Source organism: Callithrix jacchus, chromosome X, assembly GCF_049354715.1.
Source record: "Callithrix jacchus isolate 240 chromosome X, calJac240_pri, whole genome shotgun sequence".
NCBI lineage: Eukaryota > Metazoa > Chordata > Mammalia > Primates > Cebidae > Callithrix > Callithrix jacchus.
In genome coordinates, this window is record NC_133524.1 from 150,901,261 (window position 1) to 150,956,718 (window position 55,458).

The 55,458-nt window shown below is 39.9% G+C and overlaps 1 protein-coding gene across 1 annotated transcript; it reads left to right on the forward strand.

The window, feature by feature from the left end:
- The first annotated feature begins 10,016 nt into the window (after window positions 1-10,016).
- LOC108589826 (phosphatidylinositol-binding clathrin assembly protein-like) lies at window positions 10,017-52,799 on the forward strand. The gene is made up of 13 exons (XM_054251007.2): window positions 10,017-10,560; window positions 12,959-13,101; window positions 15,410-15,485; window positions 16,598-16,700; window positions 16,860-16,953; window positions 17,071-17,182; window positions 18,061-18,167; window positions 19,494-19,535; window positions 37,496-37,575; window positions 39,988-40,054; window positions 45,846-45,909; window positions 46,980-47,089; window positions 47,997-52,799. Exons 1-13 carry the CDS (start codon window positions 10,296-10,298, stop codon window positions 48,045-48,047), a joined length of 1,314 nt encoding a protein of 437 aa, XP_054106982.2. The 5' UTR covers window positions 10,017-10,295; the 3' UTR covers window positions 48,048-52,799.
- The last annotated feature ends 2,659 nt before the right edge of the window (window positions 52,800-55,458 follow it).

Below are 55,458 nucleotides of genomic sequence, written 5' to 3' on the forward strand. Positions count from 1 at the left end.
ATGACAGAATCTTGGAAGCAACAAGAGAAATGACTTACCACATACAAGTCAACATCAATAATATTGAAAGCCAAGCTGTTGTCAGAAATCATACAGGCTGGAAGGCAGTGGGATGACATATTCGAGGTGCTGAGAGAAAAAGTGTCGATGAAGAATTATATGTCCAACAAAATTATCCTACAAAAATGAAGTTAAATAGTGACATTCCCATACCAGTGGATCTGTTGGATCGAATTAAAAAAAAAAAATGACATTTCCAGAAAGAAAAATAAGAGACTTTGCCACTGCAGACCTATCTTAGAAGAAGGACTGAGTTCTTCAGGCTGAAATGAAAGGGCAGTAGACTGTAACTCAGATTCACATACATAAATATCATTGGTAAAGGTAACTACATAGATAAATATAAAAAATGGTATGTTGTATTTTTGTGAGACCTTTTTCTTCTACTTAATTTAGAAGACAGCTGCATAACACAATAATTCTAGGACGTGTTGATGGGCATATAATGTAAAAAATATAATATGTATGACAATAATAGCCCAAAAGAGGGGAGAAGGGAATACAGCCATGTTGAAGCAAACTTTTTAAATATGGTTGAAATTAAATTGGTATTCATTAAAACTAGATGATTTTAAGTCAATATGTTAATTGTAATCAGTAGGGCAACCACTAGGGAAATAATTCAAAAATATAGTAAAGAGACAAGAGAATTAAGATGGTATACTAGAAAATATATAACACAAAAGAAGGCAGTAATGGAGAAACCGAAGATCAAAAAACACAGGCATATAGAAAACAAAGAGAAAGATGGCAGACACAAATCATAGTTTATCAGTGATTACATTAGATATAATGAATCCACTCGAATGCGATTATTAGAATACATAAAACACAAGATCCTATTATATACTGTTCACAGGATACAAACTTTAAATTCAAAGATACAAATAAAATGATGGGAAAAGATATATCATGCAAACAGCAACCATAAGAGCTGGAACAGCTAAACTAATAGAGGACAAAATAGATTTTTTAAAATGTTAGCAATAAATAGGAGCATTTTATAAAGTTACAATGGTCAATCTACCCGGAAGATGATATTATAAACAACAGAGCCCAAGACATATGAAGCAAAACCTGACGGTATCAAAGCAGAAATAGAAAATTCAACAATGAGTGTTGGAGATGTCAATACCCAAGTTTCAATAGTGGATAGAACAACTAGGTGGATGATAAACAAGGACATAGAAGAATTGCATAACATTCTCAACAAAGAAGACCTAACAGACAACTTATAAGACACTTAGTCCAACAACAGCAGCAGAATATACATACTCCTCAACTAAACATGAAGCATTATCTAAGTTAGGTCATATGTTAGGCCATAAAACAAGTCTCAATAAATTTAAAGAGCTGAAATTATACAATTTATGTTCTCTCACCATAATGGAATAAAATTAGAAATCAATAGCAAAAGGAAATTTGGGATATTCACAAAGTCATGGAAATTAAACAATAAATTCCTAAATACCCATTGGGTCAAAGAAGGAAAATAGAAAATACTTTCAGAGACAAAGTCTGGTCGCTCACAGAGCAGATCCCTCAGTGGTGGAAACACACGGGTCGCCAGTGCGACTCTCGTGGTCGGCGCAGCGGTTCCGCCGGCACCTCGGCGCGGCAGCGCTCGGCGCAGAGTAAACAGGACTGGTTCCCCTTCTGACCGAGGTTTGCAGCCCCGGGAAGGCAGAGTCGCCTACTACGGACACAAGAAGGAAGCCAGACAGGAGAATCCTGGGCAGAAAAGCACCATCAGTTTTAACGCCGCTGCTCTGGCCCTGGGAACTAACAACCTGGACGTCCACTCAAGAGACCTAATCTGAAAGTTGGTAATTTCAAAGACGACAGGAGGATAAATTTACAATGACGGGAAGAAACCAGCGTAAAACAGCTGAGAAGACTCAAAGTCAGAACGCCTCTCCCTCTAAAGATGATCACAGTTCCACATCAACAATGGAACAAGGCTTGATGGAGAACGAGCGCCTCCTGATGACAGAATCACTCTTCAAGGAATGGATAATAACAAACTTCGGTGAGTTAAAAGAACATGTTGTAACCCAACGTAAAGAAACTAGGAACTTGGAAAAAAGGTTTGATGAAATCCTATTGAGAATAGACAACTTAGAGCGGAGTATGAGTGAATTAATGGAACTGAAGAATACAATACAAGAACTCCGAGAAGTATGCACAGGTTTAAACACTCGAATTGTTCAAGCAGAAGAAGGGATATCAGAGGTCAAAGTCCAACTTAATTAAATAAAACGTGAAGAAAAGATTAGAGAAAAAAGGATAAAAAGGAATGAGCAACGTCTCCAAGAAATGTGGGACTATGTGAAAAGACCAAATTTACGTTTGATAGGTGTACCTGAATGCGACGGAGAGAATGAATCCAAGCTGGAAAATACCCTTCAGGATATTATTCAGGAAAATTTTCCTAAACTAGCAAAGCAGGTCAACATTCAACCCCAGGTAATACAGAGAACACCACAAAGATATTCCTCAAGAAGAGCAACCCCAAGGCACATAATCGTTAGATTCACCAGGGTTGAAACGAAGGAGAAAATACTAAGGGCAGCCAGAGAGAAAGGTCATGTTACCCACAAAGGCAAGCCTATCAGACTTACAGCAGATCTCTCGGCAGAAACTCTACAAGCCAGAAGAGAGTGGGGGCCAATATTCAACATCCTCAAAGAACAGAACCTTCAGCCCAGAATTTCATATCCAGCCAAACTAAGCTTCACAACTGAAGGAAAAATAAAATCTTTTATGAACAAGCAAGAACTCAGAGATTTTATTACCACCAGGCCTGCTTTACAAGAGCTTCTGAAAGAAGCATTACACACAGAAAGAAACAACCAGTATTAGCCTTTCTAAAAATACACCAAAAAGTAAAGAGCACCAACATAAAGAAGAATTTACACCAATGAATGGATAAAACAGCCAGTCAACATCAAATGGCAGTAACCCTAAATTTAAATTGACTAAATTCCCAATCAAAAGAGACAGCCAAAACCCAACGGCATGTTACATCCAGACCTGTTTCACATGCAAGGATACACAAAGACTCAAAACAAAGGGATGGAGAAAGATTTACCAACCAAATGGAGAGCAAAAATAAATAATAAATAAATAAAAAGCAGGAGTTGCAATTCTTGTATCGGATAAAATAGATTTTAAAGCAACAAAGATATAGTGGTAAAAGGATCAATGCAACAACAAGAGATAACGATCCTAACACCCAGATAGGAGACTTAGATTCAATGAGACAGAAAATTAATAAGGATATCAAGGACTCGAACTCAGATCCGGAACAAGTAAACTTAATAAATATTTATAGAGATCTCCACTTCAAATACACAAAATATACATTCTTGTCAATACCACATCACACCTACCCATTAGTTTAAATGAAACATTGATTGGCCATTATTAATACCCAATTTTTTTCAAAATAAAGCAATATTTCCATTTACTCTCCCTCTTTCTCTTCTTCTTTCTTCCTCTCCTTTACTTATTATTTTTTTCTTTCCTTCTCTCAAAAAAAAAAAGAAATCAACTTGTAAACCTCTAGATCCAGGTCGGCAATGTCTCTTTCATTGCTTGATTTCCTTTCTTCCCTTCCCTCCCTCCCTCCCTCCCCGCTTCCTCCCTTCCTTCCTTCCTCCCTACCGTCCTTCTTCCCTTCCTTCCTGCCTTCCTCCCCCCCCAAAAAAAAAAGAAAATACTTTCAGATGAATGAAAATAAAAACCAAAACTTATGAGGTGCTCAGGAAAAAATTTATAGCTATAAATGCCTACAGTAAAAAAGAAAGGATTTCAATATAATAACCCAACTTCTCACCTTAAAGAACTGAAAAAAAAAAAAAAAAAACCAAAGCTAGCAGAGGGAAGGATATAATAAAGGTTAGGGTGGTGAATGACAGGGAACAGGAAAACAATAGAGAAAAATCAATGAAACCAAAACTTGGTTTGCTAAAAAGATCAACAAAACTGACAGTCTTACAGCTAGACTGACTATGAAAAGAAAAGATTCAAATTTCTAAAATTGGGAATGTAATAGGAGACAATATTACAAACCTTATAAAAAGAGAAAGGAAATTATATCCAGAGGGGCAAAGTAAGATGGCAGAATAGAAGACTACGTTTCATCCTCCCTCCCCACACAGAAACACCAAATTTTAACAATTTTATCTGTACACAGAAAAGCTCCATCACAAGAACCAAAGATCAGGTAAGCAATCACAGTACCTGGTTTTAACTTCATATTTCTGAGTCATTGAAGAGGGTAGGAGAGACAAACTTGACTCACTGACGCCATCCCTCCCCCATCCCTGCCTTTGCAGGGAATGAGCATTTGGACCAGACCTAACCAGAGGGGAATTGCCCTTCCCAGTGGTCAGACCTTAAGTTTTGGAAAGCCTCACCACCATGGGCCAAAGTGCTCTGGGTTCTTAGGTAAATTTGGAAGGAAATCTAGGACACAAGACTGCAATTCTTAGGTGAGTCCTAGTGCTGAACTGTGGACTCACAGAACTAGGGTGGCATGTGACCTACTGAGACACATACCTAAGGGAGTGCTTGTGGTACCCCTCAACCCCAAGCAATGCAGCTAGCATCCAGGAAATGTTTAAAGAGAGGAAAGTGAAGAGTAAAGAGGACTTTGTCTTACATCTTGGATACCAGCTCAGCCACAGTAGGATAGGGCACTGGGCAGTCATGAGGCCTCCATTCCAGGTCCTAGCTCATGGGCGACATTTCTAGACACACCCTTGGCCAAACAGGAACCCACTGCCTTGAAGGGAAGGATCCAGTTTTGGCAGGATTCTTCACTTGCTGATTAAAGAACCCTTGGGCCTTAAATAACTAGCAGCAATACCTAGGTAGTATAATGTGGGCCTTGGGCTCTGAGATGTGCTGTCGGACTCAGCGCATTCCCAGCTTTGGTGGCTACAATGAGAGACTACTGTTTGAGAAAAGGAGAGGAAAATGTAAAAGGAACTTTGTCTTGCTCCTTAGATACCAGCTCAGCTATAGTGCGGTAGAACAACTAGGAGACGCTTGGGGTCCCCAAGTCCAGGCCCAGGCTCTTGGACATCATTTCTGGACCTGTTCCGTGTCAAAGGGGAGCCCACTGCCCTGAAGGGTTAGTCTCAGACCTGGTAGCATTCACCACAAGCTGAGTGAAGAGCCCTGGGGTTTTAAGTGAATGTCAGGAGTGTCCTGGAAGAGCTCCACCGTGGGACAGTGTTGATGGTGGCCATAGGGAGAGGCACCTCTGCCTGTGGAAAGGGGAAGGAAAGTGGAAAGTACTTTGTCTTATGGTTTGAGTGCCAGCTGAACCACAGTAGAACAGAGCATCAGGTAAATTTCTAAGGTTTTTGATTCCAATCCCTGGGTTCCAGACAGCTTTGCCACCTGCTAATCATAGAGCCCTAGGGCCTTGAGTAAACATAGATGGCAGCCAGACAGTTGTTACAGTGGACCTTGGGTGAGACCCAGTGCAGTCCCTGTGGTGATGGCCCCAGGGGAGCTTGCATCACCATATTCCAGTTCCAGGCAGCTCAGGAGAGAGAGAGAGAGAGAGAGAGAGAGAGACAGAGACAGAGAGAGAGAGAGAGAGAGAGCGTGCGTGAGAGGGAGGGAGGCAGAGAGGGAGGGAGAGACTCCAATTGTTTGGGAGAAAGTAAGGGAAAAGAACAAGAGAACAAGGAAAAAGAACAACATGATCCAGAGAATTCTTCTGGATTCTATCTAAAACCACTGAGGCAATACCTCTAAGTCTACAAAAAACCGTAGCATTATTGGGCTTAAGGCCCACGTCCCTTTGAATACTTGGAAAGCGCAGACTGTGAAGATTACAATAAATACCCAAGTATTCAGTGCTCAGATACCAAAGAATATATCTGCAAGCATCAAGACCATCCAGGAGAACATGACCTCACCAGAGAAACTAAATAAGATACCAGGGACCAATCCTGGAGAACAGAGATATGTGACCTTTCAGACAGAGAATTCAAAATAGTTATCACGAGGAAACGCAAAGAAATTCAAAATAATGCAGAGAAGGGATTCAGAATTCTATCAGATAACTTTAACAAAGAGATTGAAATAATTAGAATCAAGCAGAAATTCTGCAGTTGAAAAATGCAATTGACATACTGAAGAATGCATCAGAGTCTCAATATCAGAATTGATGAAGCAGAAGAAAGAATTAGTGAGCTTGAAGATAGGCTATTTGAAAATACACAGAAGAAACAAAAGAGAAAAGAATAAGAAAGAATGAAGCATACCTGAAAGATCTAGCAAATAGACTCAAAAGGGCAAATCTAAGAGTTATTGTCCTTAAAGAGGAGGTAGAGAAAGAACAACATTCAAGTATAAGAAGGTTGTTGAACACCAACCAGATTTAACCCAAAGAAGACTACGTCAATGCATTTAATAATCCAACTCCCAAAGGTCAAGGATAAAGATTCTAAAAGCAGCAAGAGACAGGAAACAAATAGCATAAAATGGAGAGCCAATATGTATGGCAGTAGACTTTTCAGTGGAAACCTTACAGGCCAGGAGAGAGTGGCATGACAAGAATGAAGGAGAAATAAAGACCTCAGACAAACGAAAACTGAGGGATTTCTTCAACACCAGACCTGTCCTAAAAGAAATACTAAAGTGAGTTCTTCAACCTGAAAGAAAAGGATATTAATGAGCAAGAACAAATCATCCGAATGTACAAAACTTGCTGGTAATAGTAAGTACACAGAAAAACACAGAATAGTATAACACTGTAATTGTGGTGTGTAAACTATTCTTAAGTAGAAAGACTAAATGATCAAAACAATCAAAAATAATAACTACAACTTTTCAAGACAAAGAGGAACAACAAAAAGTTAAAAACTGGGGGACAAAAAGTGTACAGTTATTAGTTTTCATTTTGTGTGTTTGTTCATTTATGCACTCAGTGTTGTCATCAGTTTAACATAATGGGTTATAAGATAGTATTTGCAAGCCTCATGGTAACCTCAAATCAAAAACCCTACAACATATACACAAAAAATAAAAAGTAAGAAATTAAATCATACCACCAAAGAAGATTGCCCTCACTGAAAGGAAGACAGGAAGAAAGGAAAGGAGGAAGAGAACATAAAACAACCAGGAAACAAAGCAAAATGGCAGGAGTAAGTCTCTACTTCTCAATAATAACATTGAATGTAAATGGCTGAAACTCTTCAATCAAAAGACATAGAATGGCTGAGTAGATGAAAAAACAAGTTTACCTGTGTGTGTTGCCTACAAGAAGCACACTTCACCTAAAAAGATACACACAGACTAAAAGGGATGGAAAAAGATATTTCATGCAAATGGAAAACCGAAAAGAGCAAGAGGAGCTATACTGACATCAGACAAAACAGATTAGAAGATAATAACTGTAAGAAGAGACAACGAAGGTGATTATATAATGATAAATCAATTGAGTCAACTGAAAATATCTATGCACCTAGAACAACAGCACCCAGATATATAAAGCAAATATTATTAGAACTAAAGAGGGATAAGCCTCAATAAAATAATAGCTGGAGACTTCAACACCTCACTTTTGGCACTGGACAGATTTCCCAGATAGAAAATCAACAGGAAATGTGAAACTAAATCTGCACTATTGAACAAATTGTCCTAAATGACATTTACAGAATATTCTATGCAATGGCTGCAGAATGCACATTCTTGTCCTCAGCACATGGATCATTCTCAAGGACAGAGCATATGTTAGGTCACAAAACAAGTCTTAATACATTTTAAAAAATTGACATAATATCAATTATTGATATACAGAATACATGGAATAAAACTAGAAATTAATAACAAGAGAAATGTTGGAAACTATACAAACACATGGAAACTAAACAATATGTTCCAGAATGACCAGTGGTTCAATGAAGAAATTAAGAATAAAATGTTTAACATTCTTGAAACAAATGATAATGGAAACACAGCATACACAAAGCTGTGGGATACAGTGAAAGTAATATTAAGAAATTTATAGCTACGTGTTTACATCAAAAAAGTAGAAAAGCTTCAAATAAATAACCTAACAATGCTCCTTAAAGAACTAGAAAGGTAAGAGCAAACTGAACCCAAAATTTGTAGAAGAAAGAAAAAACATGAAGATCAGAGCAGAAATAAAATAAAATAATAAAACAAAAACAAATTATCAATTAAACAAAAGTTTTTTTAAAAAGATAAAATTAAAAAACCTTTAGCCAGACTAATGAAAAAAAAAAGGAGAAAACCCAAATAAATTAAATTAGACATGAAAAAACGAGGCTTTTCAACTGACAGTGCAGAAATTCAAAGACTCATTAGTGGCAATTATGATCAACTATATGCCAATAATTGGAAAATCTAGAAGAAATGGATAAATTTCTAGACACATTCAACCTACCCAGATTGAACCATGAATAAATTTAAAACCTGAACAGACCATTAACAAGCAATAAGATAAAAGTCATAATAAAAAGTCTCCCAGCAAAGAAAAGTCTGGGACCTGATGTCTTTAATGTTAAATTCTATCAAACATATAAAGAAGAACTAATAGCAGTTCTACTCAAACTATTCCAAACAACAGGAGGAGAAAATACTACCAAATTCATTCTATAAGGCCATTATCATGCTGATACCAAAACCAGACATTTAATAAACAAAACTATAGGCCAATATCTCTGATGAATATTTATTCAAAAATCTTCAATAAGATACTAACAAATTGAATTCAACAATACATTAAAAAGATAATTCATCATGACCAAGTGAGATTTATCCCAGGAATGCAAGGAGGGTTCAACAGATGCTGATCAAGTAATGGGGTACATCATGTCATTACAAGGGCAAATACCATATGATCATTTCAATTGATGCTAAAAAAGCATTTGATAAAATGCAACATCCCTTCATGATTTAAAAAAGACTCAAAAACTGAAGGTTTAGTCATCATATTTGGATGCTCTTTATTTCTTTCTCTTGTCTAATTGCTCTAGCTATGAATTTCAGTTCTATGTTGAATAACTTAAGGACTCCACCAAACAACTATTAGAACTGATAAACAAATTCAGTAACATTTCAGGATACAAAGTCAGCATACAAAAATCAGTAGCGTTTCTATATGCCAACAGTGAACAATCTGAAAAAGACAAAAAATGATAATCCCATTTACAGTAGCCACAAATAAAACTAAACACCTAGGAATTAATCCAAGAAGTGAAAGATCTCTATAATGAAAACTGTAAAACACTGGTGAAGAAAATACAAGAGGACACGAAAATTTAAGAGATTCTATGTTCATGGACTGGAAGAATTAATATTGTTAAATTGTCCATATTACTCAAAGCAATGTATAGATTCAATACAAGCCTTATCAAAATAGCAATGACCTTCTGCACAGCAAAGGAAACAATGAAGAGACAACCCACAGAATGGGAGAAAATATTTGCAAAGAAAAATTTTAACAATCCCATCTGACAAGGGATTAATAACTAAAATATATAAGGAGTTCAGACAACTCTATAGGAAAATGTCTAATAATCTGATTTTAAAACGGCCAAAAGATTTGAATAGACATGTCTCAAAAGAAGATATACGGGCCAGGTGCGGTGGCTCAAGCCTGTAATCCCAGCCCTTTGGGAGGCTGAGGCGGGTGGATCACGAGGTCGAGAGATCAAGACCTTCTGGGTCAACATGGTGAAACCCCGTCTCTACTAAAAATACAAAAAATTAGCTGGACATGGTGGCGCGTGCCTGTAATCCCAGCTATTCAGGAGGCTGAGGCAGGAGAATTGCCTGAACCCAGGAGGTGGAGGTTGCGGTGAGCCGAGATTGCGCCATTGCACTCCACCCTGGGTAACAAGAGCGAAACTCCGTCTGAAAAAAAAAAAAAGAATTTCCAAAGTATTGTCATAGGATCACTTAATTCCTAAGACCTGAAAATTTCGATACCTGTCAATATGGAGGCCCCAACGTGTCCCCGTTCAGCATAATAATCGTTAGTGGTTGTTGTTTATTTTGTTACTGTGCCATGTACTATGCAGAGTGCCCTAGCTCCTCTAGATATGGCCCCCTGCCCCCAAAACCTGGACTTGCCCTCAGAAACCTTGGGCCAGGCGGCTGTCTTTCCCGGCATTCTTGCAGAGCCTGAGTGCCTCGTGAGTTCAAATCCCACCTCATAATGCTGAGTGTTTGCATCAGGCTGCATGAGGTCTGGTCGCCTGGTGAGGGCAACCTGCACGGTCAGGCCTTTGTTCCACCACGTGGGACTCCTCGTCCAATACCAGGGGTGCCAGTACCCTGCTCAGGGATGCCAGTCGTCTCTGGTCTGGAAGAGGAGGGACTGGACTCTGTCGCCATCACCCTTGTGGCTGGTGGTCTGTGACGCGCGCATGGGGTGGTCTGTATCCAAGGCTGCCCTCAGGGCGACCACAGATGAGCCCACGGAGCCTGAGCCGAAATACCTGGCTGGTGAGTAGAGGCCCCGTGTGGAAAGCCCACGCAGCTAGTGCGGTCTGAGTGGGGAAGAACTTTTTTTTTTTTGAGATGGAGTTTTGCTCTTGTTACCCAGGCTGGAGTGCAATGGCGCGATCTCGGCTCACCGCAACCTCCGCCTCCTGGGTTCAGGCAATTCTCCTGCCTCAGCCTCCTGAGTAGCTGGGATTACAGGCACGCGCCACCATGCCCAGCTAATTTTTTGTATTTTAAGTAGAGACGGGGTTTCACCATGTTGACCAGGATGGTCTTGATCTCTTGACCTCGTGATCCACCCGCCTCGGCCTCCCAAAGTGCTGGGATTACAGGCTTGAGTCACCGCGCCCGGCCCGAGTGGGGAAGAACTTCCTAATGGCGGCACCTTGTTCGCTTCCCCTCCTCTGAGTGTCCTCCCGTCAGTGCCCTCCCCTTTTCCACGCCCCCACAGGACGGGAGTTTGAGCTGTCACTTCCAGTAATCTTTGAGCATAGAAGGGAATCTCTGGTGTTTTTAAGTCCAAATTCCAAAATATTTAGAGTTTATTTAACTAAGATAGGAGACAAAGAGGGTGAAATAATAACCCATACTTCTTAGAAAGGTCTCATTTCCCAGGTTCATCCCAGGGTCCTTATAAATTAAGACATTGAGCAACTCTTCTGAAGGAAAGTCTATTGAATAGATTCTTCCATAGGTATTCCTAACCTAAGGTCCAAGAACAGGTTTTAGAGTCCATGGCACAATTTTTGTGCCCTGTGTATGTTTCTACAAGGAAAATTTGTTATTCCTAGAGTGATCTGTTGCTCAAAGGGATAGACTCCCAGTCCACCCAGTCTAGCCCCTTATTGGTTGACCTTATAGTGAGCAGTGACTTCATAAACAATGTGTGCTCTTGGCAATATACTTAAATTTTACTGCTATTGAAACCTTCAAGGCTAACTCACTCTTTTTATCACCCCTTTATTTTGGTATTTTGCTAAAACTATTCATTGACCAAATTTGTATTTGCCTTCTGAAGTTTTATCTTCTTATCGTCATGATAATGTGCATGTGTTACAGCAAGTTACTAAGTTAAACAGAGATTAATTTCATATAGATGTTTGCAAAGCATTATTCTCAGCAGGCCACATACTAGATTCTTTATATATGTGTATGTGTGTATATATATACATTTTTATATATGTGGGTGTACATACACAGTTATATATGTCTGTGTGTGTGTATATATATATATATATTTTTTGAGACAGAGTCTTGCTGTTGTCACCCAGGCTGCACTGCAATGGTACAATCTCAGCTCGCTGCAACCTCTGCTTCCTAGGTTCAAGCAATTCTCCTGCCTCAGACTCCTGAGTAGCTAGGACTATAGGTGTGTGCCACCATACCCGGCCAATTTTTGTATTACTAGTAGAGATAGTGTTTTGCCATGTTGGCCAGGCTGGTCTCAAACTCCTGACCTCATGATCCACCCTCCTCAGCCTCCCATACTGCTAGGATTATAGGCATGAGCCACCGCGAATGGCCACTTCTCTGTATATATTGTACAGCCCTGGATATTTATTTAATATATGCCAGAATTGGCTTCTCAAGGCCTAAAGAAATGCTGATTAATGAGTAAGTGTCATGGATGAAGTTGTTTTGTAATGATAGTTTGTAGACAGTTTTGAAAGAAAAGAGGATTTTGAACTGGTAAAAAGTAGGGAATCATTGGATGTTCTTGAATGTGAAAATCAAGTTATGAAACTGAACTTTTGAGCGTTGTATGAAATGAGTTCATGAATGGTTATAGCCATGAGACCAAAAATTTAAAAGCTGTCACAATAAATGAGGTACAAAGCTATGAGGAAGTGGACTCAAGAAAAAGAAGCAATAAATAAAAGGATACAGGATGGAGATAAAAAGGGTCAGAGGTGGGGTGACAGTACAAAGAAAGTTCTGAACTGAACCTTCATGGAATGACAGTCTTCTTGAGAGAAACAGTGACAGTGGTCAATAGCTTGGTCTCTGGGGTCAAACAAATCTAATTTCAAATTCCAGCCCTGCCATTTAACTTCCTGTATGATCTTGGGTATGTTACCTTCTTGAGTACTGTTCATCCATTTAATAAGTATTAACCAAAATCTGTTATGTGCCGTCTGCTTTGCTGGGCCTTGAAGACCAAAATGGATTAATTCCCTGCCTTCATCAAGTATGCAAGATAACTAAATGCATTAAATATCATGTAACATATAACACTGCAAATTGTAATACATATAATGAAGAAAATGTTTTTTGAGGATTCCCTATGTCATTTATCTGACATTTGATTGCATCTGTACTTAAGTTAAAATTACCAAATTTGGTTTTGAAAATTATTTCTCAGTCTGTATTCTAATGCTTGTCACTGTCTCTAATTTAGATCTAATACGGTACATCAACGAAACTAACATGAACGTTGAACATCTGGCTAATGTTCTTTCTGAAAAAACTAGGAGCAGTAACTGGGTGGTGGTGTTCAAAGCCCTGGTTACTGTACATCACCTCATGGTGCATGGAAATGAGGTGAGCATGATGTATATTCCAGTGGTAGTCGTTTACTTCCTTTGTACAAATTGCAAAATGTTCTTGGTTTGTCAAGGGCTTACTACCTTTACTTTCATTAGTGGCAAGTGAGCAAAGTGAATACCAGTATGTATTTAAAATATTTTTATCTGTTTTTATTAATGAATATATCTTTGCAATCAGTATTCTTTGAGGTGTATCATTTTAGCCACTAACAAAGAAGTCACTGGATGGCAATGTCAATAATAGAGTGGCTATTTCTCTCAATTCTTTAGAGGATTTAGACCCCAAAAAGCCCCTCAGAAATGTGTTACCTCATAACTACTTTACTTTGCCAAGGGAGACTGTACACCTAAGCATATTACCTCATCACCTATCCATCTCTCTATATTTTACAGAAGAACTAGAATGCTCTATAACATTAAATACTTATTATTTTCTTTTTTGAGATGCAGTTTTGCTCTTGTTACCCAGGCTGGAGTGCAAGGACGCGATCTCGGCTCACCGCAACCTCCGCCTCCTGGGTTCAGGCGATTCTCCTGCCTCAGCCTCCTGAGTAGCTGGGATTACAGGCACGCGCCACCGTGCCTAGCTAATTTTTTGTATTTTTAGTAGAGACGGGTTTTCACCATGTTGACTAGGTTGGTCTCGATCTCTTGACCTCGTGATCCACCCGCCTCGGCCTCCTGAAGTTCTGGGATTATAGGAGTGAGCCACCGCGCCTGGCCTATTATTTTCTATTTCCAATTCATGAGTATTTTGTTTCAGTAAGTTTTGAATTAAAAAATTAGGCTTTAGAAATTGGCTGGATTTTCAAACTCATTATAAAGCAACAGTAATTATACAGTATAGTATTGTAAAAAAGAGAACATATATATAAATGGAACACAATAGAGAGCTCTGTTATAAAACTATACTTACTTAGTGGCAGTAAAAAATGTGGAGAAAAGCATGGGGGAAAGAATTTAAAATAAAGCCCATTGGCACAAATGGCATCCCTATGGAAAAAATAGAATGAGATTTTAATCTTACTGCATATACAAAAATAAATTCCACGTAGATGAAATATCTAAATGTAAAAATTAAACTGAAGAAAAGGTAGGAGAATATGCTCATGACACATGGGTAGGGAAGACACCATAGTTGAAGATATTTGCAATATATATATTATGGCCCAAAGGCCATAATGTTCAGAATACATAATTAGGAAGAAAAAGGCACTACAATAGACTAATGAGTAAAAGAAATGAACAGAGAGTTTAGAGAAAAGGGAACCAGAATGTGCAGTAACCATCTGAGAACATGCTCATATTAGAAAAATTAAAATTTCTGACAGTATGAATAGTTGGAAGGACATTGAGGAAATGGGAATTCACATACTCTGTGGATACACATAACTGCTGCAGTTTATCACTGTGGAGAGGAGAACATTGAGACACATTTAGAAAGCTGAAAATGCCCATCCCAGTGACCCAGCAAATCCACCTGTCACACCATATTTATAATAATGAAAAACTAGAAATCACCTAAATTTCCATTCGTAGAGAACAGATAAAATTTAGTGTAGTTATACAATAAAAATGCTGTATTACATTAAATGGGATGTATACCAAGAAGACTGTATCTCAAAAACAGTGCTAACAGAGGAGGCAAACTGTAGAATGACACTTAGAGTACAAAACTACTTGCGTAAAAAATTTTTTAATGCACCCAGTACTTGTCCATGGAACAAATACATGTGAAACATAAGGAAAATAGACTGTAAAGATAGCACATTAAAATTATGATACCAGTTACTTCTAGGTAGAAACAGGAAATGGATCTTGAGGATGGGGCTTTATCAGTAATAAAATATTTTCTCTTATTCTAGAAATAGACTTGAAGCAGGTATGTCAAAAAGTTAGCAGTTGTCATTTCTAGGTAGTGGGGTCCACAGATGTATCATATTATTATTTGTATGTTTCTGTAATTTAAAATTACCCCAAATCATGGGTAATTTTGGGTATTACCCATGATGGGGCATGGCTAGATAGAAAGTCTTGGAGGGAAAGAGTGTGTATCCACATGATATTTAATGTTTAACTTCTTGTTTATTTGGGGGTATATAAACAAAGGAGAGTTGGCAGCACTGCAAATCCTTATGTTGGCCAGCAGAGAATATGATTGTGTGCAACTTAATCAATGCTGCTGAAAGAGATAGAAGATGTGTGGCAGAATTAAGTATACATTCATATTGACAATCGTTTTGAATAATGAACTTTTTTGTGTATAGACACTAATTTTAGAATTTGGCGCATTTGTTTGACAGCGTTTCATTAAACATCTTTCATCTCGGAGCACTTTGTTCACTTTACATAATTTCCTGGATAAAAGTGTCATAGAAGGTAAGATGATTCTTTGATGGAAATATTTCCATATGGCAAGGAGGGAAACGTTTTGAGAAAAGCATGCCTAGGTAAAAAAAAAAAAAGGTTCTAAATTATGAAGAATGTGACTGGCTATACACTTTAAGAAGGTAGACAATCTCCAAATACATTGATACAACATATATTTGAGAGCTCACTAAGAATAACAGAATATGCCATATGCTAAAGACAGAAAAGGTCTTTACTCAGGGAAGCCTTGTTCAGCCTATCAAAAATTGCAGCACCTTTATACCAATTTTCTGCCTGGGTTTATTTTTTCCACTTCTTGCTGGTGCCTCTTTTCTTTTGCATAATTGTCTGCCATTTCCCATTGAAATGTAAGCTGTATGAGGGTAAGAATATTTGTCTGTTTTGTTCACTGCTGAACTTCCAGCACCTAGGACATAGCCTGGCTTATAGTATGCACTCAGTGATTGTTTAATGACTGAATAAATGGAAGGGGAATCCACATACATTTGGAGGTTGAGTAGAGAGTAGTTGAGTTTCCTGGGGAGGGATAGCCTGGGGAGAAATGCCAGATGTGGGTGAAGGGGAGGAAGGCAGCAAAACACACTGCCACGTGTGTACCTATGCAACTATCTTGCATGTTCTGCACATGTACCCCAAAACTCAGAATGCAATAAAAAATAATAAAAATAAATAAAAAGAGAGTAGTTGAGTTCCTACCATGGCCTTCTTTCTCCTTTTTCTTTATGAAGTAGGTGGCAGGTCATTTGCTGACGGTGGCAGTGGGATGACGAGAGTGAGGAGAATGCTAACAATTTATAATAATTTGCATAAAAATGTCAAAGGAGCTGATACAGTTCAGCTATTTCATCTGTTCAGGAATGTCACCATCAAGACCCCATTAAGGGACGATATCAAGGCTCTAAGGAAATAAAAATTAACCTTTAACAGAAAGCTTGAAGAATGTTGGAATAGGTGATTAATAAAGGCCATTCTAGCTTTTGTGTTTCAAAGATATTGTTGAGGTATACAGGTGAATGTGCAATAAGTCTTTGCATTTATTGACAGATTGTAAAAAGCCACTATTGGTTGAACTGGAAATAATCAAAATATCTCATTTTTAGGCTATACTATGTCAGCCTTCATCAGACGATACAGCAAGTACTTGAATGAAAAGTCACTCGCATATAGAATGATCTTATCTGACATCACAAAAACCAAGAGAGGGTCAGTAAATATCATTAGTTTCTGAGCAAGAAGTACTGAAATTTACATGTGGTCTGCTTTGTAGTTTGTCAAAAACAGTCCTATTTTGAGATGCTGATTTCATAGTGCTTCTCAAACTCTTAATTATTGAGGTTCATGAATTTCTTTTATCTTTTACAGGATAGATGGTGTGATAAGAACTATGAATACCGAGGAGCTTCTAAACACACTTACAGTTATTCAAACCCAGTTTAATGCTCTTCTTAGTTTTAATGTAAGAGCTTTATAAATTTTGTTTAAAAATATAGTAAATGGCATCCTGTAACTATAGGTGGGAGAAAGAATTTTCTAACTGTGGTGTTAATTGGTTACTCTTTTGTTTAATTTTCAGGCAAATCCTGATGAACTAACTAATGGTATAATACATGCTGCTTTTATGCTCCTCTTTAAAGATTCTCTTCGTCTGTTTGCAGCTTACAATGACGGGATCCTTAATCTGCTAGGTAGGATAAAGAATAAACTTTTTAAAAGATTATTTTTGAAGGATAAAATGGTCAAATAATTTATTTGTAAGAATCTTTTATCTCTACATTTAAACTCACATTTGCTTTAGATTCAAAATAGAAAATCTTTGCAGGGTCATATATATTTTTAAATACAGATATTATATCGCTTTATCGGTTAAACATTATTTGGCTAATTAGCCACAAAACTTTTCCATTTTTATGCAAGTGATAACTAATATTTCTGGGAATTTCATGTTTATTCATTATATGCTAATAAGGCCCATTCCCACTAAAGTCAAACAACAAAGAAGGTAAAGCCTATGTAACATAAGTAATTGTTATGATGATATACAGACATATATTTTTAGACTTTTCAGGAAATTGCTGTCATCATTTAGCCCTAATAAATGATTCATTTAGCTGCAATTATTCTCTAAATTTCGTTAATGGGAATCTGATAGCTTTTCTTATACTGAAGAAATACATAGCATTATACATTTGTAGGGTTATAAGAGAGTAGGAAGCACAGCCCCTTCCCTCAAAGGGTTGCAGAGCTTGATATTAATAAAAAAGACTATAGACTAGAAGTCGTTGAAATTAAAATCTAAACTATCTGTGTATGCTATTAAATTCCATATACCCAGCATCAATATTTGATATACAGTAGTTTACTCCATAAAAATTTGTTGATCATGAGGATTCAGCAGTGCTATTTCTTGTTATTAAAACAGAAAATAACTTGATTAAAATTATCATTGTTTAGAACCAGTTAAACTCATATCCAGAATTAGCTTGAAGTACAATAATCAGAATGGAGTAAAACTTGAAAATTGCTAAGCTATTGGCTCATTTTGGTAATATTCTTCTATTTTTAGGCAAATATTTTCACATGAGGAAGAACCAATGCAGGGAAAGTTTGGATATTTATATCAAGTTCCTTCAAGGACGAACCAAATTGATACAGTTTCTGAACGTTGCAGAGGTACAGAAATCCATTTCTATTTAAGGCGTTTCTTTTTTTGCATTAATTTAGTATCAGTTGAAACTATACCTCTTTCTTCCACCACTATCAATCACCACACAAACACACAGAAATGGGTAGTTTTTTTTTTTTTTTTTTGAGACGGAGTTTTGCTCTTGTTACCCAGGCTGGAGTGCAATGGCGCGATCTCGGCTCACCGCAGCCTCTGCCTCCTGGGTTCAGGCAATTCTCCTGCCTCAGCCTCCCGAGTAGCTGGGATTACAGGCACGTGCCACCGTGCCCAGCTAATTTTTTGTATTTTTAGTAGAGACGGGGTTTCACCGTGTTGACCAGGATGGTCTCGATCTGCTGACCTCGTGATTCACCCGCCTCGGCCTCCCAAGGTAGTTGTTTTAACTACTTTGTAAACAATAAAACTAAAACTAAAATTAGGTACTTCAAATGTACCATCCAAGGCACTTGCACTGAAAAGCAATCTTACAAGGACTTCTGTTTGCAGCCATAAAGATAACCAGTACCAAGCTTACCCTCCCACCAGAAACAACTCTAAAAGTAGACCAAAATATATATGACGTAAGTCTTTTTAGGTAATTAACAATAGGTAGGTTTGTGGTCAGTGAGAGAAATAGTTGAGGAGCCCAATCAGGATACATACAAAGAGAACCACACCGAGGAGAGTTCTGAAAACCAGAGAGAACAAAGACATATTACCCATGGGAGAATGACAGTATGAGTACTGGCTGACTTCTGACTACTTGAAAAATCAGAACACGTTTGTATGATATCCAAAATGCAGCTTAGTTCTTCTCAAATCATCAAAGACTCAATATCTGGCAAGTCTTTTAAAAAGTCTATGCCTTAGGATAAATATAAGGATGTACTTAAGCATGTGAGGCATATATATATATATTTTTTTGAGACGGCGTTTCGCTCTCGTTACCCAGGCTGGAGTGCAATGGTATGATGTCGGCTCACCGCAACCTCCGCCTCCTGGGTTCAGGCAATTCTCCTGCCTCAGCCTCCCGAGTAGCTGGGATTACAGGCACGTGCCACTGTGCCCAGCTTATTTTTGTATTTTTAGTAGAAACGGGGTTTCACCATGTTGACCAGGATGGTCTCGATCTCCTGACCTCGTGATCCACCCGCCTCGGCCTCCCAAAGTGCTGGGATTACAGTGAGGCATATTTTAACCTGACATGGCACCAGCCCAGAAAGATCATACTCGGGGTATTTTCTGTTTCATGCACACAATGATCAGTTACATTTTTGTTGTTGCCACTCCCTGCTGTAATGTATACTTTCTTCCCCACTTTTTTGCGAATCCAGCAAGTTGGAATTGACCGGTGCAACATTCCGTATATTACTCAGGTCAGTGTATCTCTCCTATGTACTTAAGTAACATGTATTTCTTTGCTAATGTGTTTATCATATTATCATTATTGGAGACTCTCCATCTTTTGCTATATGCTTATGTGTGTGCATTTTCATTTCTCCGTAAGTAACATATATATGTGTGCTTGTTATGTGTGTGTATAACAACTAGACTATGCTTTTAATATGATCAGTAGAAACAGCAGGGTATTTGGACTAATGAACTTAGTTTTCAGTGCTGCCTTGTCTACCTTTCAGATATACGGTCTTAAGCAACTCATTTCCATTCTCTGTTCCTCATTTCTGCAACTGCAAAATGGGTATGATGCACTAGCTAGCTCATAGCAGTATTGTAAGAATCAAATGAGCTCAGGCTTTTTATTCCTCAGCAACTAGTCCTCAGGGATATGATCCAACAAAGAAAGCTCAGAGGTTTCTGGAAAATCTGGAGACTCAGGACTTTCGCAGCCATCCCCCCGTTGTCCCCTGCCTTTGGGACTAGAAGAATGCAGGATTATTTGAGATAGCACATGTGGAATGCTTAGACAGTGCCTGGTTAATGTGGCAGCCACGTGTATGTGAAGAAACTTGTGAAGAGAGAGAAGATGAAGATGTAGGGGAGAGAGGATGGTTATAGATGCAAAAAATGTTAGGTTTAGTGGTAGAGAAGGAAGGAGTTTTTGGCTGATGGCTTATAAATCTTTGAAGGAAAGAAATATGTTCTCTCAAGTATACACAGCACAAATATTTCTTCATGTACAGACAAGTACAAAGGGGGGCTCGCATGTAGCCCTGAAATCCCGCAAAGTGGTCCACGATGGGAACCAGTGTTGGGTGAAATAGTGCGTGGCTTCCTGAATGAAAAGTCACATGACCAGTAGTGGGAAGAAAGAGACAATGAGAATGTTTGGGTTAGTAGGAGAGAAGATAGGATTTCATTGCCTCTTGGCAACATAACCAGCGTATTTCAATCAACATTTATTCGTAAACACTCTTGACTCCTTTTCAGTTAAAGTGAATGAGACACAATCTTGGCACCTGAGTTCCCAAAAAAGACAGAACAAAAACTACACATGAAGCATCACTAGATATCTATCTTGATGTAGTCCTCTGATTTTTCTCTACATTACCTTTCTTCCTTGAGGGAGGTGGTGAGGGCAGCAAGGGGAGCTTGCCATTGTCAGGATGCAGATGAGCATTAACTGACCAGCACCTGTGGCTTGAGCTCTAAGGGACATTTGACAGGAGGAGTCCTTGAGTGGAGGGCCACATTTCCCATCAGTCCACCCTCCTCCTTACCTCAGCTCTGGTCATCCTGAAATCAAAAATGAAGCAGATGACTGCAGGAGAGTCTGCAAAAGGCAAGTGAGGATCTTGTTGGTAAACTCTCACGCAGACTCATTCCTCTGTAAATCAACCCTTCGTACTGGAAGAGCTTCCTTATCAGTACGCTGCGCCCTGGTCCTCACCCAGTACAGAGAGTCATTTGTCAAGGCCTTCAGTTGGCAGAAGTGCCCCCTGGACTACATGCTTTCTTCTTGGGTGTCCCAGAAACCCTGGAATGGAGTGAAATGCAGGACTACATGGGAGAGCGGGGAGGCGAGAATAGTCAGCCCCGCCTTTGCCCAACTCAGTGGGTCTCCTTGAGAGAGGTCTGCAGTTTCAAGGAGCCTTGTCAGCCAGTCTGCTGCGAGATCCCGTGAAGGGGTGTGAGTCTTCCTCTGTGACTGTCAATTGGCCAGTCTCTTCTTGTGCATCCAACAGTTGCTAGGTTTAAACTGCTGGCTATTTTAGAGATCCTTTCTGGATTTTACTCTCCTTCAGAGGAAACTTCCCTCCTTTCCTCAATTAATCCTTTCTGCCTTGGCTCTGACGTGGTCTGGGGAACACAGAGCCTCCTCCTGAGAGTCACTGTCTGGTGTGTCTGTCTGTGTCCGTCCCTCTCCTTTCCACCATTCCCTGTGTGGTTCCTGTTGGCCGTGGCTCCCACAAACGCACATAGCAGGGTCTGCTTTGCCTGCAACCTGATGCGTTTTTATTTTTCACCAAAACTTGCAGCCCAAACATAACGTTTTTTTTTTGAGACGGAGTTTCGCTCTTGTTACCCAGGCTGGAGTGCAATGGCGCCATCTCGGCTCACCGCAACCTCAGCCTCCTGGGTTCAGGCAATTCTCCTGTCTCAGCCTCCCGAGTAGCTGAGACTACAGGCACGCGCCACCGTGCCCAGCTAATTTTTTGTATTTTTAGTAGAGACGGTGTTTCACTATGTAGACCGGGATGGTCTCCATCTCTTGACCTCGTGATCCACCTGCCTCGGCCTCCCAAAGTGCTGGGATTACAGGCTTGAGCCACCGCACCCGGCCTTGTTAAGGTTTCTTACGTAGGTATACACATGCCATAGTGGTTTGCTGCACCCATCAACCCGTCATCTACATTAGGTATATCTCCTAATGCTATCCCTTCTGTGCCCCTCACCCCCCACCCCCCCGGCCCTTGTGTTTTTATTAGAGATAGGATTTCACCACGTTGACCAGGCTGGTCTCAAACTCCTAATCTCAAGTGATCTGCAATCTGGATGCACTTTGTAAAACAAACAACAGGGGGCAGAGTATATGAAGACGGACTGGAAGGTGAGAGAGGAGGGCAGTTGAAGCTAAAGTGCAGAAAAGAGGAGGCATTTCTCCCCAGGCCAGATGTGGGTGAAGGGGAGGAAGGCAGCAAAAGACACTGCCTTGTGTGTACCTATGCAACTTTCTTGCATGTTCTGCACATGTACCCCAAAACATAAAATGCAAAAAAAAAGAAAAGAGGAGGCATTGCAGACAAAGTGGTTAGGACTCAGTGTTGGATTGCAAAGGACAGTTGAGGGAGACAGTATCAAGAATCAGAAGGGTCTACAGAAAGAGAAGCGTGTATCGGGGGAAGATGGGCGATATAAAGTGCTGAGCTGGCATGAGGAAGTGTTTAATGAACTACTTACAAAGGTGTGGGCAGAGCTAAGGAACAATCCTGAGAGATAAATAGCAAAAGTTGTCAGTATTTGAACAATGTTGGAAACGTCTTATTCTGCCTGATTTGCTTTGGGACAATTCACCGCCAGCTATAGATTCGTGGAAATGCTGCCACACAATCTTAGCAGACAAGATCGGCAGAAAATCGCTTAGAAACAATGAAAATGCGACAAGGTGCTTTCCTTGAAAAGAGTAGATGCGACGCAGTAAGGACCCCCTTCATGAGGCACACAGTCACCCTCCAGCCGCCAGAACCACAGGAACGCTGTGGTAACTGGGGAAAAACGCATCTAGGGGCACGTCACGGTGGCACCTTCCAGCAGGTTCCCAGGGTTGTGTCCCTGGAGCTCTGACAAAGAGTATGGCTCAGAAATGTTATGTTTGGGGGGCCGGGCGCGGCGGCTCAAGCCTGTAATCCCAGCACTTTGGGAGGCCGAGGCGGGTGGATCACGAGGTCAAGAGATCGAGACCATCCTGGTCAACATGGTGAAACCCGTCTTTACTAAAAATACAGAAAATTAGCTGGGCATGGTGGTGCGTGCCTGTAATCCCAGCTACTCAGGAGGCTGAGGCAGGAGAATTGCCTGAACCCAGGAGGCGGAGGTTGCGGTGAGCCGAGACCGTGCCATTGCACTCCAGTCTGGGAAACAAGAGCGAAACTCCGTCTCAATCAATAAATATAAATAAATAAATAAATAAATAAGACTTCGAAGGTCTCCCAGGATTCTAGGATAAAGCGTAAACTCCTCAACATTGCTTTTAATTTAAGGTCCTGCGTTGTTGAATCCTCGCCTACCCTCCAGCTTTACCTCCCTTATGCTCCTCTCTGCTCTCTTTGCTCTAGCAGCAGGGCCTTTGCACATGTTACTCGTCTGTCTACAATGCTCTTTCTTCCTCTACTGACCTCCTCATTCCTCAGCTCAACTATTTCTTCAGGAGGGCTTGCTTCTCTGACTTCCCTGACTTGGTTAGATGCCCCTGCTTCAACACCATCTGAGTATTGTGTACCTCTCTTTCATGCTACTTACAACTTAAAATGACTTTGCATTTATTTGTGTGATTGTTTGAAATATCTTCCCCTGACCTGTAGACTGTAATCTTTTTTTTTAAAGGTAATCAGTTATTTAATTAGATTATTAGGACATTTAAAACACCAATTTGTGAGGATAAATTCCATTTGTCAGGGCAAACACAGATCGCAGGTAGCCTCGGAGCTGAGGAATAGCTTTGATTTTTGGTAAAACTTGTGAGACCACAGCTTTCTGATCAATCTTGCGCTGCTCTGTAATCTCATATTTCTCTTTTTCTGTGTGGAAGATCTCACTTTCCTGGTGTCTGGGCTTCCGCAGCTGCTGCTTCTTCTTGAAGTAAGCGTCAATAAGATGTTTTGGGATTTTTACATTGCTGATATCAATTTTGGTTGAGGTGGCAGTGACAAATTTCTGGTTCGTTCTTTGCAGAGGAACTCGATTGAGGACCAGAGGTCCAGTCACAAGTAACGAGCCACTAGCCAGCTGCTCCAGGATAACCACCCTCTTGCCCCTGTGGCGTCCAGTAGGGATGATCAGAATGGTCCCGGGGTTAATGCTGGGTCACAGTTTTCTCACGTGCTGACTAAACGGTTTTTTGCGTGGCTCAACAGCTTTCGAGGCACACCTTCAGTAGGATACTACCCAGGCATTTTGCGAAGTTTAACCACCCGGGTGCCGCCGTTTTTGTCACCACCAACTGGTTTTGTAACAGTTGCAAGAACCTTCTCCTTTTTCTTTTCAACCTTGGATTTAGCCGCTGAGTACTTCCTCTTGTACAAGGCTTTTCTGGAATACATGGCAGGTTGGGAATACCTGCCAATTCCTCTGACAAGAACAGGATTGCGGCTGCAATGGGGCTTCCCCTTCTTGTGCTTTTTAGCCTTGAGGTTACCCTTTTTCACTTTGCTACGAGCATCAGCCTTCTTGGCTTCAGGTTTCTTCTCTTTAGTATCCGGCTTCTCAACTTTTTCACCCGCCATCTTGCAAGATGGGAAAGAGCGACTGTAATCTTATGAAGCTTGGGATCAAGTTTTTTGTGACTTTGGTTATATCCCCAGTTCTAATGGTAAATTATCATAAATATTTCTTGAACAAAGAATGAGTGAATGGTTCAGGGGAGATGGTGGAATATAGAATCCTGGCGGGGAATTGACCTTATGTAAGAGGAAGTCTACTCTTTCTATTTTTCCCCCCATAGGTTTTTGAGGAAGAGGTAGTATTTGGTTACGTGAGTAAGTTCTTTAGTGAACTTGTGATTTGTGAGATTTTGAGTCACGCATCACCCAAGCAGTATACACTGAACCCAATTTGCAGTCTTTTATCCCTCACCCCCTTCTCACCCTTTCCCTCTGAGTCCCCAAAATCCCTTGTGTCATCCTTATGCCTTTGCATCCTCATAGCTTAGCTCGCACTTATGAGTGAGAACATATGATGTTTGGTTTTCCATTCCTGAGTTACTTCACTTAGAATAATAGTCTCCAATCTATCCAGGTCACCGCAAACACTGTTAATTTATTCCTTTTTATCGCTGAGTGGTATTCCATCATATATCTATACCACAGTTTCTTTGTCTGCTCCTTGATTGTTGGGCATTTGGGTTGGTTCCACATTTTTGCAGTTGCGAATTCTGCTGCTATGAACATGCATGAGCAAGTATCCTTTTTGTATAATGACTTCTTTTCCTCTGGGTAGACACCCAGTAGTGGGATTTCTGGATCAGATAGTAGTTCTACTTTTAGTTCTCTAAGGAATCTCCACACTGTTTTCCATAGTGGTGGTACTAGTTTACATTGCCACCAGCAGTGTAGAAGTGTACCCTTTTCACTGCATCCATGTCAAATCGATTATTTATTTGTTTGTTTGTTTATTTATTTATTTATTTATTGAGATGGAGTTTCGCTCTTGTTACCCAGGCTGGAGTGCAATGGCGCGATCTCGGCTCACTGCAACCTCTGCCTCCTGGGTTCAGGCAATTCTCCTGCCTCAGCCTCCTGAGTAGCTGGGATTACAGGCATGTGCCACCAGGCCCAGCTAATTTTTTGTTTCTTTCCCTTGTCTGATTGCTCTGGCTGGGACTTCCAGTGCCATGTTGAATAGAAGTGGTGAGAGTGGGCATCCTTGATGTCTTCCAGTTCTCAGAGGGAATGCTTTCAACTTTTCCCCCATTCAGTATCATGTTGGCTGTGGGTTTTTCATATATTGCTTTTATTACATTGAGGTATGTCCCTTGTTTGCCAATTTTGCTGAGGATTTTTATCATAAAGGGATTCTGGATTTTGTCAAATGCTTTTTCTTCATCTATTGTGATGATCATGTGATTTTTGTTTTTAATTTTGTTTACATGGTGTATTATATTTATTGACTTGCATATGTTAAACCATCCCTGCATCCCTAGTATGAAACCCACTTGATCATAGATTATCTTTTTTATACGTTGTTGAATTCAGCTAGCTAGTATTTGGCTAATGATTTTTGCATCTATGTTTATCAGGGATATCAGTCTGTAGTTTTGTTTTTTGGTTATGTCCTTTCCTGGTTTTGGTATTAGGGTGATAATGGCTTCATAGAATGACTTAGTGAGGATTCCCTCTTTCTCTATCTTGTGGAATAGTGTCAATAGGATTGGTACCAATTCTTCTTTGAATATCTGGTGAATTTTTCTGGTCCTGGATTTTTTTGTTGGTAATTTTTAAAATTATCACTTCAATATTCCTCCTTTTTATTGGTCTGTTGAGGGTATCTAACTCTTCCTGATTCAAGCAAGGAGGGTTGGATCTTTTCCAGGAATTTAACTATCTTCTTTAGGGTTTTTAGTTTATGTGTGTAAAGGTGTTCATGGTAGCCTTGAATGATGTTTTGTATTTCTGTGGTGTCGGTTGTAATATCTCTCATTTCATTTCTAATGGAGCTTATTTGGATTTTCTCTCTTCTATTCTTGGTTATTCTTGCTAATGGTCTATCAATTTTATTTCTCTTTTCCAAGAACCAGCTTTTTGTTTCATTTATCTTTTGCATTTTTTTTTGTTTCACTTTAATTAATTCTGTTCTGATCTTGGTTATTTCCTTTCTTCTGCTGGGTTTGGTTTGGATTGTTCTTGTTTCTCTAGTTCTTTGAGGTGTGACCTTAGATCGTCTATTTGTACTATTTCAGAATTTTTGATGTAGGCATTGAGGGTTATGAACCCTCAATAGCACCATGTTTGCTGTATCCCTGAGGTTTTGATAGGTTGTGTCACTATTGTCATTTAGTTCAAATAATTTTTTTTTTTTGAGACGGAGTTTCGCTCTTGTTACCCAGACTGGAGTGCAATGGCACAATCTCGGCTAACCGCAAACCCCGCCTCCTGGGTTCAGGCAATTCTCCTGCCTCAGCCTCCCGAGCAGCTGGGATTATAGGCACACGCCCCTGTACCCAGCTAATTTTTTGTATTTTTAGTAGAGACGGGGTTTCACCATGCTGACCAGGATGGTCTCGATCTCTTGACCTCATGATCCACCCGCCTCGGCCTCGCAAAGTGCTGGGATTACAGGCTTGAGCCACTGTGTCCGTCCTCAAATAATTTTTTAAATTTCAATCTTGATTTCATTGTTGACGCAATGATCATTCAGGAGCACGTTATTTAATTTTCATGTATTTGCATGATTTTGAAGGTTCCTTTTGAAGTTGACTTCCAGTTTTATTCCACTGTGGTCTGAGAGAGTACTTGATATAATTTCAATCTTCTTAAATTTATTGAGACTTGTTTTGTGACCTATCATATGGCCTTCTTCGAGAACATTCCATGCGCTGATAAATAGAATGTATATTCTGCAGTTGTTGAGTAAAATGTTCAGTAAATATTTTTTAAGTCCATTTTTCCCAGGGTATAGTTTAAACCCATTGTCTCTTTGTTGACTTTCTGTCACACACACATATATAAGTTCTTTCTTCTGCTTGTTCGATTCTATTGCTAAGACTTTCCAGAGCATTTTGTATTTCTCTAAGTGCATTCATTATTTCCTGAAGTTTTGATTGTTTTTATATTTATACTAGCTATTTCACTGAAGATTTCACCCACCATTTCTTGTAGCACTTTTTAATTTCCTCAAATTGGACTTCACCTTTCTCTGGTGCCTCCCTGATTAGCTTAATAACTTACCTTCTGAATTCTTTTTCAGGTAAGTCAGGGATGTCTTCTTGGTTTGGAATCCATTCCTGGTTAGCTAGTGTGATTTTTGTTGGGGGTGTTAAAGGAACTTGTTTTGTCATATTACCAGAATTGTTTTTCTGTTTTTTTCTCATTTGGGTAGGCTATGTCAGTGGGAAGAACTGGGGCTCAAGGCTGCTGTTCAGATTCTTTTGTCCCATGGGGTCTTCCTTTGATGTATTCTCCCCCTTTTCTTAGCGACGTGGCTTCCTGAGAGCCAAGCTGTAGTGATTGTTCTATCTTCTGGATCTAGCCACCCAGCATGTCTACCAGGCTCCAGGCTGGTACTGGGGATTGTCTGCAGAGCTCTGCGATGTGAACTGTCTGCAGGTCTCTCAGCTGTGGATACCAGCACCTGCTCCAGTGGAGGTGGCAGGGGTTAGAAATGGACTCTGTGGTGGTCCTTAGTTCTGGTTGTTTTATGCCCTATTTTTATGCTGGTTGGCCTTCTGCCAGGGAGTGGTGCTTTTAAGAGAGCATCAGCTGTGGTAGTATAGGGAGGATCAGGCGGTGGGCGAGGACATAGAACACTCAAGAGAATATGACCTTTGTCTTCAGCTACCAGGGTGGATAGGGAAGGACTATCAGTTGGGGGCAGGATTAGGTGTGTCTGAGCTCAGGCCCTCCTTGGGTGGGTCTTGCTGTGGCTGTGTTGGGGGATGGAGGTGTGGTTCCCAGGTCAATGGAGTTATCTTCTCAGGAGGATTATGGCTGCCTCTACTGTGTCATGCAGATTGACAGGATAGTGGGGAAAGCTGGCAGTCACAGGCGTCACCCAGCTTCCAAACAACCCCAAAGGCCCATCCAACTCCCACTGTGCCCCTGCCAATGGCACCGAGTCTGTTTCCAGGGAGTGGGTGAGCAGGGCTGAGAACTTACCCCAGGCTACCAGCCTCTCAGCTGTGAAAGCAAGGATGGCTTTTGTGCCTTCCTGCCTGTGGAGTCTGCACACCAGATTTACACCCTCCCTTGAGTTCTGGCCAGGAGACTTCACGATCCCTTGGAATTTTTACAAAGTTCAGCTGGAGGTTTCCTCCTCCCTGCGGTCCTTTTTCAGTACCTCTGATAGTCCTCCTCAAGGACTCATGTGAGACAAAGCAGAAATGCCTTCCTAGGGAATCCAGCAAGCTTACAGGGTTTTTCCTGCTGCTTCCTCTACCCCTGTATTTCACTCTGCTCTCTAAATTGACTCAGCTTCAGGTAAAGTCAGAACCTTCACCCATGATCTAGACCTTCAGGTTCCCCAGTGAGGGTATGTGTTCAGGGGTGGACAATCCCGTTTCCACTTCCACAGCTTGGGCACTCGCAGTATTCAGGGTTTCTCCCGGGTCCTGCAGTAGCAATCCACTTCCTTCAGAGGGTCTGTGGGTTCTCTCAGCTTTCCTAGTTTATTCCTGCAGTAGTTCTGGAGCAAAAGTTCACAATGCAGAGTGTCACACTTCTCTGTATGTCCACCTGGGAGCTGCAATCTAGTCCTCTAGTCTGTTTTTAATGGAAATAAAACAAAAAGATATATCTACATTTATTCAGCAAATATTAATTAAACACTTAATGTGTGCCAGGCACTTAAGATTCAGCAGTGGACAAAACAGACAAAAATCCCTGTCTTCATGGAGCTTATAGTCTATTTCAGGGAAATAGACAATAAACATACAAGAAAAAAAATCTATAATGTTAATAAAAATTAGTGCCTTGGTGAAAAATAAAGCTTATAGTTAATGAGACTGTTGGAAACTCAATGTCTTCTGAGGAGATATATATTTTAGCAGCTTTTTTTATCATTTTAGGAAACTTTTATTGTTTTTAAAAACATATTAAAAAAATTTTTTTTTTGAGAGGGCCTCACTCTGTGGCCCAGGTTGAAGCACAGTGGAGCAATCACAGCTCACTGCAGCCTTGACTTCCCTGGGCTCAGGTGATTCTCTCACCTCAGGCTCCAAGTAATTGGGACTATAGGTGCACAGCATAATGGCCAGATAATTTTTCTATTTTTTATAGAGATAAGGTCTCACTGTTGCCCAGACTAGTCTTGAACTTCTGGGCTCAAACAATCCTCCTGCCTTGGCCTCCCAAAGTGTTGGAATTACAAGCATGAACCACTGTGCCCAGCCTAACAATGTATTTTAAATCATAGTTTGAAAATCTGATTTGATACCAAGATACTACTTTTAATAATGAACTTATATGTAGCAATTTTAGCTTTAATGAGACACCTTAATTTTTGTTCAAACATTTTTAATTTAATTTAATTAATTTATTTTTTATTGCATTTTAGGTTTTGGGGTACATGTGAAGAACATGCAAGATAGTTGCATAGGTACACACATGGCAGTGTGATGTGCTGCCTTCCTCCCCATCACCTATATCTGGTATTTCTCCCCATGCTATCTCTCCCCAACTCCCCACCCTCCACTTTCCCTCCCCTATTTCCCCCTATGGACACCAGTGTGTAGTGCTCCCCTCCCTGTGTCCATGTGTTCTCATTGTTCAACACCCGCCTATGAGTGAGAACATGCGGTGTTTGATTTTCTGTTCTTGTGTCAGTTTGCTGAGAATGATGGTTTACAGGTTCATCCATGTCCCTACAAAGGACATGAACTCATTGTTTTTGATGGCTGCATATTATTCCATGGAGTATGTGTGTCACGTTTTCCCTGTCCAGTCTATCATCGATGGGCATTTGGGTTGGTTCCAGGTCTTTGCTATTGTAAACAGTGCTGCAATGAACATTCGTGTGCATGTGTCCTTATAGTAGAATGATTTATAATCCTTTGGATATATACCCAGTAATGGGATTGCTGGGTCAAATGGAATTTCTATGTCTAGGTCCTTGAGGAATCGCCACACTGTTTTCCACAATGGTTGAACTAATTTACACTCCCACCAACAGTGTAAGAGTGTTCCTATTTCTCCACATCCTCTCCAGCATCTGTTGTCTCCAGATTTTTTAATGATCGCCATTCTAACTGGCGTGAGAAGGTATCTCAATGTAGTTTTGATTTGCATTTCTCTAATGACCAGTGATGATGAGCATTTTTTCATGTTTCTTGGCCTCATGTATGTCTTCTTTTGTAAAGTGTCTGTTCATATCCTTTTCCCACTTTTGAATGGGCTTGTTTGTTTTTTTCTTGTAAATCTGAGTTCTTTGTAAATTCTGGATATCAGCCCTTTGTCAGATGGGTAAACTGCAAAATTTTTTTCCCATTCTGTTGGTTGCCAATTCACTTTAATGACTGTTTCTTTTGCCGTGCAGAAGCTGTGGAGTTTGATTAGGTCCCATTTGTCTATTTTGGCTTTTGTTGCCAATGCTTTTGGTGTTTTGTTCATGAAGTCCTTGCCTACTCCTATGTCCTGAATGGTTTTGCCTAGGTTTTCTTCTAGGGTTTTTTTTTTTTAATTTTTATTGCATTTTAGGTTTTGGGGTACATGAGCAGAACATGCATGACAGTTGCGTAGGTACACACATGGCAGTGTGTTTTGCTTCCTTTCTCCCCTTCACCCACATTTGGCATTTCTCCCCAGGCTATCCCTCCCCACCTCCCCCTCCCACTGGCCCTCCCCTTTTCTCCCCAATAGACCCCAGTGTTTAGTACTCCCCTCCTTGTGTCCATGTGTTCTCATTTTCCATCACCCGCCTATAAGTGAGAATATGTGGTGTTTCATTTTCTGTTCTTGTGTCAGTTTGCTGAGAATGATGTTCTCCAGATTCATCCATGTTCCTACAAATGACACAAACTCATCATTTCTGATTGCTGCATAATATTCCATGGTGTATATGTGCCACATTTTTCCAATCCAGTCTATCGTTAATGGGCATTTGGGTTGATTCCAGGTCTTTGCTATTGTAAACAGTGCTGCAATGAACATTCGTGTGCATGTGTCCTTATAGTAGAACGATTTATAGTCCTTTGAATATATACCCAGTAATGGGATTGCTGGGTCAAATGGAATTTCTATTTCTAAGGCCTTGAGGAATCGCCACACTGTCTTCCACAATGGTTGAACTAATTTACACTCCCACCAACAGTGTAAAAGTGTTCCTATTTCTCCACATCCTCTCCAGCATCTGTTGTCTCCAGATTTTTTAATGATCGCCATTCTAACTGGTGTGAGATGGTATCTCAATGTGGTTTTGATTTGCATCTCTCTGATGACCAGTGATGATGAGCATCTTTCCATATGATTGTTGGCCTCATATATGTCTTCTTTCATAAAGTGTCTGTTCATATCCTCTGCCCACTTTTGAATGGGCTTGTTTGTTTTTTTTTTCCTGTAAATCTGTTTGAGTTCTTTGTAAATTCTGGATATCAGCCCTTTGTCAGATGGGTAAACTGCAAAAATTTTTTCCCATTCTGTTAGTTGCCGATTCATTCTAGTGACTGTTTCTTTTGCCGTGCAGAAGCTGTGGAGTTTGATTAGGTCCCATTTGTCTATTTTGGCTTTTGTTGCCAATGCTTTTGGTGTTTTGTTCATGAAGTCCTTGCCTACTCCTATGTCCTGGATAGTTTTGCCGAGATTTCCTTCTAGGGTTTTTATCGTGCCAGGTCTTTTGTTTAAGTCTTTAATCCATCGGGAGTTAATTTTAGTGTAAGGTGTCAGGAAGGGGTCCAGTTTGTGCTTTCTGCACATGGCTAGCCAGTTTTCCCAACACCATTTGTTAAACAGGGAATCCTTTCCCCATTGCTTGTTTTTGTCAGGTTTATCAAAGATTGTATAGTTGTAGATATGTTGTGTTGCCTCCGGTGCCTCTGTTTTGTTCCATTGGTCTATATCTCTGTTTTGGTACCAGTACCATGCTGTTTTGATTGCTGTAGCCTTGTAGTATAGTTTCAAATCCGGTAGTGTGATGCCCCCCGCTGTGTTCTTTTTGCTTAGAATTGACTTGGCTATGCGGGCTCTCTTTTGGTTCCATATGAAGTTCATGGTGGTTTTTTTCCAGTTCTGTGAAGAAAATCAATGGTAGCTTGATGGGGATAGCGTTGATTCTGTAAATTACTTTGGGCAGTATAGCCATTTTCACGATAATTCATTCTTCCTAACCATGAACATGGAATGTTTCTCCATCTGTTTGTGTCCTCTCTGATTTCGTTGAGCAGTGGTTTGTAGTTCTCCTTGAAGAGCTCCCTTACGTCTCTTGTGAGTTGTATTCCAAGGTATTTTATTCTTTTTGTAGCAATTGTGAATGGCAGTTCGTTCTTGATTTAGCTTTCTTTAATTCTGTTATTGGTGTAGACGAATGCTTGTGATTTTTGCACATTGATTTTATATCCTGAGACTTTGCTGAAGTTGCTTATCAGTTTCAGGAGTTTTTGGGCTGAGGTGATGGGGTCTTCTCATGTCGTCTGTAAATAGAGACAATTTGGCTTCTACCTTTCCTATTTGAATACCCTTTATTTCTTTTTCTTGCCTGATTGCTCTGGCTAGAACTTCCAATACTATATTGAATAGCAGTGGTGAAAGAGGGCATCCTTGTCTAGTGCCGGATTTCAAAGGGAATGCTTCCAGTTTTTGCCCATTCAGTATGATATTGGCTGTTGGTTTGTCATAAATAGCTTTTATTACTTTGAGATACGTTCCATCAATACTGAGTTTATTGAGGGTTTTTAGCATAAAGGGCTGTTGAATTTTGTCAAAGTCCTTCTCTGTGTCAATTGAGATAATCATGTGGTTTTTGTTTTTGGTTCTGTTTATGTGGTGAATTACGTTTATAGACTTGCGTATGTTGAACCAGCCTTGCATCCCCGGGATGAATCCTACTTGATCATGATGAATAAGGTTTTTGATTTGCTGTTGCAATCGGCTTGCCAATATTTTATTGAAGATTTTTGCATCTATGTTCATCATGGATATTGGCCTGAAGTTTTCTTTTCTTGTTGGGTCTCTGCCGGGTTTTGGTATCAGGATGTTGTTGGTCTCATAAAATGATTTGGGAAGGATTCCCTCTTTTTGGATTATTTGGAATAGTTTTAGAAGGAATGGTACCAGCTCCTCTTTGTGTGTCTGGTAGAATTCGGCTGTGAACCCGTCTGGACCTGGGCTTTTTTTGTGTGGTAGACTCTTAATTGCTGCCTCGACTTCTGACCTTGTTATTGGTCTATTCATAGTTTCAGCTTCCTCCTGGTTTAGGCTTGGGAGGACACAGGAGTCCAGGAATTTATCCATTTCTTCCAGGTTTACTAGTTTATGTGCATAGAGTTGTTTGTAATATTCTCTGATGATGGTTGGAATTTCTGTGGAATCTGTGGTGATTTCCCCTTTATCATTTTTTATTGCATCTATTTGGTTGTTCTCTCTTTTCTTTTTAATCAATCTGGCTAGTGGTCTGTCTATTTTGTTGATCTTTTCAAAAAACCAGCTCTTGGATTTATTGATTTTTTGAAGGGTTTTTCGTGTCTCAATCTCCTTCAGGTCAGCTCTGATCTTAGTTATTTCTTGTCTTCTGCTGGGTTTTGAGTTTTTTTTATCTTGCTCCTCTAGCTCTTTCGATTTTGACGATAGGGTGTCAATTTTGGATCTCTCCATTCTTCTCATATGGGCACTTATTGCTATATACTTTCCTCTAGAGACTGCTTTAAATGTGTCCCAGAGATTCTGGCATGTTGTCTCTTTGTAAGTCATTATGTCCATATATTTGTAAGTCCATATATGTTTAGGATCGTTAGCTCTTCTTGTTGTATCGATCCTTTTACCATTATGTAATGGCCTTCTTTGTCTCTTTTGATCTTTGTTGCTTTAAAGTCTATTTTATCAGAGATGAGAATTGCAACTCCTGCTTTCTTTTGCTCTCCATTTGCTTGGTAAATCTTCCTCCATCTCTTTATTTTGAGCTTTTGTGTATCCTTGCATGTGAGATGGGTTTCCTGTATACAGCACACTGATGGGTTTTGGATTTTTATCCAATTTGCCAGTCTGTGTCTTTTGATTGGTGCATTTAGACCATTTACATTTAGGGTTAATATTGTTATGTGTGAATTTGATACTGCCATTTTGATGCTAAGTAGCTGTTTTGCCTGTTAGTTGTTGTAGATTCTTCATTATGTTGATGCTCTTTAGCATTTAGTGTGATTTTGGAATGGCTGGTACTGGTTGTTCCTTTGTATGTGTAGTGCCTCTTTCAGGAGCTCTTGTAAAGCAGGCCTGGTGGTGACAAAATCTCTGAGTACTTGCTTGTTCGCAAAGGATTTTATTTTTCCTTCACTTCTGAAGCTCAGTTTGGCTGGATATGAAATTCTGGGTTGAAAGTTCTTTTCTTTAAGAATGTTGAATATTGGCCCCCACTCTCTTCTGGCTTGTAGTGTTTCTGCCGAGAGATCTGCTGTGAGTCTGATGGGCTTCCCTTTGTGGGTGACCCGACCTTTCTCTCTGGCTGCCCTTAGTATTTTCTCCTTTATTTCAACCTTGTTGAATCTGACGATTATGTGCCTTGGGGTTGCTCTTCTTGCTGAATATCTTTGTGGTGTTCTCTGTATTTCCTGCATTTGAGTGTTGGCCTGCCTTGCTAGGTGGGGGAAATTTTCCTGGATAATATCCTGAAGAGTATTTTCCAGCTTGGATTTATTCTCTTTGTTCTGGTACACCTATCAAACATAGGTTAGGTCTTTTCACATAGTCCCACATTTCTTGGAGACTTTGTTCATTCCTTTTTGCGCTTTTTTCTCTGATCTTGGTTTCTTGTTTTATTTCATTGAGTTGATCTTCGACTTCTGATATTCTTTCTTCTGCTTGGTCAATTCGGCTATTGAGACTTGTGCATGCTTCGCGAAGTTCTCGTATTGTGTTTTTCAGCTCCTTTAATTCATTCATATTTCTCTCTAAGTTATCCATTCTTTTTATCATTTCCTTGAATCTTTTTTCATATCTTTTTTCAAGGTTCTTAGTTTCTTTGCATTGATTTAATACATGTTCTTTTAGCTCACAAAAGTTTCTCATTATCCACCTTCTGAAGTCTAATTCCGTCATTTTGTCACAGTCATTCTTCGTCCAGCTTTGTTCCCTTGCTGGTGAGGAGTTTTGGTCCTTTCTAGGAGGTGAGGTGTTCTGGTTTCGGGTGTTTTCCTCCTTTTTGCGCTGGTTTCTTCCATCTTTGTGGATTTATACACCTGTCGTCTCCGTAGTTGCTGATTTTTCGATTGGGTCTGTGAGTGGACACCCAGATTGTTGGTAATGAATTATTTCTGTTACTTGGTTTTCTTTCTACCAGTCTAGCCCCTTCGCTGTACAAGTGCTGAGGTCCACTCCAGGTCCTGCTTGTCTGGGGTGCACCTGTAGCAGCTGCGGAACAGTGAGGGATGCTACCAGTTTCTTTTTCTGCTATCTTTGTCCCAGGATGATGCCTGCCAAATGTCAGTCTTTTGGATATAGAGGGGTCAGGGAGCTGCTTGAGGAGACAGTCTGTACTTTTTAGGAGCTCAATTGCTGAGCTGTGAGCTCTGTTGTTCGTTCAGGGCTGTTAGGCTGCTATGTTTAATTCTGCTGCAACAGAGCTCATTAAAAAACCCTTTTTTTCTCAGATGCTCTGTCTTGAGGGGTTGGGGCTTTCTTTGTGAGTGTCCGTTGCGTTGTCCTGCCCAGCTATGAGGCAGTCTAGTCACTATTTGCCTGCCGAGGCTCCGCCCTGCTGTTGTGAGGTTTGCCCTGTTGCTGCAGGCTCTGCTCTTCTTCTGCTGTTTCCGCCCTGCTTCCACGGGCTATGCCCTACGGCGGGGTCTCTCTGTTGTATCGGGTTGCCTTGGCAATGGCAGGCTGCATCAGCAGTGGGCGTGTATCTCAGTACGGGCGGATTGCCTCGGTAATGGTGGGCGCCCCTCCCCCTCGGAGCGTCTCAAGGGAACGTCTTTACCGGGAGCGTTTGGAATTGCCATTTTGTCCGTCCCACTGTGCTACCCCAAACGCTGTGTCCCTGCAATCCCCTTGTCTGGCCCACTGTCCAAGTCCCGTTCAGTCTCAAGTTCAGCCCTCTCAAGTCTTAGGTTGCCAGTTCAACAAGGCACCCGGACAAGCGCGCCCCGTGCGGACTGCTGTGTAGGTCCGGCCGCTGCCACCCTGGCTGCCGGCTTCACCAGACAAAACCTCTGCCTGGTGTCCCACGTCTCCTTTATACCTGGGAATTTCCCCGTTCTGTGGGCAACAAAGATCAGTCTGGAAATGCAGCTCTGACTCACCTCTCCGCGCATTCACCGAGAGCTTCAATCCTGGGTTGTTCTCACAGTGCCATTTTGAGTCCTCCCCTCTTCTAGGGTTTTTATGGCGTTAGGTTTTATGTTTAAGTCTTTAACTTATCTGGAGTTAATTTTTGTGTAAGGTTTCAGGAAGGGATCAATATATTGTTCAAAATATTTTTATACAGTTTTCCTCAGTGTCCATGTGGAATGTGGAAGTCCCTGATATATAAAATGGTGTAGCATTTGCATATAACCTATACACATCCTCTGTATACTTTAAATCATCTCTTGATTACTTTTAATACCTAGTACAATATAAGTACCACGTAAATGATTGTTAAACTGTATTGTTTAGGGAATAATGACTAGAAAAAAGTCTTTACATGTGCAATAGAGACACAACCATCTATTTTGTTCAGAATACTTTCTAACCCATGGTTGACTGAATCCATGGGTGTGAAACCCATGGATATGGAACCCATGGATATAGAAGGCTGACTCTAATATAGAAGAGTATGAATTTGCTAAAACTATCAGAAAATAAGTATTTTATAATAACTTTTTTAGGCACCTCACAGTTTACTTGAAGCACTAAAACAGCATTTAGCTTCTTTGGAAGAGAAAAATGATACTCTATCTCCTTACTGGTAAGTTAATAAATGCCTTAATGTAGGTTAATTTTGTTTACCTCCAAATGATTTTCTGCATCCTAAATTTAATGATATGAGGTCAACTAAATAAGTTATGGGCTATGAATATGATGGAATACTATTCAGCTATTTTAAATGATGATATGGGACAGAGGTTTTCCGTCTTTTGTGGGATTCCATACTCTTCACAGATTATATGCTTTCCAAAGGAACATCTTTCATTAAACTGAATGATTTGCAAAGTCAGAGAATGGAAATATTTGAGAATTTAATTTCTTCCCCTAGGGGCTCCTCTAGTGAGAATAACTATTACTGGTGAACGTTATTTAATGGCATGTCAAAGTGTTCATTCATGAGACAGAACACATAGTAACATTCAAGATGTGTGTAGATACACACATCTATCTACACATACACATACATGTACTCTGCTATATATGCATATTCGTATAAACTGAATAATACAAAATTTGAGGTATGTCACCCCAAAATGTTCACATTAGCTATTTCTTTTCTTTTCTTTTTTAAATTTTGAGACAGAGTCTCGCTCTGTTGCCCATGCTGGAGAGCAGTGGCATCATCTCAACTCACTGCAACCTCCATCTCCTGGGTTCAAGTGATTCTCCTGCTTCAGCCTCTCCAGTAGCTGGAATTACAGGCACAGGCCACCATGCCCAGCTAATTTTTGTATTTTTAGTAGAGATGGGGTTTTACCATGTTGGCCAGTGTCATCTCTAACTCCTGACCTGAGGTGATCTGTCCACCTCAGCCTCCCAAAGTGCTGGAATTACAGGCATGAGCCACTGTGGCTGGTCTCAGCTATTTCTAAGTGTAACAGTTGTGGTTGATTTTAGTTTTCTTGTTCGTATTTTTCTCTATTTTCCACAATCACAAAGTTCATATAATATTAACTCATTAGACTTTTTAAGGTTGTGTTGATTGTAATCTATTTATATTATTACCTTCTCTTAGACCACAAGTCCATTGACTATTTCTTAATTATCTGTGTCACAGATAGATCTATAGTTAGTATATGATTGGAGAGATGGATGGATAGATGGATAAATCAAAGAAATGTAAGTTCAATTAGGTAGAATACGTATAATTCCATTTATTCTCCAGTATGCCTCATAATTATTGTGATCTTTCAAGTCTCCAGTGTGCATTGACTCCATCCTTCCCAAATAGTTCAGCCGTGACAGCTTCAGCAACCACAGCTTGGTTTGCAAGTAATATGGCATCATTACACGATTACATCAGTAATAACTGAAGATAGGACTAGAATCTTTATTTTTTTTTTCACTGCTAAACTACCAACTGTGTCTGTTGCCTCTTCCTGAAGCAGTATTTGACCCAGCACTTTCATTCATAGGAATTTATTCAGCATATATATTCACAATTGTGAAATGATATAGGAATAAGAATATTCATTGCAATATTATAATGGCAATGGTTAAATTAATAAGAGGCTTGTTTTTATATACTGAAATAGAGATCTCCAAGTTATGCTGTTAAATGACAAATGAGCAAGAAGTGAAACAAAGTATTGTATACTATCATTTTTGTTTTTTAAGAGTAAAAAGAAAGAATATATATGGAATGTCTTAAATAATATTTCTGGAAGGATATATAAGAAATGCATTAAAATGGGCTGCTTCCAAAAAGAATTTAGTGGTTCACGGAAAGAGATGGGTGGGTGAGTCTCCACTGTATACCATTTTCTAACTTTTGCAATTATGCCATGAAAATAATTACCTATTAATATATAAAGTTTACAAATAAACAAAAATATACACACATACAGTGTGATACTTTGTAATGCTTTAGGTGGAAATCCTTTGTAATTTCTTACATTTAGTTTGTCTCATAGTTAAATGATGTTCTGGAGCCAGCTCCTACTAGCTTAGAGGAGCCAATTATTAAATTTTCAGGAATTTTTCCAGCTGGTTGATATCACATTGGTAGCTTGAAATTGGTCATGATGGGAGTATTTACACTACAGAAATGGACAGACAGTACAAATTAGCCCTCTTTTTTCTTTAGAGCTGGTTGTTATACATTTACTGGCACACAACTGCTCATAGGTATCCATATTTTGGTTATCTCTACTCTAGACATCTATGTAATAATAAGCAATATTATCTATCATAGCATTTATATGTATTTGAATTAAATTTTTTTCTTATTTTAACTTAAATATTTAAACTGTGTCTATGTTAAATGCTTTTGTTTTTCATATATATGTATGGTTTTTCAATGGACAACTCTCTTGAATTTTTAATGATGAGTTCAACCAAAGCTATGATGAACATAAGTTCTTTGAGTAAAACAATATGTATAGAAAAACTATAGACTTGATTCATTTCTAAAAGAATGACTACTTTTTCTCTTAAATTATTACAATTTAAGGGGAGGTGGAGCAAGATGGCCATGTAGGAACAGCTCAGGATTGCAGCTGCCAGTGAAAGTGCAGCGGGTGAGTGGACACCGCATTTCCAAATGGATCTTTATTGCCCACAGACCAGGAGATTCCCAGGCGGAGGAGCCCCCCGGGTTGGCAGCGCCCCGGCACGGCGGTTCTACATACAAAATACACTGGTCTGGTTGCCCTTTTAAGCTGGCAATTGGAGCTCTGGGAAGGCAGATTAGCCCATTCATCTGATTAAACAATGGTCTGAAACAGGGAGCCAGGCCAGGAGATTCCCGGGCAAAAAAAAGCACCACAAATCTCAGCGCCATTGTTTCAGCCTGCACAGTGGGTCGCCGCACAGGAAATCATACAGATCCCAGCGCCCTTTCAGCAGGCGACTGGAACACTTGGGAGAGAGTCAATCGTTCAACTTAAAAAAAAGAAAAAAAGAAAAAAAAAAAGGGGCTCTGATGCAGGGAGCCAGGTGACTGAAGCAACTGAATGACTTCAGAGTTTCCATTACCTGTATTCTATTGCATGAAATTTATGCAATGCACTGAAGCTATAAATAGAACTAGTGATTACAATTTTTAAGTAAGAAATAATTTAAATCATGAAAATATTGCCAAATAGGCAGAACACAAATAATAAACTAAAAATGAGTTTTAAAAAAGGTCGGAATCAGAAAAATTCCAGATATTCTATTTCTATTAACAATTTCTCCCATTAGAAGCTTTATACAATAACAGCAAAATCAGTTCAACTTTCTAAACCTGATTAACATAGCCTAGAAGTGATCCCAAACAGCAAAATGGCAAATAAAACAAAACAAAATGAAACAACAATAAAGTCCCTGCACAAGGGGAGAAAAACCAGCAGTAAATAGTAGTTCATAACTCTTGATGTAAACCAAGAATGTAACCTAAACTAAATTATATTAATACTTCAATCTCTATTATGTGCATATTCATAATTCCTATTTTGGATTATCTATTAATTCTGAACCAGATTTCTCTTGACTATTCTACTTCTGCACATCTATTTTCACCCCCATTTCTATGGGTCCTTTCTCTATTCCTGTTAGCCATCTCACAAGGCATGTGCTATATTATTTCTCAGAGAGTGGCCATTTTTTCCAATGCAAGAAAAGAATGTGGGTGGATTGCCTTCTATTTTAAAATATCCATATAATTTTTTTCTGTTAGTAGTTGTGACCATATCTCCAACTCTTGATACCTTAAGAGAGGTTTTTCTGGCTGGGTGTGGTGGCTCACACCTGTAATCCCAACATTTTAGGAGGTGGATCACCTGAGGTCAGGAGTTCAAAACTAGCGTGGCCAACATGGCGAAACCCCATCTCTACTAGAAATACAAAAATTAGCCAGATGTGGTGGCGAGCACCTATAATCCCAGCTACCTGGGAGGCTGAGGCAGGAGAATCACTTGAACCAAGAGGACAGAGGTTGCAGTGAACTGAGATCATGCCACTTCAGTCTAGCCTGGGTGACAGAGTGAAATTCTGTCTCGAAAAAAAAATAATTGTTTTCAAAAGTCTTCCTATGTTCCTCTAGCAAACAGCTGCACAAGATAAACAAAGTGAACAATTATACAGTATAGATGCTCTAAATAAAGCAAGTTACAAAATTGATGAGTTCCTTCACAAACCATTTCTAACACATAATGCAGGAAAGCAGAAATCAGACCATGTGTTACACCACAGGTTCCCATAGCTGTGCAAATCATTCGAATTTGATATTGATCCCAGGGTGTTTCCAATCTCATGATACAGTCTTCCCACCATATTACTCAAACTATCCTTGTATTATATACTTTGTATACTATGTCCTCTTTGACTATTCATACAAGGTTTAGCATGATAAATTGCAGAAATTTAATTGCAATTGGGTGTAATTGATTCAAAATTTTGTAATAAATGGGTGTAATTGATTCAAAATTTTGTAATAAACTCAAATGAATGATTAAAAAAAAGAAAGAGAGGTTTTTCTTACCATTCTATACAGAGGCATTTGCTGTGGAGTCACTGGAGGTAGTACCTAGACAAAAAGTATTAGTTACCATATAGTAAATGTCTACTAATATTTAATAAGCAATATTAAAAGATACATAAAATATTCTGCTATATGTTTAATATTGAGAACAAATTCATAGTGAACTTTTTATAGCCAAGACAATGATCTTTCCTTAAGCAGTTATCTTTCTTTAAGAAGTTTAAAGACTTCTAATTGTTTCTATATTGTTTTAGAAGGCAGAGCAGAGTTCACTATAGTGTAAATTTCCTGAAGAACAGGAATTTGCTTGAAAAACATTCCACACCAGAGAATAATATGAACTAAGCTAAGAAAGAAACAGTTGTGACTCTTTTCTGTACTGCATAAATAAAACGATAATAATAGACAAAATTAAAGAAAAATTTCAACCATAACCACATTACCTCCAACAAATAAAAGTTTCTCAATTTTTCAGTGTTCACTTCCCCAGTTTTTGTTTTAGATGTATGCAATAATGTGAAAAATGGTAAGTTGGCTTTCAACACAGCAGATGAAAAGCAGAGTAATATCAGCATAATTTCAAATTATGCCTTGCTTTCAACGCTGATTTAGTACACTTTCCTAAAGCAGTCATAACTTTAATCCCTGTCTTAGTTTCTTTGTCCATTACTGGGTGATATAACATGAGATACAGTGGCCTCTGACTTTACACATACTCCAGAGAGCTAATGATCAGGTACAGGGACTTGAAGAAGGAGGCAAAAATACATTTTTTAATTGCATTTTAGGTTTTGGGGTACATGTGAAGAACATGCAAGATAGTTGCATAGGTACACACGTGGCAGTGTGTGTTGCTCCAGTCACACACAAATTTGCTCATGTTGTTTTTGCTGTGTTCCAGAAAATGGTAAATGTACAGGAACACACAGAGGATTACAAATATCCATGTTTCCGACACATCTCAAATTGCACATGTTCAAAGCTGTACCCTTGATCTCCCCAAAGCTGTTCTACTTGCAGCCTTCTCAATCACAGGTGATGACATCTCTATCCTTAATACATCCTTCTTTCACTCCACATACAATTCATGAGCAAGTGCAATGGCCTTTATTTTCAGCGTGCATCGTAACTTTTTTCCAATCCATTATCTCTCATCTGGGTCACTGCAGTAGCCTTCTAACTGGGCTCCCTGCTTCTGCCCTTACCCCCTACAGTGTTCTTCATGCTGCAGCCAGAGTGATTGGCTTACAGTGTTAAGTCAGGTTAAGCAACTTCATTGCAATTGCTCCCCATTTCTCTCAGAGCAAAAGCTTTCGTCTCTTGATACTCTTGCCTTGCTTAGTTCATTCTAGGCACAGGATACTCAGTATATATGCTTGAAGTAAGGCAGGAACAACCCATGTTTGTATTAAAAGACATTGAGGTTGTCTCCCCAGTTCCCTTTTAAACTCATCCTTGTGTGACTTCTATCCCTAATATTCCACTAAACTACTAACATAAAGGTCTCTAATGACTTCCATGTGACCTAATCTAATAGGTACTTCTCTGTCCTTGTCTTACGGAGTCCTTCTTTCCTATTACTCAACTAGGACACATTCTGATTCTAGGAATATGGCAATAATTAAAAGAAGCAAAAACGCATGTCCCTGTGGGATGTACGTTCTAATGGGGGAAAGAAATAAATAAGGTGACAGGTGCTATGGAGAAAATTGCAGCAGGGAAGAATCAAGAGTATTGGAGTAGGTTTCCATTTTAAATAGGCTGGTCAGTGGGAACTCTGTTGAAAAGGTGACTCAGTCTTGAGTAGAAATTTTAAAGAGGAGAAGGAGCAAGTCAAGTGGAAGAGCATTTCAGAAGAGGACATAATCCACAAGGTCAACAGATCGAGACAATCCCGGTCAACATGGTGAAACCCCGTCTCTGCTAAAAATACAAAAAATTAGCTGGGTATGGTGGCGCGTGCCTGTAATCCCAGCTACTCGGGAGGCTGAGGCAGGAGAATTGCCTGAACCCAGGAGGCGGAGGTTGCGGTGAGCCGAGATCGCGCCATTGCACTCCAGCCTGGGTAACAAGAGCGAAATTCCGTCTAAAAAAAAAAAAAAAGATGTCCATATTATTTGACTAAAGATATATGATAAGATTTTAGGGTTAAATAGGTTAAGTTTCAATTATTTCTCTGCCACACACATATCTGGTTTAGCTAGTTCATCTAATAAGTTTGGTCTCCATTTTCTTTCTATAAAAAGGAGAGTCTTGGCAGGCCGAGGCGGGTGGATCACGAGGTCAAGAAATCGAGACCATCCCAGTCAACATGGTGAAACCCCGTCTCTACTAAAAATACAAAAATTAGCTGGGCACGGTGGCGCGTGCCTGTAATCCCAGCTACTCGGGAGGCTGAGGCAGGAGAATTGCCTGAACCCAGGAGGCGGAGGTTGCGGTGAGCCGAGATGGCGCCATTGCACTCCAGCCTGGGTAACAAGAGCAAAACTCCATCTCAAATAATAATAATAATAATATACTGTATATGCCACTTAATTTCCAGAAGAGGACTAGAGTATAATATGATTCCAGGTGTGCATATATGCTAGAATGATGAGTGAACCCAAGCCCAGAAGAAATAGACTTAGTAGGACTTTAAGGTAGGAGGAGTAGAACTGAGATACCACACAGGTCAGAGAGTCCAAGTACCAGAGGAGTGTGGTAGATTCCAGGCTAGGCATCAGTAACCAAAGGCTATTTATTAGTATAACAGGGCTTGAGGAAAAAGGTATGGGTTGCAGAGAAAGCCATGAAGTGCTACATAAGGAGCCAGGCTATTTTACAGATTCTTTCCAAATAATGGTGAACAGAACAGGGCCCATTTCCCAGGGAGAGAAGCTGACAGGAATCAGGTAAAAGTAGACCATAGCATTGACTTGGCTACAGAATGAGACTTCCACTCCTTAGGCATGAATGACTATGGACCCGGGTGGATTGAAGAAGCATATTCACCTATGTTTCCTAAAAGGACTAGGTGCTCAGTCTAGTCCATGGGGCTGCATGGGGCTATTCCAGGGTGCACTATCTGATAGCATCACAGAAGTGGACCAAGAGCTTCATCCTCAGGCAAGAGCAATTTTAAGGATTTCTAGACAGCCCTGGTTTGTGAGGCACGAGGTCTTGGTACCTTGCTCACTTAGGCCCTTTGTTTGATACGTAGAAGTGGCATCCTTGCACACTGAAGATAGTTAGGAACTGCTTCCAAATTGTTGGCATGGGGCTATGACAGGAGGATGGACTGGAAAACTTAAATGTTCCTATCAACTAAAATTGTTTTAACTTCGTTTTCACTTCTCACCCATTCTATATATATGTGGGTATTTGTTAAGATCCAAGTACAAGACTCTGTTAACTTTCACCTTATTCGATTGGGACCTATCTCTAGTCTCTCAAGAAAATTAAGTCTGGGCGTGGTGGCTCAATCCTGTAATCCCAGCACTTTGGGAGGCCAAGGTGTGTGGATCACAAGGTCAAGAGATCGAGACCATCCTGGTCAACATGGTGAAACCCCGTCTCTACTAAAAAAAATACAAAAACAGATTAGCTGGGCATGGTGGCGCGTGCCTGTAATCCCAGCTACTCGGGAGGCTGAGGCAGGAGAATTGCCTGAACCCGGGAGGTGGAGGTTGCCGTGAGCTGAGATTGCGCCATTGCACTCCAGCCTGGGTAACAAGAGTGAAACTCTGTCTCAAAAAAAAAAAAAGAAAATTAATGTTTCTGATTATATTTAATGTCTTCATTATCCTTTCCAATGTGTATGTTATTTGCATGCTCAGTGAACATATCCTCTACAACATTTTAATTCACAGATAAAGATGAACAAGAAGATCAAGAACATAACCCTGCAGCATATCACCAGAAACCTCCCAACAGGTCAGCACATGAATCTTTGACCTTTGGTTTTCAGTCTTTTGAACAGTTTCTAATCTACGCAGTTGTTCTTAAGTAAGCCCATATTGCCTCAACCAGTGAGGGAGAAGTGAGGGAAAAAGATGAGGAAGCAGTAGGCTTGGTAAGCCATGCTGAGGACTTTACACACTATCTATGATCAATGAGGGTCCATTTAAAGGTTTTAAACAGTGGAGGGAGATGGTCACAGTCTTATATTAATGGGTCTGTGCAACCTTCTTAGTTTGTTCTTCGTTAATTGCTCTTCTTCCATCTTTTGAATATAATTTAAAATATGAGCTCATCAAGTAACTAGAAAAGTAAAACAAACTAAAGAAATGTCAAATGCCTTTCTAGTTCCAGCTGCCTTCATGACCTGATGTGGTTGCCCTTCCCTCACTACTTTCGCCTGGTAGATTTCTATACATCCTTTACATTTAACCTGTACATTGTTATATCTAATCATATGTTCTTTCTGTAGTATTTCATGAAAGTTACATACATACCAGTATATATTTAACATGTTCTATGTCCACTTACAAACGTCACTTCTTTTTCCTATGAGTATTATTGGCCTTGAGATGTTGGAGCTCTGTCTTGTAAAGACTCCTTTGCAGGCTTTACTTTGTGACGAATTCATCCCTGCTTCTCAATAACTATTCTTTAGGTTTTCCACCCTCTCTTGTCTCATACCTTATCACCAGCAGCTCCTTCACAGATACATTTTCCCCTTTTTCTTTTTATTTGGCATTTAGCATTCCTGTCAATTGATGCTTATTAAATATTAACATAATATTTACTCTAGGGTTCTCATGGTACTATTGTATTAGGAAAGCAATTAAATACTAATTAATTTTTAACTCTTTTTTTTTTGAGACGGAGTTTCGCTCTTGTTACCCAGGCTGGAGTGCAATGGCGCGATCTCGGCTCACCGCAACCTCAGCCTCCTGGGTTCAGGCAATTCTCCTGCCTCAGCCTCCCAAAGTGCTGGGATTACAGGCTTGAGCCACCGTGCCTGGCCAATTTTTAACTCTTTGTTTTCTTTTAAAATCCAGAGGTCACAACTCCATTGGGAGCTCCTTCTCTAATGGTACCTCAACCCATGATTCATATCCAGCAAGGCCTAAGGACCAGTACTCCTTCCACTCCATCCGCAGAAGATCAAGTATGTTTGGGCTGTTGTTGCTAAGGGCCTTAGCAGAGATAGGCAGTCACTGGAGGCAGGATCAGTGTTACAATGGAGTTTTGCAACATAGCCATCTTTTGTGTACTATTGGTCTCTCATAGTAGAAAGCCTAATTCTAACATCTCCATCATCGTAGAAAGACAGAATGTGCAGACCTGATGCAGACCTCTATAAACTTGTGTTGTTAAGCCTCAACTGGGTTCTTATATTTATGCAGCCATCCTTTTATTCATTCATATGTTCATTCAACAAACCCAACTGTGATTAGTATTGGAGAAGTGGTTAACCCAATCTGGAGATTTCGAGGGTGACTTACGAGAGAACTGATACTTAAGCTGAATGATAAGATTTAAAAATAGACAGAGAGTCAACAGAGTGAGAAAGGATGCTTCAGATAAACACACACACAAAGAAGGAAGCGCAAAACACCGTGGGAACTCAAGGAAGGGAACAATTAATTTAGCAATGGAAGCTTTCAAGTATTGAATGATAAAGAAGATTTCAAATAGTAGATGTATAGAGGACAGAAGTTTGGCCTTACTGGCAGAAAGAATAGGTTCGGCAAAGAAGTAGAAGTAGGCAGTGGTAATGTGAATGAGTATAGCTGGAGTGTATGGGAGAGTGTCATGATCCAGGTGTCATTGTCTCAGAGTATTGTTTTCTAGAAGACTTTACTAGGTTTCTTCTTTTGGCCCTCAGCTGATGTGCAGAGCCCCCTGATTCCTGAATGTTTGTTTTAGGAGAACTGAATAAGCTTCAGGTGTTGTTAGATAATGAGAAAAATGACCAGAGTTTTGCATTAAAATGTTTGTGATTTATTTCATAACCACAAGGAAAATATGTATAAATGATTAAATATTTACAGATCTGTCTTTCTTTTATTCAGACGCAGTCCAAGTACAGGTACCAAAGCAAAAAGATTCATATTCAGAAGTGAATAAAAAGATGATCTTTCAACAGGCTGAACTGAATCCTGCACATCTTCCAAGGAAAGTAAACATTTAGTTGGACATTCGATACTCTTGAAATTATTTAATTCGATGTTTGGAGGTTATGTGCTGTATTTTTTTTTTTTTTTTTTTTGAGACAGAGTTTTGCTTGTGTTACCCAGGCTGGAGTGCAATGGCGCGATCTCGGCTCACCGCAACCTCTGCCTCCTGGGTACAGGCAATTCTCCTGCCTTAGCCTCCTGAGTAGCTGGGATTACAGGCACAGACCACCACGCCCAGCTAATTTTTTGTGTTTTTAGTAGAGACGGGGTTTCACCATGTTGACCGGGATGGTCTCGATCTCTTGACCTCGTGATCCACCCACCTCAGCCTCCCAAAGTGCTGGGATTACAGGCGTGAGCCACCGCACCCGGCCCCATGTGCTGTATTTTTTTTTATTTTAATCGTTAATAATTCACCTAACCCACTCTAGTCTTCCAACCACAACCCCTTCCCTAACAAGTCCCTACAACCATGTGTGTCAGCTCGGTGCAGTGGCTGCACCTCACTTTGGGAGGTTGAGATGGGAGGAGGATGACTTGAAGCTAGGAGTTTGGGCCAGCCTGGGCAACATAGTGAGGCCCCATCTCTACAAAATTACAAAATAAGAAAATTAGTTGGAATGGTGGCATGCACCCATACTCCTAGCTACTTGGGAGACTGAGGCAAGAGGACAGCTTGAGCCCAGGAGATTGAGGCTGCAGTGAGCTACGATTGCATCATTGCACTCCAGCCTGGGTTACAGAGAGAGACCTTGTCTCCAAAAAAAAAGCACACATAGGTCATGTGTCATATAGGCCCAGTTCTGGGACCTCTGAGTGCCCTCAGTAACCACATTACAAGCCTTACTTCATACCAGGTGTTCTTCAGTTGATTGGACCCTTAAGAGCCTGCTTCAGATCTAGTCATGAGTCTCATCTAATCCAGAGCTAGGTCCCTAGGTAAAAGCTCAGGAACTCATCCCTTGAAGACTGCCATGGAATGACAATTCACTTCCCTCCTGTCCTCATAGAGAGTCTAGCGGCATTATGTTGCTGACATGGATTTCCTGAGCGGACTCTCCAGACTTCCAGCATGTAATTGCTGTAGCTGCTCTCTGAGCAACAGCAAGAGCAATGGTTGCCCATGATTCCTTGTCTTGGGCAGGGAGTGTGATGCCTGAGTAATATAAGCTCACCTTGGCCTGGGAAATTTCATCAAATATTCTGGTCTCTGCTGGCTTGGCTTTCTTGAAACTGTTAGGTGCCCACACATTGTTATTTTTTAGCCATCATCTGTATCACAAGTAAACAGAAACTACAATATGTGAAAGGAGATGAATTTTTTAGAGATTAGCAATTCCAAAACCCTCTTTACGAAGAGGAGATGGAGGCCCTAAAAGAGAGGACTTCCAAGGTTTCGTGGCTCCAAATCCAGAATTTTTTCCCCCATGTTCCATGTTCCATGTTCCATGCTCCACAACTGATGTGTGGGCAAAGGCAGGTCTTCCATGCAAGGTGGAGTCCCACCACACTTAGTGTCTCTGGCACTTAGCATTGACTGCCTTGGCCAGCTAGGTAGTTTTTCATGTGAGTATCTCAGTCTCTTAATTAATTATCTTCAGTTATACACTGTGTTGGATTCTTGTAGTGTAACTTATCTTCACTACCTAAATGTTGAGCACATTGTACATGCTCCACAAACATTTGTTGCTTGATTGATTCACACAGTCAATAAATAATGATCAAGCTGCTATGTATCAGGCTCTGTGTGAGGCTCAGAGAAGCAAAGACAAGAGAAACAAGTCCCTACCCTTAAGAATTTATGGGCTGATGGAGGCACTTTTCTTTGGTACTGACATCAGACATTTTGGAGTCAAGTTGACATGAATTGCTCACATTTTAGGGCTTTCATATCTCAGGCATTTCAGCATATCCACAAATAGCAGGCCCAGCGAGCTGAGCAATATCATGGGGCTCCAATGTTTTAGGAGTTACTCCTGAGCCAGACTGCATGCTCTCTCTTATCTGTATATGTGAAGAATAACCCTTCTTCCTCCCCAGGAGGCAGTGAGGGATTTAAGACAGATGTCTGTCTTAGGGATCCTGCAGATCCCCATGGTATCAGCAGACTGGGAGATTTCTCCCCATCATGGGGTCATTCTCATGACATGCAGCGCATGTCCCAAACCCCTGCATTTCTTATTCTGTGCCATATCCAGGCCTTTCAATTATCAGGAGAGTAGCTAAAATTTATTGAGGGCTTACGAGGTACTAGGCACAGGATCAAGTATATTATCTGTGTAATTCCATTCAATCTACTTAGTAATATGTGCCCAAAGCCATATTGTTATGGTTATTTTACAACTGAGAAAACTGAGACGGTGTTAAAGTAACTAACCTAATATCCCATAGCCAATAAATAATCAAGCTTGACTGCAAAGCACATGCGCTAGAACCATTGTGCCGGAATGCACCATCTCCCAGTTATCATCCAGGGAACCCTGTGACTGGGAATTTACCATGGCTTATACCGAGTGTCTTTATATAGCCCAAGGACTCATGCCCAAAGGAGATCCAGGAACAATGAAGCAGAGTTCGAGCCTTTTTACATCCATGCTTTTTATTGTGTTTGGTGGGAAAGGAAAAACTTGGGTGGACATAGGGGCAGAGGGATTTGGAGGGTGTAATTACCCACCTAGGGGCCCAAGATCAGATTTTCTAAGTTGAGAATCACATAGAGAAGGAACCTGGAGACTCCAGTGGGATCTAGAGACAACCATGGGATGCTAAATTAGTACTAGTGCCCTGATGACTCACCAGAGGTCATAGTCAAAATGTATTAGCTCTAGAAGTGAGTCTGCAGATCCTCTAGTCCAAACCTCACATTTCACATGTGAGGACACTGAGCGAGATAGGTGAAGACACTTGTCTAATGAGGCACAGCCTGTTAATGACAGGGTTAAACTAGAACCCAAGTTCTAGAGCCTATTACATACTGGCAAGACTAGGAATGATTTCTGGAAATAAAGCAGGGTAATGTCTGGCAGTCCCCAGGGCCATCATTCTGGCAGATCAGGTGGTGGGGTAGGGGTTGCAGAAGGGTTAGTTTCCTGGGACACAGGATCTCTCCACATCACCTTACTTAAGTAACATCAGTCCCAGGAAAAAGGAAATCACATTACCACATTTTACCTGGTCTAGGAAAATCCTACCTTGTATTCTTTTGTATAAACAGAACAAAAACACTGAAGATACAATAACAATACACAGCGAGGACACAACCAGCACTCGGCAACTCAGGGTAGTTGGCATGTTTGGAAATAGAAGACACATGTATTTGGACTCACTAGGAAATAGCCCCAAGAGGCTGGGCAGGCTTAGTGTGCAGGGGCACTATCACAATTGAGTGCCCTCCAGGGGAGTTCCAAAGCTTCCAGGGCAAACTGCACTTTCTGCTCTCAGAAGTCAGGATTAGAAACTGAATCAGAAGATTGAGCAGAGGCTGTCTCAGAACATCCTGAAATGCTTGGCCTCTCTCTGAAGGCTTTGCGCTCTTTCCCAGTGGGCTTCCTGGGAGAAAATGACCCCAGTGACCAGGCTTGGGGAAAAAAGAGACACATTAACCTCAGGATTGGCAGCTCTTAGTGATTTCAGAGGCTTGTGGAGATTGGGACAGAACCTGTTACCTGCACAGACCTTCCAGGCAAAGACGGAGTTAGAGTAGTTGTTGTGGGTTCTGGCTGTACAAATTTAAGTCAGCTCTTGGTCCCCTGAGGTCTGGAAGTTGCTAAGGATATTACCCTCTTCTTCCAGGGGACTCCAGTTGTATGTCCCATCATTTTCTTCCTTCTCTGCAGAGCATATCAGTGTGACATTTGCAGGTACTCTTCATTAAAGTTATAAACTCTGGCTTCCCAAAATATGAGCCAGTGGTGCACTAGAGCTGGCTTGTACCAGCTTGTGAGAACCAATTGTTAAATTTCTAGAAATTCTGCAAGATGGTTGTTAAACACAGCTGTCATTCAAAATTAAATTATAAAAGTTTACAATTTTGCTTATAGCCATTACTGGAAATAGTGAAAAAAAAAAGTTTACAATTAAATACATTCTTTTAAAAACAAAGGTAATAAATATTTATAATTTATAATCTAATTATTTTTTGACATTTGAGTGTTACCTATACTCTTAAGATTATTTACAACCATTGTATCTGTGTGCTACTGGGCATGTTTTCCCAACTCCATGTAGATTGAAATCACCCACTGTGGGAGTATCTACACCACAGAAGTTGGCAGATGCGACAAACTAGGGCTTGATCTTTTTGACACTCTGGACTCAAAGCAATGTAGAAAATGTTACTAATACAGATTCAGCTTAAAAGTGAGTTGTGTCTGTGGCCATTATTGTGAATAGCACCAAAAAACGAGGCAATATTTTTCTGGTGTTTGAAAAGCATTATCCAATTCAGCAAATAAGTCACTTACATTGTTAATGAATGATCCATGTACCAATATAAAAATAATTGTTGAATTATTTTTTTATTATTACTTAAGGTAAATGAAATTATCAACCAACATTCATGTCAGAACTACACTAGTTCTATTGCAACTACAGGTTGTCTAGGGAGATATGTATTTGGCAAAAATTAAAAGCATCCTCTCAGAATTGGTTATATGGAATCTATAATAAAGAGTACCGTATATTTTATCACTTATGAAATTGTGTGCTATACATCTTTTATATTAATACAATTTATAATAAATGTGTAACTCCTTTCTATAATCAGTTGAACATTTATCAGCACAACACTATGTGAAATGATTTTTAAAAAGTTGTTCTATTTCCTTTTGTATATATATTTTCTTTACATTTCGTTTTATTTTGTTTCAAAAGTGTCCATGATGAAAATCTACAGCCTTTTAAAGTCTGTTTTAAAAAATTCTTTTACTAAAGCAATCTAAAGACAAGCTGTAAAAGGTGTGGGCTACTGAAGGGTTACTAAAGACCAATCATATGTAAGGTCAGGTAATAGCTAGATTTGGATCTGGCAAGAAGTTTTTTTTTTTGTTTGTTTGTTTAACTAAGAGAGAAGAAAATGACTATCTATAGAGTTGATAAGCTTAGTGTACTCTTGGAAAAGCTGCTGCGGCCATGGCAAGAAGGAAATAGAGGAGTCAGAAGGAATTGGTATTAAAAAATGCCCATCGATGATAGACTGGACTGGGAAAATGTGGCACATATACACTATGGAATATTATGCAGCAATCAAAAATGATGAGTTCGTGTCCTTTGTAGGGACATGGATGAATCTGGAGAACATCATTCTCAGCAAACTGACACAAGAACAGAAAATGTAATACCGCATATTCTCACTCATAGGCAGGTGAGGAAAAATGAGAACACATGGACACAGGGAAGGGGGTACTACACACTGGGGTCTATTGGGGGGAATAGGGGAGGGACAGCAGCGGGGGGAGCTGGGGAGGGATAGCCTGGGGAGAAATGCCAAATGTGGGTGAAGGGAAGGAAGGCAGCAAAACACAGTGCCATGTGTGTACCTATGCAACTATCTTGCATGTTCTGCACATGTACCCCAAAATCTAAAATGCAATAAAAAAATCAAAGAATTGACCAACCAAAAAAAAAAAAACTTTCTAATTAAGAGAAGCTTAGAAAGGAAATGTATGGAATATATATATGAATCTTCTGTTTGTACCTGTAAGGGAGTAAAACGTGAGCAGTAAGCTTATAAGGCTTTTGGCTCCAAGAGAAAAACCTGGCCTGAAGAATCAAATAACACATCTCTCAGAGGGATTTCTTCCAGATTAGAATTAGCGATAATTTGGAGAAATATTTTCTAAAGTTTGAAGTCCTTGATTAGTTCTAACAATGATTGACATAGATAGGGATCAGTGAAGTTGAACCAAATTTGCAAGTGTGTCTGATACCTCAATGTTTTTCTGTAGAAACCTTACCTACTTTTCGAAAACAAAATTTTTTTTGGAAGGCATTGAGGTGCGGGAGAGTGGTAAAGAATAGAGTTCCCATCTACTTTTCTCTGCAGGAACAGAGACATCAGTTCAGAAACCCACTGACCAGAAAAGGTCAGTGTCATGGTTAGCTAATATGTCTTCATCTTCCCAAGCCAAATAGCATAGAAGGCACTGGAGAACTAGTTTGGAGTTCCGGCTTCATTGCCACGTAGTTGTAGGAATTTGGAGAAGCTGTACAGGTTCATTGAGCTTTAGTTTCCTCATTCACAATATGATGATACCAATTTGTTCCTCATTATATATAAAGACATATCTATGTCTATGTGTTTGATCATACATTATCTATGGAGATAAACCGGTAACAGTAATTGCCTCTGAGAAGAGAGACTTACTTTCCATTGCATAATTCTTTTTCTTTCATTGTGTATCATCTTTTTATTTCTTTTACTTTTTTTTTTTAGAAAGAAAGAAAAAAAAAGTGAAGGAGAGGAAGAAAGAGGAAGAAAAAGAGGGAGAGAGAACGGGAATATAGGTTTATTCTAAAAATGGCTATTAATAATGGCCAATCAATAGTTTGTGCATTTAAGGTGGAGAATGTATATTTTATGTATTTAAAATGGAGAGCTCTATAAATATTTATTGGGTTTACTTGTTCCAGATCTGAGTTCAAGTCCTGGATATCCTTATGAATTTTCTGTCTCGTTAAGTCTAAATCTCTTTATGAGTCTTATGTATCTGGGGGTTAGGATCGTTAGCTCTTATTGTTGCATTGATCCTTTTACCACTATATCTTTGTTGCTTTGAAATCTATTTTATCAGATGCGAGAATTGCAACTCCTGCTTTTTAATTATTTATTTTTGCCCTTCATTTGGTTGGTAGATCTTTCTCCATCCCTTTGTTTTAAGTCTTTGTGTATCTTTGGATGTGAAATGGGTCTGGATGCAGCATATCGTTAGGTTTTGCTTGTATGTTTTGATTGGGGGATTTAGTAGACTTAAATTTAGGGTTACTGCCATTTGATGTTAACCGGCTATTTTATCCATTCGTTGATGTAAATTCTTCTTTATGTTGATGCTCTTTACTTTTTGGTATATTTTTAGAAAGGCTAATACTGGTTGTTTCTTTCTATGTATAAGGCTTTCCATTGCATAATTCTTATGCTTATGGTGGAATTTGTGTGAGTGGATGAAGCACTGCTTCACTGGGAAACACTCCAGTGGAAGAAAGGACAGAAAAGGGCCTGAAGAGTAATTACTTGGTTCTATACGACAGATATGCTTTTACAGGATTGTAGCATAGGATGACATTGGGTAAGTCCATGGGCCTAGAAGCCTGGGTGGAGTTCTTAGGATTTTGTATGTGGACTATGAGGTTCTGGAAACGT

Bases quoted from the DNA above. Each gene is read 5' to 3' on its own strand.
- LOC108589826 (XM_054251007.2), top strand. From the start codon at position 10,296: ATGAGGTCTGGTCGCCTGGTGAGGGCAACCTGCACGGTCAGGCCTTTG. The intron at 15,486-16,597 runs GTAAGATGATTC...TCTCATTTTTAG, and splicing joins GGATAAAAGTGTCATAGAAG to GCTATACTATGTCAGCCTTC. The intron at 16,954-17,070 runs GTAAGAGCTTTA...TTTAATTTTCAG, and splicing joins ATGCTCTTCTTAGTTTTAAT to GCAAATCCTGATGAACTAAC.